This window comes from Manacus candei, unplaced genomic scaffold, assembly GCF_025592945.1.
Source record: "Manacus candei isolate 608988 ecotype Guabito, Panama unplaced genomic scaffold, ASM2559294v1 h1tg000015l, whole genome shotgun sequence".
NCBI lineage: Eukaryota > Metazoa > Chordata > Aves > Passeriformes > Pipridae > Manacus > Manacus candei.
This window is the reverse complement of record NW_026138063.1, coordinates 13,805,101-13,875,421: the sequence shown is the minus strand read 5'-3', so window position 1 is coordinate 13,875,421 and position 70,321 is coordinate 13,805,101. Positions and strand designations below refer to the sequence as shown.

General features: G+C 49.2%; 2 protein-coding genes across 7 annotated transcripts; one reads left to right on the top strand and one right to left on the bottom strand.

Annotated features, from left to right (window-relative positions):
• Window positions 1-35,567: 35,567 nt before the first annotated feature.
• ZIC4 (Zic family member 4) lies at window positions 35,568-55,824 on the bottom strand. 6 transcript variants are annotated; one of them, XM_051781361.1, is made up of 6 exons: window positions 55,772-55,824; window positions 53,798-53,969; window positions 50,808-50,892; window positions 45,257-45,874; window positions 40,517-40,841; window positions 35,568-38,440 (listed from the first exon to the last, which is right to left on the bottom strand). In XM_051781361.1, coding segments are annotated over exons 2-6 (1,068 nt in total). In that variant the 5' UTR covers window positions 53,837-53,969; window positions 55,772-55,824; the 3' UTR covers window positions 35,568-38,439. The 6 variants fall into 6 exon arrangements, with proteins under 6 accessions (XP_051637321.1, XP_051637322.1, XP_051637324.1 ...); XM_051781362.1 differs by lacking the exon at window positions 55,772-55,824 and having other exon boundaries at window positions 53,798-53,986; XM_051781364.1 differs by lacking the exons at window positions 53,798-53,969; window positions 55,772-55,824 and adding an exon at window positions 53,308-53,398.
• A 709-nt stretch (window positions 55,825-56,533) lies between these two features.
• Window positions 56,534-61,296, top strand: ZIC1 (Zic family member 1). Its single transcript, XM_051781365.1, has 3 exons — window positions 56,534-58,214; window positions 59,371-59,534; window positions 59,953-61,296. Exons 1-3 carry the CDS (start codon window positions 57,239-57,241, stop codon window positions 60,148-60,150), a joined length of 1,338 nt encoding a protein of 445 aa, XP_051637325.1. The 5' UTR covers window positions 56,534-57,238; the 3' UTR covers window positions 60,151-61,296.
• Window positions 61,297-70,321: the final 9,025 nt, after the last annotated feature.

Sequence of the window (70,321 nt, the reverse complement as noted above, 5' to 3'; positions counted from 1 at the left end):
GCCTTGAGCCAGCTCCTGCACAAAGCACCCGTTATCTCCCTGGCACCCACCCTCTTCTGCGCTCCCCCGGGGGCTCAGGGCTGATGGGTGAAGGGACAGGGAGCTCAGTCACCCCACAGCCTCCCTATTCAGCTCCCCAGCACATCTTCATTTCAAAGAAAGACCTCCTGTCTCACCTACAGATCCCCAGCTTCAGGCATTTCAGCTTGGAAAACAAATGCTTTACCACCATATGTTTTCTGAGGGATGCACTGTGTATACATCAGGGTGCTGTTTGGCCCTTTGCTATAAAATCTTGTATTTTTCATTTCTCCATTTTTTCCTCTGCTGTGTTCTTTTTTCCCTGGATTTATTAGCAGGGATGGTTTGTGGAGGTATGGTTAATTACTAGAGCTTATGGCCTGCTGTGATTGAAAGCTGATCTCACCAGTTTGGGGTCTGTGTTATATTTATTCTGTATGTAATTAAATCGGAATACCATAACTATGCATAATGTTGGAAAATAATGAGAATTTTTTCTTTTTTTTTTTCCAGAGAAAGCACATCTGAAAGGTATTTTCTTCCTGCCATACTGATTTTTTGCAGAACTCACACACAAACAAGCACACAGCCAAAAGGCCAAAAGAAGCGTTCAGGTCTATGATTTAGATGAAAACAAACATTTGTTTATCAGATCTATGTGATCCACTAAAAATAAAGAAGGAATTCAAGTAGACTGTGATAAAGGCTACCCATATATCTTGGGGTATTCATAACAAGATAGACATACTAAAGACATGCAGAGAAGTGCCAGCACAGCAGGGTGAACATGAACAGCACATCCTGGAAGCAGCAGCATCCAATTGTACATAGGAGATTTGGCTGGGGAGTCCCTCAAATAAAACAAGTTGTGGGAGGCCAGGCCACTGCTCTGACTATAAGGATCAAAACTTCTCCTGACTTCCTTACTTAAGGAGGGGGCACCAGACCAATATGGGAGAAGAGATCAAACACTGTTTACACTGAAGTAAATCAAGCAGAAGACTGCACAGCTCACTGGACCATACCAGAATTAGACCAGACATATCATATCTAGAGGCTCAATTTTTTTTTTCTGCTACACATAAATCTGAAGTCTGCCAAGGTCCTTGTTGTTCACCAGTGTGACAGTGATCTGAAATTAGAGGCCTATAGAATATCCCTAAAATATCAGAAATCTTTGGTCCAGAAATTTAGCTCGCTGACTCTGTATCTAGCTGATGTTCAGGAAAAAAAGTTTGGTATCTGATGTAATGGGATGAATGATACGGTCAATAGCACTCAAAAACACATGCAAGCCAAAGCAAAAATAACTAAATCAAACTCACAATCCATAGCAAAACAAGTCCATTTCAGGGCATACCAAGCAAGACAAGGGTGACGCAGTAACCAGGAAATTACATTTAGAGTTTAAGAAAAGCAACAATAGGAGGGGAAATTTAAAAAGAAAAAAAAAAAATCTTTTCCTAGAGAACAAAGGCACGTTCCACTCTCCCTAAAAGTATTGAATGTAGGACAAGAATAAGTCAAGCAAAGATTCATTGAACAGACAATATATGTGAAATTCTTTTAGGTGAAATTCTTTTAGGAGGACTCTGCTGTCTGGAAGAGATCTTTTGCTTTGTCCTCTGCCCCAAACAGTAAGGAACAGACCTGCTAGTATGAGCTGTAGAGAACACCACAAAACAGTCAAATGCCCAGGCATCACATTACTAACAATTTCGCTTCTTTGAAATTAAGCCATTGTACCCAGTGCCACAGCTGCTAAAGGAATGCTTTTCAAGGAAGCAATCAGCAAAGTTGCGTTCTACAAAGCAGCAGCCAGTCATTTTCCCTCCTCACCCAGCAACAGTTCCCTAACTGATGGTAAATACTTGAACAGTCAGTCTCAAGATGTGGATCATAAAGCAAAGTAAACCAGCTCTTGCAGAACAAGCTTAACAGTGCAGGTGTCAGCAAGGCTGTTTGCACCAGCCATCATCAGCTCTTTAACAGAATCAGAAGTCCCAGCTACTACATTTTTCTGACCACCTAAGCTTCACATGGCACAGAAGTCAAAGGCAGCTCAAAAAAACATCAGCATCCATACAAATGCACCTCATCACAAGATTCTGCAGGAATTGTGTACTGGGATTTGCAAAGCTTACTTTTAGTTACATCTGTGGTGTACATGGACCTGAGACAATAATTATCAAAATAAGTTCTCTGCCAAATTCCTACAACTCATGGCTTAAATTGGCTAAAAGTGGATGATCCAGGAATTCTGCTAGTTTGGGGTTTTTAGAATTTTTTTGCCACAGTACTGTCCAGTGCTGTCAATCCTAGGACATTAAATTCTGAACTATACTGTGATTTGTCAAAAGAGGTTACCTGTTCTTTACCAAACTGGGTATCACAACCTTGGAGTCAGGAGAAAAACCTGGAAAGGCCAAGCTGCTGCTTTCAGTCTGTGGGACTTAGGAGCATGCCCAAGATCCAGCTTGCAGCCTATGTCATGACCCTCATCATGACTGTGTTAGGGTAAGGCTCAAACACGAGCCCTTTCCCATCTCCTTTCCACTGTTTTCAATCATGGCATGCCTCAGTCATGTTTACTCTCTGAATAATCCGCAAAAAGGATGCCAGGGAGCATGAAGGGGAACATTTGCTGTCTAGGCTGGACATATGCTCCTGTTCCCTCACAGCTCAAAGAATACGAGAAGCACTGGGCATGATTATTACTTCTCTTTCAGTAGGTCTGGAGAGCTGTTTTAGGCCACCATCAGCCATCCCACCTACATAGCCAAGGCTTTTGCCTCAGCTTCCTGCAGCACCTCAGGATCACATTGCACTGCAGCAGAAGAGAGGTCTTGCTGCACAGTTCAGAGTTCTCTGCAATTTGTAGATCAACCAAAAAAGGGAATTTTCCCCTGTTTGTACATCTTCAGGTTCCCACAATTAATTTTTTTTTTAATTTCAACAGTGAACATGTTCAGATAGTTCATTAAATAACTTATGATAGGTGGTAGTAAAGAGCTTAAGAAATCCTACTCTCAGTTGCACAAAGTACCATCCTGTATCACGTTTTAATCTGCCATTTTTTGTACAAGTAGCAACACAGTAGATTTCCCCATTTTCCTATAAGAGTACTTATCCACCAAATAAAACAAGCAAACAAATAAACAAACAAAAAAAATTAAAAACCAAGCCCTTTCCTGTGAGTGTCTATACAGGCAAACTCCAAAGTGCAAGTCTGTTTCCTAGACAGAAAGCTATGAGACTTCATAAGATCAACATGAGAACAAATAAATTTTTAGTATATGAAAGCAAAAACATCACTATCCATCCTCCATAATAATAGTAATTTCATAAACTGTAGGGTTTATATATGAGCTATACAGACAATTAATACATTTCTGAAAAATTTTAGCCAGAAGAAGAGAAAAAATAAAGATAAAAATCATAAATATGCTGAAAGTCCCTCAACACCACCACTACCTTGCATGCAATAATTATGTTGTCATTTGTGCTCAGGGAGAACAAACAAGAAAAAGACACAGATCCCCTACTACTCCAAAGAAAATGTTTGTTCAAGAAACACCAAGTAGAAAACACTTTCACAAATCTTATTGTGCCCAAGAGAAGCTGTAAGCAGCACAGCAGACATTTACACTTGCCAGAACTCCATTCTAAATGACCTATTCAATACAAACGACTGTCTGGCATCGTAATTGCTGCACTGCTCATGTGCTTGTGTTTATCTTCTTAAAACAGATGCATGGCAAACTTTCCAAAATAAAATTATCACATATAAAGTTTTTTCTTTCTGTCGTGTAGCTAGTGTCCTGGATACTTTCATGGAGCAATTGGGACTGAAATCCTTGAATTTTACTGCATTTTAAAAAACTTATTTAAAAAATGGACATTTCCTGGTAGCTTAAGGTAAATGTCAGTTCTTGAAGCCTAGGTACAGCTAAACATGAAAAGAAAGAACATGCTGATGAGTCACACATATGGTATTTATTTAATACAGCATTCCTCCCAGTCTAATTTTTGCCTCTGTCTGAATTAACAACTGGTTAAAATACATGGGGTTGTTCATACCAACAGCTTATTTCAGCTTCCCCCAAAACCAAAATAGCAATAATGCATTGGTTTATGTTTGGAAGCTATTTTTATATAGTAATCTCTGTGACTGAGGCTGCTAAACTTAGTTTTTTGTCATTTCTTTTAAATGAAAAGTGAAAAGTTAATGCACAATTGTGCACAGGCAGGAGAGGAAATGCTGTAGCAAAATCCATACCCACGAACCCATGAAATCCATGAAGCTTTCTTCACATCCACTGTTTAAGCAGGACCCCCACAATGACTTCACTTAAGAGTCAGCATAAGAACAAATGGCATAATATCTCAAACTTTAAAAGATACAATATGTTTGCAAATTATTTCCATAAGTATGTTAGTAAATGAAAAAAAATCTTATATCAAAGCAGAGGAAAGAGTGGGAGTTCTTCACCAAACAGCTTGTGTCCCAGTAGAAAGAATGTTTTCAGGTTCATATACAGGGAAAAAAAAATTAAAACTCTAAAGCTGTACCCATTACTACCAGGTGGATATATCCGGAATGTTACTTTTCATGGGAAACACTTGGATGACAACTAAATTCCAGGCAAGAGCACTGTTAAGTTTTGTTCTGCTTTCCATTACAAATAACTCCCTCCATATTTTTCACCACTCCTTACACACTTCCCTCAATACATTGAGAACTCAAGCTCCAAGAGTTTTTCCTCAGCCCCCCGTTAAGAAAAAGTTGTTCGTTTGATTTCAGAGGCATACAGGTGTAAAATCAGTTGAGTTTTTAGCATTTGGACATGTGCTAGTTTTGTTTCTAGTGACTTGGTAGGCAGAAGAATTAGAGCTCTGAAAATTTCAAATTTTAAAAAAAAAAACCACTTACATTGACATTCAGGGCTGTTAGCACCCACGCTGATTTCAAAAGTCAGATTCTTGCTTCTTTTATAAAAGCGGTCACCTGCACAGTAAAAGAGTTTCTTAAGTTAAGGATGTCCCTGCACCTCAGCACATGGTCCAAAACCATCTCAGTGATGCACACAGCTGGAGACCTCACAAGTCCAACTCCTAGATGGAGTTGCAGTACCCAGTCCTCCCATGTTCTAAAGTTTACCTTTTCACTTGGCTTGCCCTTTATTGCTTAATATGGTAAGTACATCTTTAAACACCTAAAATACTATATTAATATGACAAAATAGTAATCCTCTGCTGCCAAAGCCTGCCTTTGTATACTCAAAGCCAGTCCCCCTTGCTGGGAGCAGTGTCAGAGCAGCTGTATACACTCTGAGCTTCTTCCCCTTCAACATAGTGATGCTACAAAAGTTTGAGTTATTTGATGGGGGGGTGCGAAACCTGTCATATCTCTTACCTAAAATATATGGGTTATAGCTAGAGAGACTGAAGAATTACTCTCCTGCCTCAAGGCAGGATCCCCACGCTCATGTCATCCCTAGCAGGGGCTAGTCTGGCTTCTCTACTATGGATAGAGACTCCAAAAGCTCCCTAAGTCGATTCCAACACTCAGCTACCTTTGCAACTGAAGACCTCGACCTACCTCTGCCTCAAACCCCCTTTGCTACGATTTAAGCTCACTCTCTTCTGCTGCCAACTGTGGTGAAAGCAAACATTCAGCCCTGGTTCAGTCCTTTTCCCACCAATAACTTTTTCTATACTCAGTTCTTCTAAGCTTTGTCCTCTCTACACTAAACCTTTTCTGTGCTATATTTCCTCACAAATCGTGCCCTAAAGCCGCAATTAAAATTGCTGATTTCTTGTACAATTTCCTAATTCTCCATTACATAGAAAACTCAGGTCTAGATTACCTACCAGCAACCTTCTAGCTCTCCTTCTCTCTCTTAGCAGGAACATTCAAAAGCAAATGAGTAACGCTCTCTCATATATATAGCCATGGGCCAGATCCACAGGTGATAAAAATTGACACAAGTCTGTACCTAATTAAGGAGCTATGTAGGTTCAGGTGAGGTAGGATAGTTTGTTTTGCTGCTGCTTTAGGAAAGACATAGTAAAGAGAAAGGCTAAGTCTTCCTCTTTATTTGTGGCTGCATGAGAAATTTAGGCGTTTTGGTTTGGGAGGGAAGGGGGGTGGTACTGTAGGCACTATTTAGGAGATTTTCGTGGTTTTGAGCTAAAGAAACTCTCAAAGGTGCCCCTGGGTGTGTAGAGGCAAATTTAGCTTTGTCTTCCTGCTCTGATGAATTTGCTAAAATAACAGCGTGTTACATCTCCCTAGTAAGGGGCTGCTTTCCTAAGCGGAGAATGGCTTCTTTACTGAAAGTCCGAGGGCTAGGGGGGACTGCCCCCAGTTGTTCACGGCCGCCCTGTAACGCCGAGAGTGCAGAGGGTCACTCCTGGGGTTTGGAACAATTGCAAGCAGTGCTGCGCAGCGCGCTCCAAACCCCACGGAAAATCAAGTCAAACCGCCTCTCTTGTCTGACTGATGCTGCTCAGTCTCAGAGCACAGAGGGGTCTCCCCGCTGGGGCCAGAGACGTCGAGCAGAAGCACCGCCCCGCTCGGGGTGCCCGGAGCTCCCGCGGGGCATCGGCGGGGCCGGGAGGCCTCGAAGGATCGCGGTGGGTGAGGATGAAATCCAAGAAGGAGCGCGTCTCCCTCCTCGCTTACAAAAAGTTGACATCAACTCAGTTGAAAAGTAGGTTAATTAGTAGTGTCTGACACAGCTCCCCAGCAGTGACTTACTTCAGGAGCCTCACATTACTGTTATTCTGCTGCAAAAGGCTTTGTTTGCACCTCGCTTTGTAGCCTCGAGTGTCTGAATATTGAGTAACTCTGGGTATTTGATTTCTTTGAAATACACTCGCATTGTTCCAATAAACCGTATCCTTCAATCGAGTAATTTTTTTAGTGTAATGAAAATATTAACAGCACTTTGCTACTATATATGTGACCCTTGGCAATGAAGTAATTTCTCCTTTTACCATCAGAGCTCTCCGATGTCCCTGAGCGAAGGGATGTGGTGGCGGGGAGGGAGTGGTCGGGGTCAGCAAACTCCCGCGCGGGGACTTATCCCGGCCAGGGTTTGTTTTGCGTTTGTTTGGTTTTTTTTCTTCTCATAGGAAAGACTGAAATATTTGCATTCCTGAGAAGGTCTTGGAGAGCTTGGCCGAGCCTAAAGCCCCCGATCTGGCCATGCGAAGCCAGAAAACCTTCCCACTTCCGAGTGCGTCGGCGGAATCTCTCTGGACCGGAGCCTCCAGCCTCCCGCCCTGAACTCTCAGGCGTGTGTCGCGCTAGCGGGGCCCGATTCGTGTCGCGACGGACATAATGTCGGGGTGGAAGTGAGAGGTGGTGCACAGGGTCGGCCCCGGGTGAGCAAGCACGACGCGGAGCGCTGTGCCTGACACCAACCCAGGGATGAACTCAGATTTACAAAGGCATTTGGGACAGTTCTCTTTTTTACTTCTCCTTTTATTAACTGAATGAGGACGTGCAAGAGAAGGCACGCAGGGGTAATGGTAATCGTGAGATTAAACACGTGGGAAATACAGGTTGAGTTGCTGCTGCTCAGGCGATGCTACCCAGTACTGAACGTTACTCAAGCAAGTTTCTCCTTGCTCCGGTGGTTTGCTTGAAAGTCTGCTGAAAATCCTCCCCGCTCCTTGAGATCCCCATCAGCCAGAGAAACCCTGTCTTTGCCCCTCTATTAACCTGCCTTTTTCTCCCCTAAAGGGCTCTGGCTGTTTGCAGGTTTGTTCTCCCCTTGTAATGCCACTGTGCAGGGCGCAGCTCCTCTCGGAGGAGGAAACCTCTCGGCGAGATCCCCCTGAGCCAGATGGGATTGCTATTTCAGGGAGAGCAAGCAGTGGCCAGAGCCGGCGGAAACCCGTGCGGAAGGACAATCTTTGAAGCTCCGCGGGAGGGGGCGGAAGAGGGGTCGGGACACAGGGGCCACTCGTGGCTCCAGAGAACATGGGTGGGGGTGAGTGCTCTTCTTTTAGCAAAGACGTACGCAGCCCCTTCACAGACCTCCTCCTCCGGTGCTGCCACGTGCTGCGAAAGCCAGAAGCAGGGCTCAGCTGTACCTGCCTTCTCTGCTTAACGTAAGGCACCGCTCTGGCCCGCAGAGAAAGGCTCATCAGCTGCTCTCTTTTGAAGCCCTGGGCCCCACTTTGGTGCGGTTTTCTCTTTCCCGTGTTCCCTGTAAAGCCAAGCAAAATCAAACCCACTTGTCTTGATCTGATCCAAAAGATGTACCAGACCAACTCCTTTCTCAGTAGAAATGTCCCTGTTTCAATTTCCTCTGAAGTCTATTGCTTTTTCTTCTCAGGCAGGCAGCCGTGCAGCCACTGTTTTAATGTGCGGGGGGAATTGTAAGGTCATCAGGACTTTCCTGTGCTCTAGGAAACTTTTTATTTTTTGTTTACAAGGAGATGAACGAGAGAGGTCCCCAGCCAATCCCTCTCCCATTGAAACATTTGTAATTTAGACCCTGCCTGTTGACTTTACCTAGCTGTGACGGGGCGGGGTTATGGGAAAGAGCCTCTAAAAAAAAAAAAAAATCCCAAACCTCCTTCAAATGGCCAGTTTGGGAGGGCTGGGGTCTGCTTTGCTGCAAATAAAGACTAGTCCGCTCTATTTATACTGTAACCTCCAAAGCTTGAAGGCTTCACGGATGAGAAGCGGAGTGTTCCTGGAATCAGTTCAGAACGCGTTCTGATGTACAGATAAACTTCTGGAAAGTATCTGATCACTGTGCCTAAGAGCGCTGACCCGCCTCCCATCAATGGAACTAAAGCGATAGCATTCGACTTAAAGAAAGCCGCAGAACTTAATTAATTCGATGCTTTAATGGTAATAGAATCTGCAAAACACTAGTATTAATTTAGACGCTGGCATCTGGTTTCACTGAAGTTCATGTCGATGCGCGCTCTACCCACCCCAGAGCTCCGGCTGTCGCGGGCGGGCAGAGGGAGCGGGCGAGGCGCCGGGGAAGGTGCCTGGCCCCGGGCCGGCCGCGCTGGGGAGGGCTGAGAGCGGGTGGTAGCTGACCCTGCACACGCACATCCATCCTAGGGCGGTGCCCCGAGAGCCGCCCGACTCTCCGCGGCCGAGCAGAGCCCGCGGAGCAGCGCGCCCGCGGCTCCCACCTGAGTATGCGGGGGTCCCGCACCCCCACCCGCAGCCGGCCAGGCCGGCGGGACCGGGCCCCGCGTGTCTCTTCGACGGGCTTTTACAGCGACGCACACGCCCCAGGGGCTGTTTGCCCGCGCTTCTGAAATCGTGCAGTAGTGTGACTCGAGTCGGCTTTTTCCGATTGTGAAATCTTTAAGACAAAGAGTCTCCTTAAATCATGAGAGTGACAGACATGAAAAAGAAAATTGATAATGTTAATAAATGGAGTTTACTGGGAAGACGACATTTAGAAAAGGGTGAGATGTCTCAAATTGAATTTTCGCTGGTGAAACAAGGCGATTCTAAAAGGCCACAGATGAGACGATTTTTATTAAACATTTGTACTATTTTAGAAGCTCAGCCATAACTCATCTGCACTAAAATTTAACGACTTCGATTCATCAGGAAAGTTTACTCTTGGACTCCGCTTCAAAGCCGGAACAACCCCAATGACAGGCTATAATGATTTTCCCTCTCTGATTTGCAGTGGGCTGGTGTGTTCTTGTGCCCAGACCGAAGATTCATATTCAGATCCCTAAGTCATAAAATTTAGGATTTCGCATTTGTCTTTTCCAAACCGAAACTTGACTAAACCAGAGTCCAGGATCAAAAGCGCGCAAGAGCTATCACTTTCTCAGGGGACTGCAAAAGGCACTCGCCGCAGCTACTCTGACAGTATTGCAGACAATTTAGGAAACATTGGGCAACACGTGTTGTCCCTGGGAACGAAATTGTGCTGCTTCTCCTGAGGTTTCCCTGTCAGGTCCGGTTTAACAAAAGCTGTGTCCGAGGTTTCTCGGGAAAGGCGATCAAGGCTCCACATTGGACATAGAGGATGAGCAGACTCAGAGAGGAGGTCTGATTGTTCTTAGAACTTTGTTGCTACTCCCGGCTTGGTTCCTTCCCCCCTCCCTTTTTTTAACTGTTTTTTTCTCCAGTAAAATTAAACCAAGAAAGACAAGGGCAGAAACAAAGGTGAGTTCAAGGTAGTGATGCCGGGACATCACATCCCGTAAACGAGTATCTTTTCCTTGGAAAGCGGTGGCCCGAGAAAATTATGCTTTCTCATCCGACAGTATCTATCTGATCACCCATGGGAGAAAACCACCCGGATGTCAGCCCCGAACCTCAGCCCGGCTGATACGGCCGGGGCCGCTCAGCCCTGGCACCTCAACTCGCCTACCAGGAAGAGTGTTTTCTGTCACTGAACGGGGTGTTCCCGGCGCCATCCTGACGCGTTTACATCCAGTCTCTGTGTGAGCAGAGCTCGGCAGAAAGCAACCTGGCCTGTGTTTATCCTCCAGACGTGGAATAAAAGAAACTGACCCGTTGTTTCTTGATCTTTTCACTTCCTTTCCCTGGCCTAAGTGGAATCCCCTGCCCGCCCCGCACGTTTAAAGACACGTCTGCGGGCTCCGACTTACCCTAGGTCTGTTTTTTAAAACGTACTTAAGCTACAGAATTTGCTGACACATAAATAAGCCATCAAGGCTCTCGGAAGCTCATGAATCTTTGACTGAAGTATGTGTGGGGACTTACACACTTGTTCCACGTCGTGATACTTTAAAAACTTTCACAAAGACGACTCTGGACAAAAAAAGCACCTCTGTTTAACAAGATAATTCTTGCTTTCAGTTTTATTTCTATTTTCAACTTCCTATTCTTTTGTCCCATGACATGGCGCTTTTTTCCCCCTCGGGGACTCCTTTCTCTTCTTTCTCCCCTCCTATTCTGAACTGTTTTACAGCCCCGCTTTGTTACTGTCAGGAAAAAATGTCTGGAGAGCCCTGTCTCCTAAAGAAGGAACAGAAAAGGGAGGACTGGAGCTGCAATGTTGCCTATGCATGCAGAACATCCCAATCTGTTTTTGTGCATTGAGTTGGGGAGAGGGCAGCAGGGAGCGTGCACCCAGCCTCCGCCCGGACAAAGGGAGGCCGGACAGCTGCGCACCCGCCACAAAAGATTCACTCTTCTGTCAACTCTGTTTACTTAGTGTTGTTTCTGACCTCTGTGCTACACTTGTTGCTAATACATATGCTTATCAAACCATTTTAATTGGCTTTCTTGATAACAGTAGTCCCAGAGGGGTTTTTTTTTTCCTACATGTGTTTCCAAACAACTTAATTGACTTCTCTAATATTCATCTTCTTGGGCTCTAAACAGCGCGTTTCTCCCCCCACGCTTCAAAGTCACGGGGAAAAAAAGGCCAAGGGATGTCTGCACGGAAAAAGCTTCAGCTTTCGGAAGGGTGGTTGGGCGGGGACATGAGTATGTAAGGTAACCCGCACCCCAAGGGGACAGCCGTGTCGCCGGCATCGCTCCGGTTGGCACAGAGGATCCGGGCCGCACGTGAAGTGACTGCTGGTAGATAGGCGAGCTGACTGTCCCCGTCACGTTTTAAATGTGTTTTTGCTTTGTTTGTGGCACTCGGTGGATTGGTGCCAGCCTGAGAAGATCCAGAGCCACCCTAGGAGCTGCCCATCGGTCACGAGTGCAGCGTCCTGCCCGGCTCAGAGGGCACGTATGGCCGCGTTCACCCTCCGTGGGCAGAGCCCTCACCCGCGCAGGTAGATCTGCCCCACCTCGTACTGAACCCCCGTGGCCGGGGCAGCCGGAGGGGAGGTGCTGAGAGCCCGGGGGTCCGCCCGCCTGGGATGCTGGGATGCGGGGGGCGGTGGAGAGCAGCCAACCTGCCCCCCAAACCACAGAGCCGCGAGCACCAATCCCCGCAGCCTTTGCCATCTATATTAATCGCTTCACTTGAGCCTCTCCCTCCTTCCTTTTTTTTTTTTCTCAGTTTCGTAATGAATTGTTGCACTCGGGTTTGTAATGGAAACAATCCTGCAATGCCGGATGGTTGTTATGATTTGCTTTCTTTAGCGTTTCTCCCCCTTTGCGAGCATTGTTCGCGGTGACTGTCTGGGCTCAGATATGATGTTGGGACAGCGCCTCCCTTGAAATGGAAACAGAGGCCTGAATAAAGAAGGGTGGAAAAAAAGTACTTTGTAGTCTGCATCGTCCATCTTTAATTCAGAGACGCATCTATACTCCTGGGAGCGCCGCCTTTGATCTCTTTGATTTTTACACCAGATCTGTTATGGACTAAAATTCCTAGGTTTTCCATAGAAACATCTCCATTCCTTCGGGATATTGATGTTTTCTTCTTCCTAGGGGTTATGATATGGTAAATCAGATTCAGAAAAGCATGGACAATGCCAGCATTCATGGGTCGGGGGGCGGGGGTGGGGGGGCGGGAGCCTCTCTCTCTTCTCCCAATGAATCAAAATATTGTTTATTCTGTTGCTCTTTAAGCCCAGTCACTTCAGCTGCCTTTCAGTGCCTTCAACTCTGGAAGAGGGGCAGCAGCAGCAGCAGCAGCAGGTTGCGTTGCCATGGGGACCCTACTGTATGGCAGCAGCGCCAGCCCCAAAGACAATGCCTCGCAAAGGGGCTTGAAAAGTGAGGTTTCTCCCTTTGCCACGCAGCCACTTCCGATGGAGCAAGCATTCTCCTTTCGGGACCCTCATCTTGTCACTAGAACAATGTCTATCTTCGCCTGCCAATTTTTTTTTCTCTATCCTGCCTTTGATCTATAAAAAATCAAAAGAACAAAGTCAGGGGAGAATAGGGGTCCTTTTTTTTGTTGTTGTTGCTGATGCACAGAACAGGCTTTTATAATTTGGGTCTACTTTTGTGCCTGAGGATTGCAGGGGCAGGAAAGGAGGGTCGTTTATTCATGTGTTGGGCTCTCTCCAGCCCTGACAACCCTGGGCATGGCGTGTGCCAAAGGCCTCCCCCTCCCTTTCCCCTCCTCCTTCCCCTCCCCAGCAGCCAGGAAAAAGTACGGGTGCTGCCCAGCCTGGGTGTCCCCTACTCCCCAGACTTGGCCCTGAGAGCTGTCCTACAGACTGGGGCCTTCCCACCTGCTGGGCCTAGGACACCACTGGGGTAGCAGTGACCCTTGCTTAGGGCCCAGATAAGATCACTCAAACCTACTAATAAATGCTGATGTTAATAACAGATTCATACAACTAACAGCATGCCCATCACATTATATTTTAAAGAATGATACAAAATGGTGCTCTTTTCCAAGTCATGATTTTGTGTAAACGTTAGAGGCATGAATGTGAGACTAACACCCTTTTCTAAGAAATCAGACAATTCTGGACCGTGTGAGGTCCTGAGATGCTGAAATCTTGGAAAAGAAACTGGATCGTCCATGCAAACAAACCAGTATGCATTTCATTTCTTTGTTTGTAAGTGGCAACAAGCATTGTCATGCATGTGTAGGACAGGCTATAAATAATCCTAGATGAAAAACTGGGTCTAGTTCTGGTTCTTTCTAGGAGGACAAGTGGCTGGTTGGGTTCACATGTGACTCCATGTAAGTAATCCTCCCAGAATTAACCCTCATGATTTGAACTCAGCTCGGTTCCTTGCCTTGCTTCGAACAGTAGGAAGTGTTGATTTCTCCAAAAGGATTGCATTACAGTAACTTCCTTTGAGTAAAATGCCAGCAAAGGAAACAACAGAAATGAATGGTCTGTGCTGTATCGGTTACACTGGCTTTGGTGCCCTGGCTAAAACGTGTTCCTGCACGATTCACTGATTAACTCCACGACAGACTGGTTTCCTACTTAGCAGGAGTCAATTTCTGGGCAAGAGAATATGGTGGGTTTGGGAGAGAGTGAAGTCAGAGGAAGGTTTATTCAGGAAGCTCAGACATCCTTGGTGAGAGCTTGTTCTCTCTCTGGCTACCTTTTCTTAGCTATTTTTGAAAGAAAATCACTAGTTTCAAAATTCCTAGTTGAAATCAATAATTTAGAATAAGGGCATCGTACCCTCCCTCTGGGTTTGTTCTGCTGGGGAACATTTGCTGTGGACTGCAAGTGGAGGCAGATGCAACCCTCGCTGGAGAGCTGTAAGCAGGGACTGGGACTGGGAAGGCTTCCGGACACTCAGGGCCCTCGCTCCAGTCTTTATGGCACACAGACATGAAGTAGAGGTGACACAGCCTTTTTCGAGCATGGAAGACATGTGGGTGGGCACAAAGGAGTGTTATGCATGTCCCAGCAGTGTGCCATTACAGTTTCAGGTCCGGATGTAGATCACAATTGGGATGCTCTGGGTGCACCATCCAGTACGTGGAGGCAGCCAAGTCTCTACTGCTGCACCTGCCTGGCATCACCTAAACTTTACAGGTGTGTCCTAGCTATTGCCTACAACCTGCATTGGATATTTGAACCCCAGTCCCATGCCATGCCCACACAAGCCCTCAACTCAGTGACCCTTTACCATGTGGGGCATCCCCATGCCTCAGGATCTGTGCCCAGAAACTGCAGAACTGAATCTGCCATAAAAATGGTTACTGAGATGGTGGTTTTGCATGGCACTGGGAGGACTTGGAGACCACACCATCCACTTAAAGGCAGTAGCCGGGCTTTGGAGAGAAGGGAGCAGGATGGGAGGGGGCTATATTTCAACTCTCTGAAAGACAACCATTGGAAGAAGATGTGGCAGGCCTGGGGCCCAAGATCAATTCCCCTTCCCTCTTCCTCCTGTCCTGCCCCCCACTCCGGAGGAATCAAATTCCCACCCTATCTGGTCACATTCTCTTCCCAAGATTAATTGTTGGGTCAGGGCAGATTCACCATTGTGGCAGCCTACAAACGCCTTTCTCTTTTTTCTCTCTTTTCTCTCTTTTTTATGAGAATCTTAGTCAAACTTCAGGCTCTCCTCTCTCCCCCCCCTCCCCAGTCTTTAAGGGGAGGAGGACTGTTACCCTGATCCGACGTTCTGGGCTAAGAGTACAATTATGAACGCTCCCTTAATGTTGCTTTAATAACAGAGTTCGCAAAAAGCCGGAGCGGGTCGGTGTTTAGGGCAGCAGTGAGATGCCAGAAGCCCTCCCCCTCATACACATAGACATGCTTCCGACGGCTTTGCGGGGGGACTGGTAGAAGTGCACCCGGCAGGGAGATGGGTTGACCCCCATCTCCACTGCAAGCCCTGTGTCCCGCCGGGCTGCATCACCCCTGGAATACACGTGCTGGGGGCACCTGAGGAGGTGGCTTTGGGAAGCAACGGCCTGACCGTGGGTTTGGGGTGCATGGAGAGCCATGCACGGCCCTGAGCAGAGTCGGGGGCGAGGGGAGGCGGTGTCTCCACGGTGACTTCAGTGTAGGGGACAGGACCAGGGGATACGGCTGGGGCCGGAGTCGTCGGCCCCCCGCAGCCGACAGAGCTCATAGGGAACGAGCGCGGTGCTGCCGTGCGGGTCACCAGCCTGCCGCCGCCCCGCCCTCCACACCTGGACCCTTCACCCGCTACCGGCAAACGCGCGGGGGACGGGGCCAGGGGCAGAGCCCGTCCCCACGCGGGGCAGCGCCCGCCGCCCCCCCGGGAAACAACGGGGTCCCCCCGGGCACCGTGGTCGGGGGGTCTCGCCGGCAGATGGGGCGGGGAGAGCCCCTCGGTGCGCCCTGGCCCCCGCGGCTCGTCGGGATCTCAACGCGCACGGAGGTCTGTCCCGACGGAAATTCCCACCCCGCTCTCGCTACGTGTGTAACTACAGAGCCTGTCACTCATTTGCCTTCCAAAGCCACCATGTAAGAGGTGCTGTGGAGACCCAGACACCTTCATATCTCAATTTTTCTTGTTTGGACAGGAAATGTGCCTGGAGTGGAGGGGGGGTCGAGATCGTAAATTTCATTGATTACTTGCAGACTGTACAGAGTATATTCAGGCTTTCATGACAGCTTCTGGAGACATAACGACTGGACAATATTGCCCGAGCAGTCCAAACTCTCTTTAACTACTACAAAGAAATCAGCAGGTAATTATAGGCTCGATTGTATACATAATAGGCATCGGAAATCGGAGAATAACTGTAGGCAGCGATTCTGAACCAGAAGAAGAACTATCGTGCTTCAAACTCTCATACAATAGATGCCCATTGTGCTGGGTGTCTTATTCTAATTACAGATACCTGCACAGCATAGCAATTATAGAAGAGAGACACTTCCTTGATCTTCCTGCCAGTAAAACTCATCCTTTAGAAATTAAAGATATAAAGGCAAAACAAGCCATACGGGTATTCCTGAAACAGGCGATGGTGTTGAGCTGTGCCCTCTGCTCTGGAAGAGCTCTTTACTGCGCAGAACGAACAGAATTTCTGAGCAGAATTGGGCTGCTGGGGAAAAAAACAAACAAACAAAAAAAACCCAAACAAACTAAATAAAAAAAAAAAAACAACACCAAACCCAAGCAAAACCCACCTCAAACCTTTTCTCGAAGTGCACAGAGAATTACGTTTTCCACAGAAAAAGCTGAAAAATGTAAAAGAACTCTCAGCCAAAATTAGCCGAAAACAACAGTCGCTAAGGGAACATATCATGTCCTTATTTAAAATCGAGGTTATAACATTTAAAATTATTTTTTCTTGGCTCTAGGGAAAAAAATAATCACACTTGCTTTTCTATACCTAAAGGAATATAAATATTTAATTCTGATATAGAGATTGTTCCCTTTTTTAATAAACGGTTTTGTTTTGAAAGAATTATTGACAGTCTCTGCGCAGAATAATCTGTCTCTCCTTTAACCAGTAACTTCTCCTTCCAAAGGACTCTAAATACCAGCAAAATCGTGGAAAACACACCTAAAAACACTCCTAAAAACTCTCCCGGTGTCGATGCCCCTTTCACTCAAGTGCTTCCTCAATTTCCGTTTCTTTCAGGTGAAGTTTTCCAACGAGTTCCTTCGCGACAAACCGAGGCGACGCCTGGCATGTGCAGCTGTGCGTGGGTGAAGCCACGCATAGCCCGTCCCCGCGGGTTTGATCCCTGTTTTCTGTGCCTGAAACGAGTCCCGGCGGTTTCCACACAACTTCGCTTCGAATATCATCTGGCCTTAAAGTTCACTTCGGTTGTTTTGCCTCTAGGGGTACGTGCTATGTTATTCTAGGTCACTAGTGACTTACAAGCTTAAGTGAACATGTGTCTACATCAAAACCCAGCCACAAAGAGGCAAGGAATCCAAGGTATCATTTCAGCCTGTGGGGAAGGTTGTTCCACGGGGTCAAGTTTGACTCTGTCAAAAAGCAGAGCAGAGCGAACCGAGGAGTGCCAAGCCAGGGGTGCTCACTGCGCAGGAGCTCCGTGCGGAGCGGGGGAAGGCGCTCCGCAGACTCTGACCTTTGCCGTCAGTTTGACTCCGGCACCCACCCGGGGGGCGCGGGGGGCGCAGGGGTGACACGCACCCCACGCGTGTCCGTGTGATCGGAAGTACATTCACTGGGGAGCAGCCCGGTCTCTAAATAAATTAGATTTGGATTCCTTTCGATTACAGATATGTCATTTGTGAAGTCCGATTGCTATTTTCTAAACATCATTTTCTACATGGTTGTAAACGAGATAATATAATTGTTGATTTAAAAAATTGAAATTATTTATAGAAATAAATTCTCTGTCTAACTGGCAACGAGAAATAGCTGAATATTTCACTCGGTGCCATTCAATCCTGCTCCTGTAACAACTGTTTTGTTTAAGCTTTGTTGCTGGTTTCAGCCTATCTGGTCGGGTTTAATGCCAAGTTAACGTTAGATCTGAAGCAGGATGTTCGTATAAACATGAATCAATTTTTTTCAAAATGCTCTTGACTAAATCACGCCGTGAAAATAAAACACAGAGTGAGAGAAGGAGGGGAAGTGATGTTTCCCAAAATTGAAAGACAGTAAAAAATTGGTCATCAAAAAAAAGTCTCCAGATGAAGACAGTAAAGGTAAATCAAAGCAGAGCAACTGTGTGCAATATCACTTGTACTTTTCCTGTTGGACTGCACAGTATTTTACTGACTGGAAGTACCAGCAAGATGTGCAGGTATCCGCTTACATCAGAAACTGCATTTGGTATAAATATTCTGTTCCAAAGAACGGCTTAATCACGTTTCCAAATATTAAAGTATCCTTTGAAACAAAAGCCGCACATCAGGTGTCATTTTATTAATGAATGATGCTCTGCCTGATAAATGTGAAGGGTGACTGTTTTTATGAAAGGTGACTGCTTTCTGCTCCATTCCCCCTGCCGTTGCCCGTCCCGTCCCGTCCCATCCTGCCGCCGCCTCTGACGCGGAGCCCCGGCCACCGCCCTGCCCGTCCGGCAGCCACCTAGAGCCGCCCGGCTCCTGCCCGGCAACCGGCTCCAAGGTCTCTTCCGTGCAGGCTTCATGGCGATGCCTTGGACTCCAGGCTTCAGAGATCAAATTCACACACTCTCGCCAAGTGGCAACTTTTTTTTCCCCCTAAAATTTTGTGGTGTTTGCCCAATTTCAGCGAGAGAGGCTTGTGAGACGAGGGATAAGTCAGATTTACATCAGAGTGACCTGCCTGCCTCCATCCTTTCGCCTGAGTCACCTATGAATTTCTCAGGTGCACGATTGCATCTCAGTCCGCACATCTCTGCCGCCAGCAGTCTCCGGACAGCGTCTAACTGAGAGGATATGTGCCGTAATACGTGCAATGTTTGCCATAGCCGGTCCCAAAGCCCAGCTGCTAGTGCAGCTCGACAAGCCACGCTGTGAACGGGACACAATAAGAATCTGTTGATCGTCGTGGCCACAAGTTCGCTTTTCTGACCTTATATCCCTGTCCAGCCGGTCCTTTGGTTTGGTCTGGTTGGGGCGTTTCTGAGCCGACTCTTATTCTACGTGTTAAATAGTCGGCTCTTTAACCAGCAACTGGCAATCATCAGACATTAATTTATACGGCTTTTACAAATACCTAAGCTATTTAAAATGCTGAACTGGGTTGTGTGTGGCAGGGAACATCTATCTATTGAATAGGCAGTGTCACACGGTAGCATGCTCTCTTGTCAAGGGTGATTGTGTTTTAGGCAAACATTTGAGCAAACATAAAGGCAAAGGTCAAGTACTGTTCAGTTGCAGTGTGTGCTAATTCACCTAGCTAACCAATGGGGCAAAAGTTGCATTTTCTGCGAGCACCGCAGACCAAACCTCTGCGAAGGGCATTATTAGTTGTGAGCCGACTGTGATCGCTTCCAGACAGCTCCCGGGTGGAAGGGCTGGAGGCTCCGAGGGTGCCCGGGGTGCAGCTCCTGCACCATCACCTCCCATTGCTAACAAGTGCCTTCCAATAAGCTGGTGCTTTTTGTCCTGTTCTGACCCCGTCCCTTCCCCTCTCCCCCCCTTTTTTCCTTTCCTCTTTTCCTTGGTGTTTAGTTCTTTCCTTGCATTTTCTTCCTCTCCCTCCCCATCCCCCGGACAAACGAAGATGGGCTGCTCATCGCCGGCCGGCTCGGTGCGCTGAGCAGCTCCGGAGAAACTGGGCGAGAGGAGACCAGTGGAAGGGAAGTGCACTTTGGCTTCTCATCGAAACTGCGTGGGGAGGAGGGGGGAGGAGGAACCGAGTAATTTTATTATCCTCATTCCTCCCCACGTCGTCGCAATAAAATAAAGCCATGTTTTGAATAGAAAAGGCTGGAATTTATTTCTGAAGGGGATCTGCCTGCAGATTTTTCCAAGTAAACCGTATTATTTCTCATAGGGAAAAATTCCCCGCTATCTATCAAAAAAAATAGAGAAGTATCAAAGGAATGGGGGGTGGTGTCACACTAGCAGCTTAGAATTCTCTCTCTCTTTTACAGAGGAACTAAAAAAAAAAAAAAAAAAAAAAAAAAAAAAAAAAAAGAACCATTCCTTCCCTCTCGGTTCAGCCTTGAGGGCTCGCACTTTGAATCAATAGTCATTTTATTTGAACCAATGGCTGTGTTTCCACCAAGGCTGTATATACAGTAGTTTTCATAACAAATCGGGGTTCACAGTTGTAGTCTTAAAGCACTCAGGTTTGGGGGTGGCACGTGCAAAATAAATAAATAAACAAACAAATTAATAAATAAATGACAGTGGGATGAAAAAGAAATCAAACCAAAAATAAAATCCCTAGCAAGCCGCCAAACACAAATGACTATTCTGAACCCAGGCGAAATCTCGTGAAATTCTTACTTGTTGCCTTGTGGCATAGAGGCACTCGCCTCTCAGTCCCGCACCGTGGGGTCTGGCTCTGCCTATCTCTGCTGCTGGGAGAAGCAGGAGGATTTTTTTACTTTTGACAAAATTCCAGGAAGAACATCAACAACATTAAAGACATGATTCTGAACACAAAACTAGTTCATGGCTAAAATGACATTAAAATCACGAGGGCATATTTTCTTTGCAACACAAACTTTAAACACAACCATACATTCATGAGAAAACACATTAAAAATAATAATAAACTTACCCCCGCCTGCCAAACCACCACAATTTGTGGGACTCTTCTTTAGTGCTGCAGACAACTTGACCCTTCAAACCCTGCATTAAACACGGTGGATACAGTGAAACAGGAGTAAAATTAGGGGGGGAAAAATTGTTTTGTCATGTATTTCTAACTAGTCTAATCTCCTTCAAATGTCTCGGATTTCTTTACAACCCACTGGCTACGGTCCTATAAACACCACCTGGGCAGTTTCACAAGCTTTAAAGTTTTGTGCGAGTGTGTGTGTGTGTGTGTGTGTGTGTGTGTGTATGCGTTTGTGTGCGCGCGTGTGTGCAGTAAGTTGTTTAAAAGGCATCGTTACCATTCAGAGGTATGAAAGTATTGCCCTGATCTTTGGCGTGATGGGATTTGGGTTTTAGATTTGGGAGGGTGTTTTTTTTTTACATGCACCTCTCATTTTACTTAACTTTTTAAAGATGGGAAAAGCTGGAAGCTTTAGTTTTCGAGAGACTTTTCTCGTTATTCATCTGTTTGGTCGCCTTAGCCGCACAAAAGCGTATCAGCTGCGTTATGAAAAATGGCCTAAGCCCAGAGAATGTCACAGTGGTCGACTTATTATTTTAGCCCTTCTTAAAAAAAAAAAAAAAAAAAAAAAAAAAACTCGGGCAAAGTTTGCTTTTGATGAATTCAATAAAAGCGGCACTGCAACGGAAGAGATTTTAAGCTAAAATCATACAGCATGGGGGCAAAAGCTTAAACCAGCCAGATGGCCAAAGGTAGACAGAGTCTGCCCGCTTTAAACCAATACACTGAAGTTACAGTCCTCAGACTTCTAGCTTCCTATTATGTTAATCGTACTTTGTCCCACTGCCCCCCTTTAAAAATGTCTCAACAAACAAATAAACAAAAGTGAACTTTTGCAATTCATGTGTCTCGAACCGGTTTTCTTTCCTCCTCTGGAACAGGAACAAAGCAGGATTTTTGTTTGTTTGTTTGCTTGCTTGCTTGCTTGTTTTAAAAAGACACGACATTCATAGCCACTGGGCAAGGTGTTACCTATTAATTTACCAGCACCTCATCTCTCGTCTCCGGAGAGGGCTTCTCGGCCGTAACCAGAAAGGACAAGTCTAAAAGACCGCAGGGATTGCAGCTGAAGGCTGTGCTGCGAATCAACTCCTGTCCTTCTCCTAAGTAATAAATAGATCTTATAATAACAGAGAATAATAATTATAAGAAAAATAAATACCACAGGCTAGGGACCGTGTAGGGCAGGGCGGTGAATTTGGTGTGGGCTTTGTTTAGTGTTAGGAAACATTCACAAACAATCCTAAAACCACTAGTAAACTCCAATCTCCTCTGGCGTAATAAACTTTAATTCTTGTGATTTCAGTAGCACTCGGAGTCTGCCATTGGCTTCCGGAAGGTTGTCCTGACTATAAGCGAGGGCAAAGATACAGCGCCTTAGCCTGGGTCCGAGGCTGTCTCCACCTGCTTTAGTAATAGGACAGTTTCTGGTGCCGCTGGACCGGAGGAGGTAGTGCTGGCTCTGTAGAGGAGAGAAGAATCTGCAGGAGCAGTGCGGGCCAAAAGCACCCTGCCAGCCCTGCCCGTCCTGCGCGGGCTCCTCTCGCCTCTTGCCCCTTCTTTCATGGTTCTCCCTATCCTGCAGAACAAGTGTCGGTACCTCCCCGTGGGAGGGGGGGCTGCAGCCAACCGCAAGTGCCTAACGCCGAGATGACCCCCCCTCCTTCACCTCTGCCCCTGCGCCGCGGGACCGGGACCCGCCGTGCCGGATCGAGCCCCTCCACCCCCGGGCCGGGCCGCACAGACGGGGCGGGAGAGGCCGGGCCGGCGCACCCCGATGGTCACAGACACCTGTGCCCCGACGGCCGGGCAGCCCCCGCCACTCCGCGCAGGCAGCGCGGCGGCCGGTGCGCGGGTCCCCGCGGAGGGCTGCGCCTCCCTCCGCGACCAGGGAGCCACCGTGCCCACGGAGGTGGGCGACAGGTGCTGCCAGCGCTCCAAAGGGGCCGGAATGTCCTGCCGGTGGTCCAGTCTGAGGCAGGGAATGCTGCGCGCAGACCCTGGGAGCTGAGGGTTATCCCCTAGAGCTGGCTATTTCCCTAGGGCAGTGGGGATTTAAAATCGAGTATTTGGCTTAATTTGCAAACGGTTAAACGAAATAGAAGGAGAATAACGCGCAACTCCGCTGAAAGCCTGATACAGAGTAGAGGAAAGAGCGTGGGTTAGCGTGTCTACCCAAGTGTGTGAGTCGCGCACTGGACACAGTCACCTTTCAAAGAGCAAGTTTACTGCGCAGTTTCCTAACTCCAAATGACCTCCGTGCGCGGGGCTGGTTCCCCGACAGGCGCTGCTGGGGTGAACACGGCACCAGTCACGACAGTGGTCAGGAGCAAAATCCAATTAGCAGTCGTTTGCCCCGCTGGCACAGCCGCGTTCGAGAAGAGCTGAAACGAGAGTAAAAACTTGCTGGTGGGAAAAACTTGGGAAAATCCAGCTCACCCACTCGTGTGTGTGTAGGGAGCCGAGGACCCCCGGCCACCGGGGTGTGAGTGGACATGTGTGTCCCACTTGGCAACCCCTGACCTTCGGCAGCCCTCGCTGCTGCCCAGTGCATGGGTCTAACCCGTGTTCCTGTCTCCACCCGTGGCTGCGCTTAAAGGGTCACCTCGACGTCGGCAGAAGAGAGGTCTAGGGGAATCCAGGTGACCTTCTGGACGCCTTTTTCCCGAAACGCTTGACAAATCCGTTAAATCAAAGTCCTCGAGAGGCTGGAAATCGCCCTTTGCATCCCCAGGGATCATAGGCTGGGGAAACTTGAACAGACTTCATCCCTATGGGAATGGGAGCACACCATCGAGGGGCGTTCGGAAAATTTGGAGGAGGCAGTTAAATCGGTCAGACAAAGAGGTTTTGGTTTTGATTTGGGAATATTTTGTTCCCCACATAATAATATCGATTCTGAGCGGTTTCGCAGAAAAGGGGGTAAATCCGGCGATAAAGGGGTGCGTCCCAACTGCATGCTGCCAGAAGCGTACCTGAGCCTGCTTACACAAATGACCTGGACAAAGTCTGGTAGGACAGAGCCCCGCTGCCCCTCGGAGCTGCTCCCTCGGCGCTTCCTCCCCACCGCTGCCCCCTGCGCGGGACAGGTTCCCCCGCCTCTCCCATAGCCGCTGATTACCGGCTCTGAAGCCTGTGCAGAGCGCTTGGAGACCCCCCGGGGAGACGTGATGCTCTGAGCACTACTGGAGTCAGCTTCACCCCTCCGGCTCCCTCGGGGGACCACGACGCGGGGGGGCTCCCCAGTTTGGGGCGCGTGAGAGGGCAGGTTGGCCCAAGTCCGGGACCTGAACACCTACTGGCCGGGCTGGGTGTGCCCATCTTGACCACCAATAGGGCATCCCCATCCTGGCCACTGACTGGACCCTGCCGACATTTCACCCGTTGTGCCCCGATTCCGTCGGGACCCGGGAGCACCGGGACGGCTCTACCACGCTCTGGGCACGGTGGGCCCGGAGCCAGCCCAGGATCTCACCCCGGGATGCAGCCTCGCCGCCCCTCTGTGGGAAATACCGGCGTGTGGTCACGTTCAGGAGTGGAGAGCTAATAGAAGGGCTAGTATGCCCTCCCAGCTCTGGGCTGCCCATGAAACTCCGGTGTTCAGTGCCCGCCCTGCTATCATAGACCTTCTATGTCACAATCTCTCAGCCCTGCAGGGAAACTCTCGCCCAAAGGCCCCTTGATCTGGACTTCACATCTTCTGAGGACCGATCCCGGAACTCCCATTTAAACTTCCCTGGAGTAAAGAAGAATGAGCTAGTTTGATCCTCCGAGTGCTTTCGCAAGTCAGGACACAGCTAGGGAACGGAGAATAGTGAATATCGTTCCCTCTGAATGCCCAAAGTGCCTGCTAAGTACGGGCAGGTCCTCGCAGTTCTCGAAGGCTGTGCCTTGCTTCAATGTTTACTCCCCGTTCTGCAAATGTCACCAGAATGCAACTTTAGTGCTTTGCGGTTAATATTTTTCGCCCGAGGTCTATCACTAGCATTAATTGTCCCAATAAATTGAGATATAGTGTGCATAATGCAATGTAACAATATGGTTATATTCCACGTGTATGACTTAATTAAGCTATTTGCAGCCTGATGCTGCAAGTCAACGGGTGTGCAAGTGGATTAACAATGTACTGTTCTCGTATCCTCAGGATGGTGCATAATTACTTTACTGGCGGTACATATCAATTTTTGATGATTGCAGAACACATGCTCACTTTACCAACAAGCGCTTTAACAACTCTCCGTTGTGTTTTAAAAAAGCGTTGTTTGGAAATATTTGGAAGCCTCTGCAAATAATGTTCGAGGTTCGTGGCGCGAGGTTTAGTTAGACCCGATCTCTGTTTGATGGAGTGCAGAGGTTGTGAGGCAGCCCCCGTTCCCGCTGCCCGCTCCCGGGGCCGGGGAGAGGCACGGAGCCGAGAAGGCCGTCGAGGCACGCCGGGCTGTCCCCTGGGAGGGGGGCATGCGGAGAGGGGGGGGGCAGCGTGCCCCAACACATGCTCCTGACATTTGCGAACGGAGTAATGCAATTAGGAAACTCGATTACAGGGCGGCGGCGGGTCTTTGTTCCCAGGAAGATGGCGCCAGGGTCTGGCCGACGGGATTTAGCGTGTGCCTCTCCAGGCAGAGGTGGAGGGCTACGAGTGCCGACCTTCCCGGGGACAACCTAATTTCTGCATCCTAATCGCGTTGGGGAAGCAGGTACCATCCATCAGAGCGAGTTCCCTACGCCACGCCGAGCGGGGCCAGGTTGCCTTGCCCGGCCGGGCAGCGCCACCGGCCCAGCGCTCTGCGGCACCAAGAACACCTCGTCACAAAAATAAGAAACGAAAAAACAGCGCACTAAGAGCTGACACATGTCCTCGGCACGCTCAGGTGTCGCCCAGGAGCCCGACAGGGAGGGCCTCGAGGGGTCGGGGTGGGTGCGCCCGTCTGCGGGCCGGGCCCGGGCTCCGGCGTAACCAAAGGCAGATGGGTTCCTTGGCTGCGGAGGGCGTTTAGCAACTCCCGACCGCCGGGATTGGCCAGGGACTGGGCTGCCAGCCCGGCCGGGGTGGCGATCCGCCGGTGGCGTCGGGCGAGGACAGCTTTGCGCGGCCTGCGCGACCCCCGGCGCCCCGCTCCGCGCCCTTCCGCGCCCAGGCGTGGTGTCACTGCTGCTCCAGAGCCTTTCTGGAGGAAAACGATTTGTTCTTGTACCTGAAGCAGGTGATGTTTATGCAGAGACATCTGAATGACAGCAGGAGTGAAGGACAAATCTAATAAAGCCTAATAAACCGTGAGAGTCTAAATGTCATTAAACTTACAAAGATGAGAATCCAAATCACCAAAAAGGTAAATGTCTTCATTAGTCTGATCTCTGAAGACTGTCGAACATTTCATTAATTTATAATTTATGATTGTTTGACAAATATTGAAAAGTATGTAAATATGAGGGGGATAATGTCTTTTCTGCGGGAGATAAGGAAATGACCCAAACTGTACGTGCCTGCTAGATTACACACGAGGTTCCATCTATCTGTTATCAAACTGTGCTTTCCCTTTATACAACATATTGTGCAACTGACAAGTGAAATAGTGCAGATAAACCAATGGTTTAAAACGTAATAAAGACAACAGCCATTTGCATTTTTTACATTTTATTACAAAGGTAATTTACTATGACACATTTCTGAATGTAATTTATGAAAACATTTTAAGGCAATTATGTAATGTATACAGCACTCGAAGACACAGAAAGTCAGATAAATAATAATCTTATGGATCTTCAGAGACTTTCTATAACGCTGAAAATATAGACTTTCACAGGAACAGCAGTAAAACATAAAATCATAGAAATAAAATGCAGAATGATGTAATAAAGAGGAAATGGCTCTACTTCAAACTGGAATTGCAAAATTAGATATTCAAGGAAACAATCTCATTTATTCTAAAGAACCAGATTATCTCAGAATATTTTTTTCCTTCCTCTGCGCTGTAAAACGGGCTTCTAAAGAAAAGAGGATTTCAGAGGAAAAGGTCTTGCACCTCAATCTTCCTTGGTGGACCAAGTAGTGGACATTCCAGTGGGGATCCCGGGGAGGCAGGGAACAGCCTCACCCGCCCTTCACTCTCCTATGACAAAGGGGAATTGCGTGTTTATTATCACTCCTCGTCTCGAAATGAGAGGGGGGCAGCAGGCGCTGTTTGGCGCGGGCAGAGGTGGCTGCGCAGGGCCGGGGCCCGAGATTGCGGGCAAGCCGGGGGTACGGGCAGAGCCGGGCAGGGTCGGCCGCTGCTTGTCCCCTCCACACCCCAGCGGCTGGACCTGGGGAAGGTTTCCACAGCCCCCCCCTTCTCAGCACAACTCACACTTGTTCATGCCCCAGTGAAGTCCACGGAGAGGTGGCCACTGTTCTGGTGGGCGAGGGGCACGGGGATGTCACCCAGAGGGGGTCCTGCGCCACTTGCGCCCACCCCCTCCGCTCTCCGCGGCTGGCGCAGGAGCTCTTCTCTGCTTACCGTGGAGAGCAGAGAGACGCCCAGGAGAGGAAAGGGGACAGCATCGCCCGACAAATGTCTTCAGGTGGCTCCAACAAGCCATTTGCACCCAGAGGGTGAGCAACCCATCGCGTGCAACTGCCGCGGGTTTGGGTTTTCTGTTTGGGGTTCTTTTTTCCCAAAGCCGCCCAGTAGACAATAAGCCACGGAGCAGAGTTTTGTAAAAGCCCCACATTCCCCAGAATGGGCTCTGTGTCTTTGTCTTTAAATAAAACAGTGCCCTTTGGCCAAATGTGCCTGTAACGAGCCTGTAAAACAAACCAGAAATCTCAGCTCGTCCTCGAGACTACAACCAAGTCGCTTTATTCCCAAATCTCGCAAATATGTTAGGAGTGTTAGAAGTGGGACTAAAAAGCCCCCTAGCAGAGCTGGTTACCTGCTGTGAGCCTCACTGCCACAGACCCTTTCACCAGACATATTAAATCTCTTACCCTAAGAAAACAGGCACTTGTCACAATTGAAACACGACATATCGGGGCAGCGGGATGTAAGAGTTTAGGGAACTTTATATTTTCCCCGGAGGCCCTCCCGAGTGGAGGTCCCTAACAGACCTCCCCAAGAGGCCTGAAGGATGTCCCCAGCTTCAACGTTTCTGAAGGTCAGGTCCAGAGAGGTGCTCCAGAGAGGTGGCCCTCGACGGCCTCCCCTCTCCACCACCAGCATCTCGCCCCTGGCCTGGCGCTGGGCTGTTTATGGGGTGAAAGAGATTGTGACAAGATGGAGGGTGATTTCCCACCCGGAACCCAGTTTTTGACACTCCCCTGCCCTGTCAGTTGTGTCTCCCGTGAAGGTAGACCCTGGTGCCCACCCCAAGCCCGGGGCCGCAGGGCACGGCCGGCGGGAGTGCTGCCCGGCCTTGGGAATCGCCACCTCGGCCCCCCAGCAGCCGGGCCTTGGGAATCGCCACCCCGACCCCCCAGCAACCGGGGCGGGGGGCCGTCAGCTCTCCCCCCTCAGCCCTTCGGCAGCACACTGTCATTCTTTCCCATCTCTGAAGTATGTGTTTTATTATAGATTATTTAATTTGATGAGTAACATTCCCACCGCCCTGAGCAGAGTCTAAGTGGAAAAAGGTTTACTCGGGTTTGCGAAGCAGTTTCAATGATAATATGATAATTCAATGACGCGCACACAAGAAATGCAGATATCGCCAGAGGGGCAAAGCCGGCTTCCACCGATCTAGGCTGCAAGGTTTTCCACCCAAACGAACCCTCAATTTTTTTATTTTTTTTTTTTCTGATGGAGACAAGGAACAAGATGTGTCCTGTCCCACAATCCCACATCTGCTACCAGGAGAGGTCCTCCACACGGCTGTTCGTGACCATCTTGGATAACGACTGGCAATTGTTAAAAACTAACAAAATGTCCCCTGTGATGTAAATCAAATATATGCCAGGGGAAGGAAAGACACTGGTAACCCTTTTTTTTAGGGCGTAAATGATTTCTTACAACACTCCTGGGTTTGTAACTTGCAACGAAAAGAGGAAAAAAGGCAGAGACGGCCGGAGGCTGAGCTGGGAGAAGCCCACCGATCCCTGAGTCATAAAAGTGTACAATGAAAGGGCTTTATTGTCTCTCGTTAAGCAGTTCATAAGTGACCCCGTTTATTTCTGAATAGCCATGTTTTGATGACTTATAGTATATGCAAAAACAAACTTTCCCGCGGTGTTTTTTTTCTCCGTCATGCTTTTCTTTTCAAATAGCCAGATGATTTTAAAAAGAAAAACACCCAGAAATGATAAATCGCGTCGCATAGCTAATGGCTGGAGGGCGCGTTTACCAATTCATAATCATTTATTCTTGGTGATGTATGACCCTTACTCTTAAATCTCAAAAGCTTCTATTTGAAGGTGTAAATAGCTTTTTCCCCCCTTGCAGTAAACCTTACTGCATTAGCAGTGATTGATCTCCTGTACAATTCGTCCCAGAGTGCTATTTTAGAGGGGGAACACTGGCTTTTGGAGATTAACTGGGGAGTCTGTTACATATTAATGAACCTAGGAGATATACTAACGTTTTGGTAATTTAGTTATTTGTGTCTATAGCTTTCGTCGTTATTTTCTCTTAGACCCCCGCGGTTGTTATACATCGAATTAAAAAGTGGTCCTTCAGCATCATTTTTTCAGTGGCAACTAAATGCCATTTAATGTGAAAAACAAATGTTGACTTGTCTCTTGAAGGAAGTGTGTTTCTTGGCAAGACATCAAAGTGTTTTAAACTGTATTAGAAGGGTTTGTTGGTTTTCTTACGCGGAGCCTACGGTAATGTAAGGAAACAGCCTCTCGGTGGAAGCACCCGTCGGAGGGGGGAGCGGGCGCTGCGCGGTGCTTCACATAGGTGCAGGCTCGAGAGGCGGCTTTAGCTGCAGCAGGAATGCATGGGCACCTCTTCGCTGGGATTACAGCCTTGATTAACGTACTAATGAATAGGGATGTTAAAGTGTCGTCCGGAAACCCGTCTGTGAGGAGGAGTGAGAAACTCCTAGGTTGGGTTTAGCCTGCAGAGAGACCAACTTCACTAAAATGCCATTAACCTACTGCTCCGCAGCAGACACTGGGGCAAAGCACCTCGGAGATGTCTGAGACGGGGCTGAGGTGGAAGCAGGGGGTGGAAACCCTGCTGGGCTCTCGCCTCTGTCCCCGCAGCTGATTCGGGGCTGCAGAGCGGGCAGGACAGCCTGGAGCCGCCGGGCCGGGCACCGAGCGCTCGGCGCCGGTGCAGCCGCTGCCCGACTACTCGGAAGAAAAATAGTGTCGGGGAGCGGGCGGGCTGGGGGAGAAAGGAGCCTGCGTGGGGTTTTTAGCAGTTCCTCTCGCTATTAACTTTGACGTCTTGCTCGGATTTATAAATTAGAGTTCATTATCCTCGAAGGTCGTTAAAGTAGGCAGCTCAGCTAAGAATTAATGCGTGCAAACCCGCTCGCTACAGCTGGCTTCGCCCTGACCTGTCTGGTGGGCTCAGGAAGTTGGCGGAGACTTCAGTCACTCCAGTGGTCAAGGAGAGACATCGGTCCCTCCTGTCTTCTACCCTCCTCCTCGCCATTTATCGCCGGTAGAGGGTTGAAATGCAGCTGGCCACCAGCCTGGAGGGAGCAGCGGGCGGATCCCCAAGGCAAATGGATCTGCCCTTATTTTTGAGGGGAACAAACATGTTTCTTTCCCGTCGTCCCGTCCCAAAGTTAAACGTTTGTTTAGGACAAACTCGAGAAGCAACAGTCTTTGCGAGAACCTTGTTTTCCCCCTCTCCTTGTGAATAACAAAGTGGTCATAGGCTACTCGGCCAGTTGGCGAGGAGAGAACTTTTGTTTTCTGGTGCGATTTATGTTCTTTATAAATATGTGGTTTGGAAAATAAAAAGAGACTTGAAAACGTTGTTACAATGAAAAAGGACAAATTAGAAGACATTTTCTGTGATCAAAGGAGGAAGAGAAAGCGAGTAGGGGTATTCAAAAAGCTTGACTTATTCACACAACTCCTTTGGAGCCCAGGGGCAACAAGCGTGTCTTACATTGAAAAGGCGGCTCTATTCAGAGTGCAGGTGCGAAGTGGTGTGGCACATTCTGCCACATTATGTAAAGGTTGTTGGAGATTAGTGTTCAGACTTAATAACTAAAGCGCTTGATTTACATTGGAAAAAAGCCCCCTCATCCGTGAAAGCAAAATAATTTAACGCGTGATCATTTCGAGTGCTGCTGATATCCTAATACTTGCATTGTTCTCGGCCAAGTACTAGAGGAGCGCGGATTGATGCTTTTGGGAACCTATCATTTACAGCCACTGAACTCTGCTCAGAACTGGAGGTCTGGAGGGAAGATAAAAGAGGGACACAAGAGAAAAATTTCGCATTACGGAAAAAAAAAAAAAAAAAAGGAGAAAACAATATAAATGTGACAGTTCCCCTCCTCCCTGAGGAAGACTCCGTGCCTCCTGTCCGGTGCCAGGGCGAAGCAGCGCCCAGGTCTGCGGAGACGAAAATTGGGCTCAGGTCTCAGGCTCTTCTCTACTCCGCCTTCCCCCGTCGCAGCAGAATTACTTACCTTACTAATTATTCATATTTATGTAAATGTCATTAGTTAATGTAACTTTCTATAAAAAGATAATCAGGCGAGAACGGAGCATAGGTATTACCTTAAGTGCATTGGCTCTGGTTGTTTCATTCATATGTTAATACACGTGATGCAGTCGTACCAGGCGTGGGGAGGGTGCAGAGGAGGGGAGAGGAGGAAGGCGAGGGAAAGAAATTAAATAATAATAACAAAGCCCCACAAAGGCTTTAAGTTTGCATCGCGGGATCAAGGAACACGATGCCTTCTGATGCGCTGAACAAAGGGGGGACCCGGCGCCGTCCCAGCCGCGGCGGCTGCCCGGGCATTCCGGCAACTTTGGGTGGCTTTTTTTGTTTGTTTGTGTCCCCTCCTCTCCTGAAGGAGAATTTTATGCTTCAAACCGTTTCGATCTACCCAAATCCTCGTGCCGAGCTGAGTCCTTCAATTCCCGAAAGATCTGAATTAAAGTATCTTTGTACGGGACACGCACCAATTAAAATTGCAATACCTTTTTGCATCCCTCTTTAGTGTAAGCATTTTAGGGCCATTTCCATAAATTCTCAACGAGAATAAAGGCTATAATGGGAACAAGGTGAGAAAGCTGTTAACCATTGTTTCAGCAAGAAAAGGTCGTAAGTCAGGCAATTGGTGTCTGACCTGTCAGGATAAGGTATAAAGGCTTTATTCATGCAGTCGCTCACGATTTTCTCAGCTCTCACAAAAGTGTTTTTATGATTCTGTTTTCTTACCTCGTTCCTTAATTAAAAAGCTGAATGATTAGAATAGCACCTGCATAATGTCTGAACGACGCCTGCATACTAATTCGCGAGTCTTTACATCTAGTAATTATAACATAAAATCAGAGATTGAATAAAACAGAAGGATTTTGCCCCTAAAGCCCTGCTAATCCTCTTTTAAAAGAGTCTGCTGAAATAATTCAGAACAGTTTCCGGAAGTTGGATTACCGACTCTTTTTTGACTATTTACAATGAAATGATATTTCACACTTAAAAGAGTCTCTGTATTTCTACAACAGGTTTTTAAAGGTGGCCTGTTTTTTAGACAATAACAATCCGGTGACTCCTTTCTCTTCCTACCCATTTTTTTTCCTCCTCCTCCCAGCAAAATCTTCATTTTTATCAAGTATATGCGAGGATTAATCTGTCCTCAGGTAGGGATAACAAAACCTTCCCCCTTGAAACCTCCCTTTGGCTCCCTACTCCTGGACTCCCCGGAACGAGGGAAGAGGGAGGGCTGCAGGAGGGCAGCCCAGTTTTACCCAAGTTCAGATGCATCCTGTTTCCTGGCCGCTGGCAGGAGCAGACGGTGAAGCAAGGAGCTCCCATTGCTTCACTATTGCCCGCATCCAGGGCAGAGGATAATTTAAACCAACAGTGACTATAGTGGCAAAAGTTGGAGACTAATTTTTTGTGTGTCTTCCCGAAACAGTTGAGGGGGGGGGTTGGGTGGAAATGGTGGTGTCCGTGCTTTTGTCTGACTTTCAGGGCGTCCTGTAGCAGGCATCCTCAGGGGCAGCAGCGAGGCGGGAGGGGGACACGGGACAAGAGGGGGCTGCTGGGCGCTGGCAAGGCGCTCTCAGGGGATTCCCCCAGCTTGGGAGGGCGGCGCAGCCACTCAAGGTTCACCCTGGCTCCTGCCACCGAGGGCTCAACCCGGCACCCCGGGGTGGCTTCCCCAGTCCAGGTACAGCCGCAATGACAGGAAGACAGGTTTTACGACAGTATCGAGCCGATTCTGTCGGTAACTTTGACATGGGAGGAAAGAAAAAAACCTCTAAACAACTAAAAATCTGCCGATTTGTTAGAGCGTCCTACTTATTTTAAGAAAAAGGTTTCCTCGTAGCCCGGTGTGCTCCAGCCTGGCCATGGGGCTGGCTGCCTCGGATGAAGAAGAAAACGAAGTTGATGCGCGGATTTCAAAACGCGCAGTTGGTGCCCGCACCCTTTGCAGCCCCGCGGGATCTCGGCGCCTGATGCAGACGAGCCAACGTAGTTCTGGCCTCAGAGCGGGATGGATCCTAATGTAGAAGAAGTTGTGAATAAAGTCAGCCTCACGGGAAGTCGTGGAGGTTTCTCTGAGCTGTTGTCATCATTAGGAACACCTTAATCTGCTGTGTCTTTTTTTTCTTTCAACTGTTAAAGAGTTGGTTTTGCGGTGACTCTTTCTCGTCTCATAACGCAATTCTGCAAAAGCTCTAAATAATCTAGAAGAAAATGGAGTCAATGTGTCATTCGGCATTAAAAATCTAGGGGTTTTAACTAAAATCTCTAATTGCTATCCTGGCCCCATTATAACCATGGGAACGACATACTCTGCTGGGATCTCAGAAATGTTACATATCTCTTAAGCAGGCGCTCCCCTTGTTTGTTTACTCTAGCTTACTTTCATTTCTATCCCAGGAATATTATTTCAGTAGGCGACACACGAAAAGACAAAGGGTGTAAATAAACCAACATATGGCCCAGAGGTTTTAGAGAAGCTGGAGCCGCTTAGCAAGTCATGTGGGTGATACTGGGAATCCGTCTTCTGTCCTTCCCCCACTGCCTCATAACCTCTTTCTCCCTGTGTTTTCCTTCTACCTTCTCACGACAAGACACGCTCGTGTCGCGACCGGCTTTGGGGGACCAGATGGTTTTTCCTTCGGACTGGAAAAATCTGGGCAGCGGAGGGATCGAGAGGGGTGGGCGCAGGTCCGTGTGTCTGCCTCTACGTGCAGCTGGAAAAAACCCGTTGACATAACAAATGTTTGTGGGGATGTGTGTACACACGCACACCAGCTCTGGACGCGGTCGCGCCCGGGTGGAGGGGCCCGACCCCGGGATGGGGCGCCGGACCGATCCGGGCCGGGCTGGACTGGGCGGCTCCATGGGGCAGGCGGCTGGCGAGGCGCCGAGCAGGGTCGAGCAATCCGGCACCCACAGAGACACTTGACAACCTTTTTTTGTTGTTTTCAATTGTAATCAATTTCAGGGTTTCTCTCCCAAAAAGCCTAACCGGGGCTGAGCTCCGCTCCGTCCGGGAGGTGCGGGGTGTTTAACTGCACGCTGCACCTCCTTCCCCTCTGCTTCTCCCGGTAAGGCGGCGGAAACGAGCCTCGGTTACTGATTCATATTTCTAATCTTCCTTTCCTGAACATACAATGTGCTTTTGTTAAATGAATGGTCTTTAATTAATGCACTTGCACAATGCAGGGCCTTGCATGGGGATCGATGATAGGAAGCAACAGGGGATGGTTCCCTCCAAAATGGTTTGTCAGCGTTGAGAAAGAAAAGGCAATGTCTATAAAAGGGCCACTAATAATGCCCACACGTCTCTCACCATGTTGTCTGAGGGGACATTCCTTCCCTTGTTGACAGTCAAGTGTAATAAGTACATGTCTTCGCTCAATCATTATAGACCATAGAATTGTATTCTTTAATTAGCATGTACTGTTAGCCCTCCTTTCCTTTATGGGCCAGTTTTTGTCTTTTACAGACCAGTAAAATGTTTCCCTTCTTTCCTTTTTCTTGAATTCTGTTATTTCTTAAATTATTTTCTTTCTTTCTTTCTCTCTCTCCCTTCATGTAGTCAAATGTATTCTTTATTGACAATATTCCTGGCAGCCAAAGCCAACTTTTTGTCATCTCTCTGTGTTAGGCAACTTCTTTCAAGTTTTCCTTTCTTAAAAGGATTCAAGGCAGCGCATGCGCAAGGCGCCCGCCGGGTTCGGGCCGCGCTGTGCCCGAGGCTGCTCCAGCGCTCCAAACAGCAAAGCTGGGAGCTGTGTTTGTCATGCGAGGAAAACTCTGGGCAGGTTCGAGAGCTTCGGAACCCTGTAACGTTAACACCGATTAGGAGAATATGCGAGGCAAAGAATGCTCACTTTCAGATTACTTTAGCTGACGACAGAATTTGCTCGCTCTCTCTCTCTCTCTCTCTCAAAAAAAAAAAAAAAAAAAAAAAAAAAAAAGAAAAGAAAAGAAAAGAAAAAGGCATAAAATGCTCTAAGTCCTCCTAGGAACCTTACAAGAAGTGTCACTGTGACTGGGGCTCATTGTGGCTGGGGGGAGTGATTCTTCAAAAGAACACTTGCATCCTGCGAAACAACAACCCCTCGGGGCGGCGGGGAGCGGCAGCCCCTCGGGGTGGCCCCGCTGAAAACTGTCGCCAATGCCCAGACTGTTAGTGACCAACATCCCCAGTGTTAGTGACCCCAGAGCCGCACGCTGACCGCGCAGGAGCCAGGATGCCACTGCAGAGGTAACCGGGACACACACACACCCCAGAGGGACAGAGCTCCACTTGGGTGACGCTGGTCTCTGTTTTTACACTCTACACTTTGGTCAGTGCTTAAAGTACAATTCGTTTGAAGTCTGCGATCTGAAAAATGTTGTCCCAGAAATGAAGCCACAGAACTGTTTTGTTTTGTTCTTTTAATACAAATGCCAACCTAAAACGATTAACATTAAAAAAAGGTTAAAGACCAACAAAACCCCCCCACGCATTAATACTTGATTGTACACCACATTAATAGTACATAGGTTTGGGGAAATTTTTTGTCAACTGATATGAAAACCAACAGAAAGCCAAGGCTGATTACACAGTGTTTTAGGAATGGCTCGGTATCATCAGTATGCCAACACATATTTTAAAAGTGTACATTTGTAAAAATAACCATAGAAATGAAACGTTTATAAATATTTATTGTAAAAAAATCCAAATATTAAAAATAAATAGTATGTTCAAGCACACAACAGAACATTCCTTCATTACCAAACACGTGATGAAGAAAAATAAGGAATATAAGAAGTTTGGAAAGAGATATAGCATATCAACATTGTAAATGTTTTTTTGAGAGCTACATTTTTCAGAGGCTTCTTCTCTGTACAGTTCACAAAGAATGTGCTAGATTTTCCCATAAATATGACATGATCCAAAATTAATAACAATAATAATAATAATACCCACTCCACTGCAAATTGACTCGGTCTTTACCCAGGAAAGGTCCCATTAAATTAATGGATTGGCTTAGAATGGCAGGATTAGGCTCAGATCATTCTGTAACAACTAAAACAGAAGTACACTGGTGAGTTACAACTTCAAGAAATTCGTATTCTGAACAGAGTATTGCATGATCTCCAATGAGAAGCTACTAAACAAAACTTGATCAGCGAATCATTTCAGTACAACACCGTTATGTTTATAAAATGAAGATACAAAAGGGATGCAGTTCAACTATCCTTACACTCACAGACAATAAACCATGAGAACATATGGAAGCCATCACTTGGAATGCGTTAACAACTTCGATACATTGCACTATATACATGCTTGATAGGTATCTGGACCGTTAAAATTATCAAAGGTTTTACTCTTATGTCTACGGTCTCGTTTTCACTCTACTGGAAAGAAAACATTTGTTGGTAACATAGTGGTGTTGCTGAAACCCAACATTTCTGCCTTCGCCCAAGATTCTCATTCTGTGTAGAGTGTGTGTAGGAATAATTTATTAGACAGAAAAGTTTGGAGGATGAAATACCAAAAAATGGACATAATTTCAACTTTCGAACTGGAAGGTCATACAGATATCTATGGACGTTTGTACACAGACAGAGTTTCACGCAGACACAGCCACATATATCCAAATGTATGTCTATACACAGGATTCGATAGTTTGGTATTTTCTGCACCCTCTGGGCCCCTAAAGTTATCTTTAAAAGTTTGATTTTTATCTCTTTAGAAACGGTTTAAAGCTAACGGGCAGGGTGAGTTTGACAGAGAGGAGAACAAATCGCTGACAAAGAACCTTTTACGTTTCATCAGCGTTGTTAGGACGACGAGCAGGAATTTCTCAGATAATAACTCCCACTTCAAAGATTTCTCAGCTCAATAGAAATTGGACCATCCTTTTTATTCAACCACAAGGGCTGGCACTAAAGACGACTCAACTGTTTGAATTTTTTTCCCCCCGTGTTTATTTTTCCCCTATTCACTAGGGTACTTGGATAAAATAAACAACAAGACAATTACTGGAACATGGACTTCTAACTTTCCCGGGCCCATGGCCCAGCGCCCATGGCCCCGGCCATGCGGGTGTCAAGTTCCCCCGCACCGCGGAGCCTCCGCTCGGTGCAGCGAAGCGGCAGCCGGGACGGGCGGGGTGCGAAGGGGGGCACGGGCAGCTCCCCCCTTGCCTCGCCCCGCTTTCCCGGGTCCTGGGGCACTTCCATGAGCACACCTACTCCCTGGGGCCAAGACAGCCCAAGGAGGGGGGGGTCTTTCAGTACCCATCCTATCTTCCCCTGCCGGGGGTGGAGGGGAAAAGAGAAGGAAGCAATTCTCAGGCTTTGTGGCCAGTTTTGCTGCGAGAAGCTGGTCAGAAAGGCTGAGGAGAGGGGGCGAGAGATCCCCCCGAGCCTGGGGGTCTGTCAGTCCCTTATTCTGGGGAGAAGGAGACCGGGGCTATAGCGCCGGAAAGGAGCCTGCCTCGGGGGGAGGGCGAAGTCCAGCAAAGCCCAGCTCCGCCGAAGTGCATTAGGTGGAGGAAGTCTATCTCTAGCGGGGAGCAGATTGAGTGTATTAAGCTAGCATGAAACCAAAGGTCAGTGCAAATGTATCTTAATAGACTGTCTCAAATGGAGTGTGCCTCCTTTGAAGGCCGCTTGCTATTGCTCTCCTCATTACCATAGCGATCCTAACGTGGCATGCTGATGCACCATAAAACTCACACTTTCAACCCCAAAATCAGGCTCTTTGAACAACCCGAGCTTGATTAGACCTTTCTCCTTTTCTTTCCCCCCTTAAAAACCATTTCCTTGCCTTTAGAAACTCTCCCTCAAATCCCAAATGCATTCTCTGATCCTGGCAGAAAGCAGAAACAAAAGTGAGCTGAGGCGACGGTTCAAGCGGGCCTTTTCTTCCTGACAGTCTTATCCATTTTTATTATGGTCTGGAACAAGTGCCCTGTTCGCGTGGGTTTTGTTTACCGGAAATTAAATGAAAATGATTTAGTTCGCGTCAAACAAAAATATATACTTGTATACACAAGAAAAAGGCCCTGTTAGACGTAAATATTATGTCCTTAATGAAAAGACTGGACGGGCTCCAGACTTCGCCTTTCACTATTTAAGTATGACTTGCCTATTGCCATAGAAATCCTAACTTACCATGAAGATTCACCGTTGTGAAGAAATACTTCTTTGTGCGAGCTTGCTTTGATGTCTAAGGCAAAAGATTCAGGCTTTCAGCTGCGTCTGTCTAGATTACCTTGAGAGCAACGGGGTAGACATCTGTAACAAGCAAATGAAAAATTAAAGGTGATTAGCCTGCACATCCAAATACTTCTGTAAATAGAGAAATAAAGAAATAAACAGATATCAGGACATCATGGAAACATCCTCCCTGCTCACATCTGGTTTCTGCACCTCTCGATTTCCGTGACACAAGTTTCGGGGGCTGCAGAGGGGCACAACTCTCCCCTGTTTAGTCTCCTCTTTTGCACATTGCTCTCGCCTAGCTAATTCCCTACGTGTATTCCCGGTAGCGACATGCTGTTGTCAGTATTTGTGGTATTTCAATACAAAAGTTGTCGCGTTTGGGTGAGTGAAGAAGGGAACACCGACTTGCTGCCGTGGGAGGAAAATACAGATGCATCAGTAAGGAAACACTGGGCGTGGGGGTATTTTTAGTCACTGACCAGCTATTAATTTTCCTGTAGCTTTTATATTTATAGATACCAATTTACCCGTGTGTATGTGCATGTGTGTGCAGTTGTACACACACAGTAACTCCAGTCACCTGGGTGCAGAGGTGATCTGTCAGGCACAAGAGGATGCGGTTACAGCAGCCTTCTGTCTGTACTCCGCAAGCCATAGAACCCCCTTCCAGCAGCCCATGCTATTTATTTGCTTACACTATCTGCTATTCTTAAACAACATTAAAGTAATTAAACCGGCACCATTCAGTAGTTTCAAGCTACCCCAGCGGATAGGTTTGGTTATTTATTTTGGGTTTTGTTTGTTTGTTTATCCCCTCCCTTCTTTCTCTGAATCACTGTAGTGGACCCTGTAGGTTTGATACTCTGTGGCAGGATGGAGATGCTAAAGCCGCGCTGTGGGACCGCTTCGTTCTCATCGGGGCTACTCGCAGGGCAGATGCTCCGGAGCAGCGGCCCCGGGTCCCCGCGCTTCGGGGGGGCTGCCTGGCCCCCGCCCTGACAGTGACGTCAGAGAGTGGTCTCCCCCCACCCCGTTAGAACCCCCCCAGGAGCTTCAGCGCCCACGGTTCAACAGGAATCACACTCTGGGTGGGGACGGGCATGTTTAGGTATTAGAAGTCATTACCAGTGGGAGCTAAAATGGACAGTCAATCATCGCACCCCCCCCGGGCCTTTCTTTATTAGCGACTACTGGGTGTGGAGGGGGAGGAAATATATATATATGTATTTATATACAGGAAGAGGGAAAAGTGAGGAGATTCTTTACAGAAACATCCATCGAACGGGTTAATTAATCAAAGAATTTAATGGATCCATTTTGTACAAATCGGTAACAATAGTTTATATATATATATATTTCTTAAAAAACACACTCTCACAGAAAATCGTGGGTGAACAGAACAGTGGCAGCACACAGTACTGTTGACAAGAGAAAATCCGTACAGACAAAATCTGTATGAAATCGCTTGGGAAGGGAAGAGAAAAGGAAAGGAAAGGAAAGGAAAGGAAAGGAAAGGAAAGGAAAGGAAAGGAAAGGAAAGGAAAGGAAAGGAAAGGAAAGGAAAGGAAAGGAAAGGAAAGGAAAGGAAAGGAAAGGAAAGGAAAGGAAAGGAAAGGAAAGGAAAGGAAAGGAAAGGAAAGGAAAGGGGAAAGGAAAAAGAAAAAAGGAAAAAGGAAAAAGGAAAAAGGAAAAAGGAAAAAGGAAAAAGGAAAAAGAAAGAAGAAAAGAAAGAGGAAAAGAAAGATGAAAAGAAAAAAGGAAAAGAGATGCAAATCGGTTGGCTTGTAAACAGACTGGAGCAAGGCGGTCAGAGAGGGTGTGTGTGGCACGGCGGGAGGAGGCGGCAGCGCCCCGGCCGAGGCGGGCGCAGCCCTCCCGTGTGCGCGGTGCCGGGGGCGCAGGCCGGGCCCCACCGCCGGCCCACCCGCGCGTTCCGCAGCCCAGCTCTCCCTCCACCAAGCGCTTCTCGCCGCCGCTCCCGCTCGGCTCCCCCGTGCCCGGGGCGGCGCTCCTCGGCCCGGCCGGTCCCGCCACCGCCCACGGCGCGCCCTCAGCAGCGGGGCCGGGGCCCGGCGGGGGGGCGCGGCGGCGGGGAGGCGGCGGGGGGCGCGGGGGGGGCCGCGGGGCCCCGCGCCTTGACACACGTACCATTCGCTCAGGTTGGCGGCGGGCTGCGCGGGCGCGGAGGGCTCAGCGTGGGAGCAGGAGGCGGGGGGCTCTCGGCCGGAGTCCGAGGAGGGGGACACCAAGGAGGGCGTGGAGGACTCGTAGCCGGAGCTGGGAGGAGGGGATTTGCAGTGCACTTTCATGTGTTTTCTCAGGGAGCTGGGGTGGGTGTAGGACTTGTCGCAACCTCTCACTTTGCAGTTGTAGGGCTTGTCGCTGGTGTGGACATGCGAGTGCTTCTTCCTGTCGCTGCTGTTGGCGAAGCGCCTGTCACAGCCCTCGAATTCACATTTGAACGGCTTCTCCCCTGCAGGAGGCAATGGGCGAGCACAGCCATTAGCGGCGGCGGCAGGGCCGAGAGCGACGCATCCCGGCACCTCCCCAGCCCACAGCCTCCCGGACCCCTCTCTCCGGCCCTGGCACGGCTCCTCTCCCCGCGGAGGCTCCTCTCACTGGCCTTGCCCTTTCCCGCCGGCCCCGCCGAGCATCCCCCGGAGCCGCCGCTCCGTGCCCACCCCGCTGCGAGGCCAGCTCCGCACGTAGAGCACCCTGCCTGGCCAGCTTCTCTTTCCCTGTCCCCTGCCCTGTGTGTCAACGTGGCGGTTTGTGTAAAAGACAAAGCTCCGAACCAAGGAAAACTTAAGAGGCCAAGTGCTCGTTCCTAGCAAATGTGTGCTGTCCCCGCGGACTCCGAAGTCCTGCAGAAAGAGCGGTCAGTGATTTATCCCTTCGAAGTTTTTTACGTTAAATACATTTCTCACAGTCCCCCAGGTGCAAGTGGAAATATTTTTCAGAACCTGGTTGGATCACATTTCATCCACTTCTTACTTGCACTGATTACACTGCCACGGAAGATCCATATCCCCCTCCTTTTCCCCGCTCCCCGGCTTGCTGATACCGTGTGTACAGGCACAAAGTATTTCAGAAAGACATTGATTGTGGGGGCAAAACGATAAAGATTCAGCAGAAGAATGATTAGGCCGGTGCACGGCACTGTCGCGAGGGTAGGATTCCCTTTTCTTTTGAACCTATAGTCATGGAAGGAATTGCATTCGGCATTAATCTGTCTGGTAATATGATAAGTAACGTTACGCATAACAGAAATACAATCATGTTGCTGGAGTCGTGTGAAAGTTTAACCTCTAATCGTGTGGACCTGGCATGGTACACGATATACAAGAGGTTTTCAAGTAAACACGCCACAGCCAGCTTCAGGATGAAATGTTGACGGCATTATCGTCGTTGACAATAACAAACTGCAAACCCCTCTTGCCAAGGGTTACCCAGGTCCTGTACCAGCGAGTATGAAAATAACTTTCTGATCCCTCAAAAGCCAGAGAGTATCAGGAAGGAGAGGACTCCACAAAAATACATGGTCGAACCTTACCGTGAAGAGCAAACAAAGCCACTGTGTTCACCATCATGGCGTATGTGGTCAAAAGGACTTCCATTATTTGGGTTTGTGTGTTTGTTTTGGTTTGGGTTTTTTAAAAAAATTCTTGGGTTGTGCGTTTGTGGGTTTTTTACCCTCTTAGTTGGTCATGATTAAATTTAGGAGGGACTCAGCCCACATCGGGTTCGGCTGCGAGCAGAGGCAAATAAAGGAAGGCATTCCAAATATTTCACATGAATGCACTTTATGCAAGGTGGGTGGGAAAAGCTCACGGCTCCTCGTTTAAAGTATGTCCTTTCCGCACTGTAATAATCAATGAGGAGCACTCACATCCTGCACCCTTAACACTTGCATAGAGGATGGGTAAATACCTGGCGTTGGAGGGAAGGGGGGGAAGAGGTTAAAAATAAGGTCTCTTACAAAACCATGCGGATTCTGTAACCAAATACTGTCGACGTACAGCGGTGCAAATGCATAGACACACGCCCGCATATAATCTAATTAGAGTTTCACGTAAGGAAACAATTTGACCTTCAGCATCTAAGTTGAGACAACAAATCAAGGATATTAGTGTAGTACAAGCAAGCAGTAAGTTAGGAGACCCCAGGGAAAGCCATCCTCATAAGCACTCCGCTTGTGCAAAGTGAGTTCCATTCAGGTAAAAGAGGGCTGCGGCGCACTGCGCTTTGCCGAGAGTTGAAAAATGTTCAACTTCGCTTAACCCCCTGAAAGAGCCACTGAAAGGTCCGTCCGTGCAGCCGGGTTTCAAGTGAGAAGAGGGCAGCATTTTCTCAGCTGCCCGGGTTGCATTCCCTGAACGCCTCAATAAAGAGGAGCCATCCGAGACATTTGCAAGTATTCCTTTCGCGAGAGCAGGTTTTCTTACGTGGAAATCCCTACCCGGCAGGGAGAGGAGATTGCACAGGTCGCGGCTGCCGCAGCCCGGGCAGTGAGCTGCAGCCACGCAGAAAGTTCCGCGGGCGATGGAGACGCGTAGGACCTGAACCGCCATTTTACCCCCACACTTGTAGCTGGGCAAAAGTGTTCAGTGAAATTCAGCTTGGAATTGGTGGCATAATCCCCCGTCTCCGGGAGTGGATTAAGGTATTTACCAACTTCTCCGGGTGAGTTGTGGTGGGGGGAAGCCGGAGGCGGTGGCCTCCGGGCTGAGGGCGAGGCGCGGGGCGACGGGGGCCGCAGGGAGGGAGCGGGGCTCCGTCCCACGGCTCGCACTATTGTTCCTGGCCCTCTGGGAAGGCGGCGAAGCGATCCCAGCCCGTCCTGCTCGTCCCGCTGCCGCCGCCTTAACGGCCTTATCCTCCAACCTGGAAAACTCGCATATCACCAGATATCCCTCTGCCTGCTCCCCAGCCTCGGAGAAATCAGAAGTCATTAATATTTAAGGAGGCAATAATTTTCCTGTTGAATCTAGAACTGTCTTCATGAATAATTCGTAGTGAGTTCTATTAGGGTTTCAGAAACATTGCTTTTTTGACAACTTCTGGGTGTTTAATAGAAACGGTGGAACCATAAAGGCCCCGCAGGAGTTTGCACAATACAGCAATTAATCACCGGGAAAGTTAAAGCCAAAAGTACAGAAACGCAGAGTGGTGTTTAATAAACGCAAATCTCCGATCTCGGGTTGCCCTGAACCTGCGCCTCCGATGTAGGTCAGTTTTCCCAAGAATTTAACCATTTTCTGCTTCAGAGACTTCAAACAGTGAGGCCGTTAAAGAGCAGTAAAAGTTTGTTTACTTAAGAAAAACACTGTCATTAAGAGATGAGCTCTCCCGGTTAATGGCTGTACCTGTGCTGATCCAACAAGGAACTGGCTCGGATACAAATTACGTGACCCGGGGATACCCCTTTTTCCTCGAAAAAGGGGCCGAGAAGGCAGCCGAAGAACGCAACTGTGCTATCGTCCACCTCCTCCCCCACCTCCCGCCCTGCACACAGACTTGCTCCTCATAGAGCGATGGAAAAATAATGAGGTGACGAGTGACGGTCGCTGTAAAATCTCAGTGCTATGTTTAGAAGATAGCGATACGAAATTAGTGTATGTTCTGCATATTATATCACGTCGAGCTCTATCATAAAAAATGCGACTCTTGGAAGGTCAAGCCCTGCACCGAGTATGGGGGAAGGGGAGTTTTATGAACTGGAAGGCGAAAAAAATCGTTTGGCTGTAAGCAGATCTTACAATAGGATTATGTAGTTTCCCTCGCAGTGCATAAGGCTGTACATAAGGGGGTGGGAGGTGGAAAACCCTACACTGGAACAGATTAAATTTTCCAAAAAGGGCTTATTTCTTATCTTCTTCTTCAGAGGGGAAAAAAAAAAAAAAAAAAAGAGACAAAAAAAAAAAAAAAACCAAACCAACAAGCCAGTGCTACAGACTACAAACACCGGCTGCTAAACTAATTAATACAACTTCACAAGCTGCTCCTGGAAGTGTGAAAACTTTCTACGTGCAATTTCATTAATTATAAATGCTTTCCTGGTCGGAAGAGTTCAAACGTAGTTTTGCAAGATCGTCCATCGAGTTACTTTATTTTCTATTAACTAGAACTAACAGATGTTTCTGACACATGTCCCAATTTCGCTTAACAGATCTGCAAATGACATTTCAAAATGTACAGGCCGAAACAATACCAGGGTTTCTTTCCTTTTCTTTCTTTTCTTTTTTCTTCCCCCCCCCCATGAGAATCAGAACTTGCAGCTCCCCATATTCGCGAATGCAGAAAGTCGTTGGAAGGCAATGCTCATTAAAAATGTCAGTGTTATTCAGATCAAACATTTGAAACTCTCCCTGCCCAAAACAGAACTGTTGAACGAAAAGGTCGCAGCTGTGTTATTCTCACAATGTTCGAGCAGCAGCATCTCAGCGACATCAGTCAAAACTGACTAGACAAGTTGTAACTTCTATTGTTCACTTTTAATTTGTGAGCTTGCACAATGATTTCATTTTTTCCCCCGACTACTTTAAATCGGAAAAAAAAAATCCTCGCCCGTGTGAATAAGCAGAAATAGTCGCTATATCACTCCATATTTACACACATTTACCCGCATAAACATTACAGCAGCCTCTCTGCACAACCAGAAAAAAATATGGACGAGAATTCTAAGATCTGCACTTGCTGTCCCCTTCCCCCCTCCTTCTCCCCCTTTTCCAAACGGTAAAGAAGAAAACAAATCGGAGAATTTATTTTCCAGAAGTGCTTGGCGTGCATTCAATAACAACTCAAAGGATACATTAAAAAAAAAAAAAAGGCAAAACAGTACACTGAATAACAGAGAGAAAGAGAGTAAAGAGAGCTTTACATACTGACCTGTATGAGTTCTTTTGTGTATTTTGAGATTCTCTGATCTGGCAAACACTTTGCCACAGCCTGGGAAAGGGCAGGGGAAAGGTTTTTCACCTGTGTGGACTCTGATGTGATTTACAAGTTTATATTTGGCCTTGAAAGGTTTCCCTTCTCTTGGACACTCTTCCCAGAAACATATGTGATTGGACTGCTCGGGTCCTCCAACGTGCTCCACCGTGACATGAGTCACCAGCTCGTGCATCGTGCTGAAAGTTTTCGAGCATAATTTTTTAGGAGTCTGGTCCAACTCAATCCACTTACAGATGAGTTCCTGTTTGATGGGCTGCCTCATGTAACGAAAGAAGGCGCCTGGGCCGTGGTGTGGAGCCAAGTTCACGTTCAGGTTCATACCACCGTAGTTATGAAGTGAAGAAGCAGCAAAATGATCTGTCCTGGAGGCTGGTACTTGAGTGAAATGTTCAGACCTGGCGTACATTTCTCCAGGTAACCCCAGTCTGAGCTGTCCGTTTAGATGGCCACCTGGAGCTGCATGGGGAGGCTGCTCATGGAGTCCAGTGAACAGAGAGGGATTCCCAGCTTCTGAGTGGTGGTGGTGGTGACCATGGTGTCCGGGGTAGCTACCTGTTGTTGAGACAAACAGTCCGTGGTGAGAACTTGCAGGGGGCTGCTGCTCAGTCAGCCCTGGCATGAGTGGGGCCAGCAGGTCTCTGCATATGAAGAAGTCCCTACCTGCTGCCAGAGCCTGGGCTGGGTGAGAGACGGGGTAAGGGGCTGATGGTGACTGCGCCGGGCCAAACGCTCCCGTTTGACTAGAGACCACCTCGGCTTGGCCTGCCATATGATGATGATGATGATGATGATGATGGTGGTGGTGGTGGTGGAGCTGGTGGTGGGGATGAGGGGCAGGGCTGAGCTTAAGGGCCGCGGGGCGATGCTGAGGATGAGGATGGTGGCGGTGCCCCATGTGTTCTGGCCGGAGCGGCTGCGGCCCGAGGCGGCACTCGGCGGCGTGCTCCCCCGGCTGAGTGGTGTGGGGGCGCCCGGCGAGGCCCGGGAAGCCTGTCATGCTCTGAGGGGGGTGGTGGTGGTGGTGAGGAGCCCCCGCCAAGTCTACTAATCTCAGTGCCGTTTTCCGCCTGGAGAGAGCAGCAGGGTCCATCACTAGGATCCCCAGAGCATCCACGCTCATTAGCTTCTAACGCTAAAAAGTCACCTGACAGCGGGAGGAGAGAGACACACAGAGAGGAGGGGGGCAAAAACCAACTTTTTTTCTTTTTTCCTTTCTCTCCCCCCCCCCCAAAAAAAAAAAAGTTTCCCAGTCCCGCTGCCCTGGCAGCGGGGGCGCACAGGCGGCGCTGCCAGCAGGCGTGCTCGGGGGGGCTGGCGGGTCCGGGGAGGTTCCCCTGGCGCGGCCCGTCCTGCCCGGGGCCGCGGGAGCCCCTCACGGCGCGGCCGCAGCGCGCGGGCCGGGCCCGGCCCCGGCTCTTCCCCGCTCCCATTGGCCGCCGCCTCCGTGACGTCACCGGTGACAGGTCCCGCCGCCGCCTCGCAGGGTTATCGCTCCGAGCGGCGGGGGGTGCCGGCCGCGCATGCGCCGCCGCCGGGCGCCCCCTTCCCCCTGAGCGGCCCGGGGGTCTCTGTCCCGGGCCCGGCCCGGCCCGGCCGCGCCGCTGCGGCCGCGGGAACAAAGCCACGCCGGGCGCGGGGAGCGCCCCGACCTTCCCCCCGCGCCTCTGCACGTTGCCGCTGCTCTGCCCCGAGGCGTGGGATCGCCCCCGGCAGAGCCCTGCCAGCTCCCCGGGCCCGCACAGAGCAGCGCGAGTCGAGGCGGCCCTGCCGGAGCGATCGCGGTCCCGATCTCCCGGAGGGTCCCTGGCACTTGTTGCCAGCGCGGGGAGCGGGTCCTTCCCCGCAGAGCTCGCGGCTGGGGCCGTCCGCTCGCTGGCCGGGCATGTGCGGCCGGGAATCGGCTACCGCGCCGGTGCCGGAGCCCGGACAAAGGATCTCTGGGAGAGCCCTCGTCCCCTTCCCCGCCTCTGGCAAGTTTTAGCAGCTATCTCGTTACTGGACGCCGGAGCAATGCGAGAAATCGCGATGTTCAGGCTGAATCTGAGTGTTTAACCCAGAAGAGGGAGTCTCTCTCCCTTTCCCTCTCTCTCACTTTCTCTCACGCACACTTACAGGGTAATTCTACGTAAAATCCCCATCCTTGGCTTGAAGGAAAAACATTGCCAAACATTTCTAACGGACTCGGTTCTGATGATTCTCACCTGAAAGGAATAACACGGTCTGCAGGGTTTGCGTGCTAGTAATGAAAGTGTAGGTTTGGGCTTCAGCTGGATACAATGAGGCCTTATAGGTTTAGAAAAGCTTAGGGCTTCAGCACAGAAGGAAGCATCTGCTTAAGTTTTTAAGAAGAGGATTGTGAACTTAAAAAAAGTAAATGAAACATGGGGAAAGACTCTTCTGCTCCAGGAAAGAGAAACACATCTCTAAATATCTACCCACCGTATTAGCACAGTACTCGGATCATGACATAAGAACAGCTCCCCTAATAACCTCTCAGTCTTATGAAATAAAACAACGATTAATTCTCTATCCACCGTGTCAAACTATAAGTACTTTAACACATTGATTTGCTGTTAACTTGCCAGTGGATACTTTACCAGATGCATGCCAGGCAAAGCTCCCAGTGTATAATTTTGCATTTCCGTAAGAATGTAACAGTTTTGGCAATTGATAGTTTTTTTTCCGATGTAATAAAACAAGAAACGGTTTGGCAATATCAACCCAGCTACTTTCATTACAGAAGCTACCAGCCAATGATTGGAAACCATAAGATTAAAGAGTAGGACATACATAACCATATAGGGGATATTTTTTTCACAGCTTCACATACTCTGAGTTGGCTGTAATTTTGGCTCTCCTTGCATTTACTATATTTCCTCTGTAACACAAGGCTGATATGCAGGTAGGTAGCCATAGATACATCCTTGCGTGCATCTTTCTGAGTGGAGATGATGAAAAGTGACAAATGATGCAATTAGCTCTCCATCCTTACATAACATGTTTACGCAGGCAATTTAAACCACACACCATCCTCACAATATCTCAACTTTCTAGTCTACTTGCTCTACGAAATGGATTTGACAGTCCTATTCATGACCATCTCAATAGGAGTGCACGGAAGAGACAAACGTTAGGAAGTATGAATCTGTTACTTACAAATGTACTGAGAGTGGGAATCCCAAATAAAGCTGCTTTCCTCATACCTCTTTAAAACACTGCATCTCTACATACTTGTTATCCATCATTTGACACTTCTCAGTCAAGTGAGAAAACATCTGGAACAGTTTGTCAATTAAAAAAAATGTCATAACCGGTTTGCCCTAAGTTCATTTCAAAGGTTGTGATGATTTCTCGCCAGACACTCATGGCTCTCAGCTTGCCCCTCACTCAGGGATGTCTCTCACACCCTTTCTCAGGCAGTGCAAGAGAACCTGGCCCTCGGTGTCCCTCACTGTTAGGTGAGGTTGGTGTGAGCCCCGGTTGCGTGGGTGGGGGGAGTGGGGCGGAGGCCGCCACATGATTGCAGGAGGCGGAGAAACGGGGAAGAGGAGGGAAGCGGGCCCAGACCCGGCCGGGCTCCGCGCATCTCCCACACTGTTTTGAAAACCACCTGTCTGTGCAGACCTTTGGCAGCTCGAGCTCATACTGCTGCCACTAGAGAGGTGACCGAGGTCTCCTGCTTCTTGGCAGCGGCCTGAGCCGTGATTGACCAGACATGCCGGGCTCTCGGCAAACTCTCAAATGTGTCAACATCAGGTTCTGCAGGGTCAATAAACTGGCAGCTTGATCCTGAGTACAAATTTTCCTGTTGCTGCTGTGTCTGCGACCCCGTCTGCAGCCCCCGGCCCCAAAGCTCACCCGTGCTGGAGGGTTGCTCTAAAGAGGTGATATGTTGTACAGACGAGTCACAAGCGTTTCTCGTCCCTCCAGCCGTCTGCCCCTGCGTCCGACTCGGCTCTCTCGGGGGAGAGGCTGGCCGGACAACCGCCGGGAAAAGGCAGGAGCCCCCGACGTCGGGGCTGAGAGGGGCTGAGCTGTCTCCCTGCTTTCCGCCCTGCCATGCCGGACCCAGATCTCCACCTGCCCACATCTCGGGGGTGCGGGGCCGAGGCGGGCAGCCCCAACCCTTCGGCCTCTATCTGCACACACCCCCGCTCCGCACCGGGTTGCCGGGCCTGCGGCGTGAAAACGGCTGCACATCTCCTTACTGGGAGGGAACAGCCCCACCTGCTCAACGGCTTTACCTTTGCCTTGGTTTTTGGTAGGAATCTACCTCCACATCAAGACTCTTCCTATTTCTAACAGAAGACAGAGCCAAATCCTGCTCTCCCTTATAATCGTGCTCAGTGCAAGGCACAGCTCCTGCCCACGGGAAACATCGGAGAGAGCAAAATCTGACCTTTACTCACCCCATGTTCTCCCACTTCCGCCTGTGCAGAAACTTCCCCACGAGCCAGCTAGAAACTATCCAGCCTGTACTCGAGGGCTGGGATGGAACAGGACGCTCTGAACACTTCAGGCAGGCATTCGGGGGGTTATCTTTAGGTTTCAACTCCCAAACGAGAGGAGGTGAGCGGATCAATCTGAAAAAACCCTAATCTTTATTGCGAGAAAGGAAAAAAACCCGAACAGAAACAGAGAGGACAGAGAAGTCACTCTATGCAATTCCTTATCCCCTAAACCCACACTGGGTAGGAAGGGATGAAGGAGGCAGACTCAGGACATGAGCCCGAGTCTCTGCCTGCCCCGGCAGAAGGCACTGCTGGTTAGTAAGAGGTGGTTCAAGAAAGGTTTTCAGCAAACCCATCCTCACCTCAGAGAGCAGAGGGTGCCTAGTAGCTCGAGAGCACACTCTGCCTTTGTTTTTATTCCCTCGTCCCATTCCTGCTTAAGGGGAGTTCTTTACTTCAGGGTTCCCGGACAATGGGAAGCCACCTACCAGACAAGCAACGGTTTGTGCCTAGGTTTGCCTCTCACATTTTGTGACCTAGAGCTACCCTAGGACAAGCAAATCATATGCTTATTTTAAATAGAATATTTCATTCAGGACCTCAAGATTAAGGTATTCCTGTCAGATAAGCTGTCAGTCACTAACTACTTAGACACCACATTGTGGAAGCCTGGTATCCCTGGTAAAGATGATACATATCATGTAAACCCCATCAACAAGATCAAAGTCTTCTTCTTTAATAGGATCCAATACATGTCAAACCTCATTCCAATCAAATCGTCCGTAAATGAATTCAAGATGAATATGTCATAGAATAATGTGACAGTGCAATCACATGGGGTCAGGGGTTGTTGTTTCAATGAGAGAGTCGTCAAATATTAATTCTAGAACCCGCAAATGAATAGGCATTGAGCAGGATTAGGCAGCTGCTGGTGGGGAGTTCTGTCGCTGATTTGTGTTTATGCAAGTACGTTAAACACTAAGCTGAAAAAAATAGTCTCCTTTGAACTGTAAAAAGGACATATTTTAACTTACTTGACTTTTCCAGGATGTTTCTGTAAAGTCGTTTTCTCTTCCTCATTACAAGGGGAGTCTTGTGCCTCATTTCCTGACTTTGTTCCTGTTTGGGGAGAGAGGTGGAAAGTTAAGAGCAAAACCATTTGTGTGTGATATGAAATGAGTAAGGCACTATATGTCTTGGGCATCATGGATTCAAAAAGAAAAGGAAAAAAAAAAGGCAGAAAAACATAAAACCAAACCAAAACACAAGTTAGGCAGTAAGAGGGGAAGAGAAGCTTTCTCCGAGGGGAAACTGGAGGCTGTCTCCTCAGCAAAGCAGCACATGTTTTATGGAGTCATGAAGTTTCCATGGCTGATTTAGGGGAAAAAAATATGAAAGGACATCTTTTCAGTTCTCCTTTGATCTGACATTCACCTTCTGGCAGGCTATTGTAAGGGAGGTTTTTTACCAACTCGACTATATTGTTTACAGATCCTTCCCTCCCGAAATTAAATTCCGGACTCTCTGCGAGCCTCCAACACAAGTTGTTGTCTCAGCAAGGATTAGTATAGTACCACCCTGGCACTTCTCCCTGCCTATAATTTTCAGCTTGCTCTTTGCTCTCTGCAAGGCAGAGCACTGCCACTGCTGCAGGCAGAACTTTGCACAGCTTGCTTTGAGCGGCAGCAATAGCCCTGAGAGCAGATCTGGGGTTGGACGCAGTGTCCGAGTCTGAATTTTTACAGGTATCTTTGAAATTCCCAGGCGTTGCTTTGTTTGTTTTTAATAGAGAAAAGCATGCTAGGGTCTAGAATCAGTTACTTCAAGTGCTATTATTGTTGTTACTCTTGCTACTATTATTATAGGGAACTCCAGAGCTGAAAAACAAAAACCTATATACTAAGACAAACACTTAATGATATTAATCATGAAACTTCATCATTGTATCACGGTCATACTCTATCATAAATAATTTGATGTCCTCAATATTTTCACTGCTGTGACAAAAATTACTGACGAAATAAGAATAACTTTAGGAATCCCTTAGGAATTAAAATTCCTAGTCAAGTTTCATTCATCCTTGCACTTTTCTCGAGTCAGAGCAGCCAACACTGCCCCACTAGAGAGAGATTTGCAGGAGCTGAGCTTTATTGGTTAGGATAGGAGGCTGGAGGAGTGCTCAGTTCCCAAGCGTTCGCCAAAACTTGTTGAAACTGGACAAAAAAAAAATAGCTGCATTTAAGGTTTCAAATGGTTACCAGATGACAAAAAGGAAGGCAAAACAGTTGTGGATTTCAGAGTAAATATTGGCTAAAACTCTGGCTCCACCTCGCACGCTTTTCTCATCTGCAATGTGCCTTTGGCGGAGCAGGAGGGTGAAGATATCCCATTGCCCGAACTGGTCGGATCTCGGCCGGACCGAGCTCCGGGGCGTTAGTGCGGAGTACCAGTGCGGGCTACCAGTTCCCCCCGGGTGTCACGCTGGGGCTGGGGCTGCGATGGGACCCGCCCCTCCTCCCTTCCCCCCGCCCTTACCTAAACGCTCATTCCTACACCCGGCCGAAGGTGAGCCGGCAGAGCAGGGCTGGAGCAGCCGCTGCCCGCGGGATCCTGACGGCCCCGGGCGGGTGTGTGAGAGCCAGACCGAGTGGGCGGCAGCGGGGATGGCGTGTGCCCCGCCGCCACCGGCTTGTTACGCAACCTGTGCTGTCCGCGGCCGCGCAGGGCGGAGGGACCGTTCTCTGGGAAGGGCTCGGTGCAGAAATAAAGTTCCCTGTCTCCGGGTGGAGCAAGCCCCGAGTCTAGCCCGGCCAACGTGCTCCCCGCTCGGCCGGGGTCCCGGGGGCTGAGGGACCGGGCGTGACAAAAGAGTGGCAGGGCGTGGGGCCGGGGCGCCTCGGCGAGAAGCACACCCCGGTTCCCGTCGGTTCTGCACTGTGCCGGTGCCAGGGGCTGGCACACTGTTTTGGGCTTGGGTCAGAGGTCACCTTCAGAGGCATCACCCAGGGCAGGGATTTGGGAGCATCCCCACTTCCCCACTCGGCTGCAGATGCGGGACGGCCCCTCGGGGCCGGAACCAGAGTCTCAATCCCTCCATGGGCTCTGCTCGAAGCTGGCGGCAGCACCCAGTTCCCTGAGCAGACCCCCGGCTCTGCCCGCGGGGGGGCAGGTGGGGGTCGGAGGGGGCCGGCCGAGCTCCCGGGCTCCGTCCCTCCCGTACCCGCCTATAAAAAGAAGGGCGTGCGGTGCTGGAGCACCGGATCCCCCGGCGCGCCCCTGTGGCACCGGGGCGGCAGTGGGCGAGGTCCTGGGCGGGGAGCGCGTCCCCCGGGACGCCTCCCCACGGGGCTCGCCATTGTCAGCGCTCCTCGCCCTCTGCCCGCCGCCCTGGGCCCCCGGCCCCGCCTGGGCGACCGCAAGACCCGTCCGGCCCCGCCGCTTGCCCGTCCGAAGCGAACCCGGCCGCTGGCGGGGCAGGGAGCCCCTCCGTCCCTCTCCGCGGACCCCGCCGCCCCCCTCCGCAGACCACCGCACCCTGCATTGCTCGGACCGCCAGGCCAAGCTCTCGCCCTCTTTTTCATTCAGAGGGGCAGGCGCGTTTCCCAGCGTCCGGTGGAGGGTGCCGGACCCCCTCTCGATGGCTCCCGCGCTCTTGTCCCTCCGCCCGCCCCCGCCCGCAGAGGTGCTGTCAGGACCCTGCCCCACGTGGGCGAGGGGCAGCCGTGCAGCTGCCCCCTCGCACCGCAGGGTTCCAAGCCCTTCCTCCCCAGGGTGTCCAAGCCTCCTCCCGCTGGGCCCCCCCGACGACAGGGAGCTCTCGTCCAGCCCTTGCGGCAGGCGGTGGGGGCCAGCCAGCTGCCCGCACTGCCCAGGCACCCCCTACTCCCAGGCACTTACCCCTGCGACCTGTTGAAGGTTTCCCCTCATTTCTGAACTGGCAAAAATAAAAGTGGGGGTGGAGGGGAAGGGAAAAGAAAGAAAGAATGAAAGAAGAAAACAATACTCCCCCCCACTAAGAACCCACCACCTCTTTGGCGCTTCCATCGAGGCGGTCATCCTTCATTTCTTCTTTTCTTGCTTTCTGGAAGCAGTTAGGGAATGTATGATGATGCAGAAATGAGCCGTCAGGATGATATTTTAATGGCTTATATGTCACGTTGGTGCATGTGGCTTTGAACTGGAGCAGCTTTCGTTTCCTGCAGAGAGCGCACCGCAAATCCCACTTGATAACTTCTACAACCCACAACATTTTTTTTTTATATTCACTCTTACATTGTATATTTAGATACGCTTCCTAAAAATACCTTCTCGTCTGCCTTCTCGTGTATTTTGTACCGACCTGGAATGATCACTGGTTTCCTCCTGCACTGGGAGGCAGGCTAGCACTGAACTACCTAACTTTCTAGCTCTCCTAATGCCATCGCCCAGAAGAGTTCACAACAACACTGACAACTCTGTCCTTCACTTAATTTTAGCATCAAATACAGAAAGCAGTGCAACACCCGCCTTAAGACCATGTGCACACCCAGGCGCTTCTAGAGCGGGTATACCTGTTGCTATAAGCCATTGCAATTCCATCAAATAGATTTGGTAGAATAAATGCAAACGTGTAGATTCAGCTCGGCATTATTCTAAATGCTCCCCCACCAAACCTTGTAAAGCATCCCAAGATCCAATGAAAATTACATAATATATCTGCTTTGAAAGCTATCTCCATGCACCGAGCACAGACACACTGCATCTGCAGATAAACTGCAGCGAAACATTCCTTCAAGGCGTATCAAAGTTTATTTATTGTCGTTGTTTTTTGTTTGGTTTTTTTTTTTTGTTGTTTTCTAGGCAATATGGCCATTTTATACCTCTCGAAACGAGGCAATTCTCATCCGAAAAGGGTTCGCGCAGCTGCACTGCTGGTCCGACTCCCCAGTACCTGCGCTGCGGATTGCTTACCAGCGGCTTTAATTGGAGAGGATGAGTTTAAAGTTTCTTTGTTTGGCACTAGGAATTGGAGGGGCTCGGATTGAGCTGCGAAGGAGGCAAGTGAAGGGCTGAACAAAGGCGAAATGTAAGGAGTCTGACTCTTAGCGAGCTTTTGGTGTTTTCGTTACTAGAAAATAATTAGAGCTAATGAATATGCAGGCGACTGAGTAAATAAATAATTTGCCAGTTTTATATATGTACGCGCATGAGCACATACATAAGTGTATCTATGCATACTCACACAAAGATGTCTATATTTTTAAGTTTCATGAGAATTTTTTTTTTTTTTAGTGCCGAAGCATCTTTTAAAATATTGTACAAATGTTGCTCAGCTTAATTGATTAAGCCACAAAGGCTTTCTGCTTTTAAATACCATACTTATACCTTTCAACAATCATTTTAATATATAGTCAATGGCTCTTTGTAGCGGGAACAAAAAAGAACTATCCACAGTTTTTCAATAGACTTTGAGCTGGGGAAAGACAGGTTAATCGAGGGTTGCATCTAGAAAACAACCAAGTGTTGTATGTTTGCACTGAATCCAAATGTCTGCATTTTTCTAACTAAATCAAAGGGAGTGTTATTTCTTTTTCTGCTCACTCATCTGAAGGTAAGTAAATTTTCTCTGGCGATCAAAAGCCTGGTCAGCAACAAAGACACCGCCTGCTTTTTCCACCGTCCTGGTGTGGCAAGTTGAGGAATTTCAATAACTGTGACAAGGGTGACTGATTTGTGAACTAGAAAAGGTTTGAATGTCAGAGAATTTACATTGCTCCTATCGAAGACTTTAAATTTTTTTAAAGAAAAAAAAATAAAGAGAGAAGTATCCGGCAGTTTCATGCAGCAGAAGGAGAAATAATGTAGGTTTGTGAAATTTACAGTTTCACCTGAATAAAAGAGACTCCATAAAAGAGAGAGTGAGAGAAAATGAGGGTGAAAGAGAAAATAGAAAGAAAATAACAAGAAAAGGAGGCAAAACGACCACGACAAAATTAGAAAGTTAAGAGTTCTCACCCACCTGCGTTTTGATGGGTGCAGAAAACAAGATTTATTTCAGAAACCTGATGGAGGGATAGAGTCAGCTACACAGAGAAATCACGCCTGGTGTTTAAAAATAAAATAAAGTGCACCCAGCACCTACTATCGGAGAGCTTCAGTTTTAAACAAGAGGAAAACACCTTCAAAAGACACGAGTCCCTACAGGGCTTCTCTTTCCAAAGCCTAAAAAGTTGCTCAGTGATCTCAAAAATTCTGGATCACCAAGAAATCATCATTACCTTCATTATCAGAGTGCTGGAGAGAGAGAGAGAGAGGGGAGACAGAGAGAGGGAGAGAGGGGGAGAAAATAACCCTAATAATATTAATAGAAAAAAAATTTTTTTGTCCCCTTAGCATACATACACACAAAAAGATGCGCTGGAAATATTTTCGGGGGGCGGGGGGACAAAAAAGAAAAAGGTAAGAAAAAAAAAGGCAAAAAAGCAAAAAAAAAAAAAATCTTATATATTAAAAAAAAAAAAAAAAAAAAAGAAAAGAAAAAAAAGTTGTTTCTGCCGCAGCCCCGTTTGTCAGAGCGGTGTCAGGGCGCCACAATACCTGCGATGGATGAGCCGGCGCGGCCAATCAGCGCCGGGAGCCGGCGGGGCCGGGGGCTGCTACGCGGGGAAGGGGGAGCCAGCCCGGGCCAATGGTTGCCCACGTCCGCCCGCACGTCGCTCCGCCCCCGGCTCCCATTCATCAAGGGGGGGGACGGTGTCGTCTTTTCAATTCATTTATCTGCAGGAATGATTGCCGCTATCAGTCTCGCGTTCACCGCCCGGCTGAGGAGGTGAAAGTTTCTCCCCAGGAAGATAAACCGCAAAAGACAATATTGTGCATGATTTGCGCCTTTTTTTTTGCAGAGGGAGAAAAAAAAAAAAAAAGGCCCCCCGAAAAAAAAAAATCGGGTGAGTGTGGGGAAGCTCGAAGAGGAGAGAGAAACAATCTCTCGGCCACTTTGCAACATTCCTATAGCCAAAAAAATCACTGAAGGAAGTTTCTTTTTTGTTTTGGTTTTTTTTTCAATTTTTTTTTTTTTTTTGCTGCCCGTGTTGAACTCTCGCCGTTATTGTTATTTGCAGCCAGTTTATTTTTGAGCTTACCCAACCCCCCCTTCCCCACTTAAACCTCCCCGAAAAGTCAAAGCAGAGAGACGGTGAATATTTTTGGGGCACATTTTTATTATTTTTATTTGCAACTGCGAAGATTTCTTCCCCCCTTCCGCACCAGCCTTTTTTTTTTTTTTTTTTCCCTTCTCCCCCCCTTTTTTTCCTTCCCCCTGCGCTGATGCCGAAGGGGGTGTTTTTGATGTGGTTGCTTTGGTGGTGATCGTCGCTGACTTTCCAAAGAGGGTGTTTTCGCCGCCGCTGCTGCTGCTGCTGCTTCTCTCCGCGTTGTGTGTGTGCGCGCGTGCTTTTTTTTTGGTTGCTGCATCGACGCTGGGAAGATGCTTCTGGATGCTGGACCGCAGTATCCCGCCATAGGAGTCACTACCTTCGGATCCTCTCGCCACCACTCCACGGCCGATGTCACGGACAGAGAAGTGGGGCTGGGGATCAACCCCTTCGCCGACGGCATGGGCGCCTTCAAAATCAACCCCAGCACCCACGAGCTGGCCTCGGCCGGCCAGACCGCCTTCACCTCGCAGGCACCCGGCTACGCGGCGGCGGCCCTGGGGCACCACCACCACCCGACCCATGTCAGCTCCTATTCCAGCGCCGCCTTCAACTCCACCCGGGACTTTCTGTTCCGCAACCGCGGCTTCGGGGAGGCGGCGGCCGCCAGCGCCCAGCACAGCCTGTTCGCCTCCGCTGCCGGCAGTTTCGCCGGACCCCACGGACACACCGATGCCGCGGGACATATACTTTTCCCGGGGCTGCACGAACAAGCCACCAGCCACGCTTCACCTAACGTGGTGAACGGGCAGATGCGCCTGGGCTTCTCCGGAGACATGTACGGCAGACCCGACCAGTACGGCCAGGTCACCAGCCCCCGCTCCGAGCACTATGCCTCGACCCAGCTGCACGGCTACGGCCACATGAACATGAACATGGCAGCCCACCACGGGGCAGGGGCCTTCTTTCGTTACATGAGGCAGCCCATCAAACAGGAACTCATCTGTAAGTGGATTGAGCCCGAACAATTGTCAAACCCCAAAAAGTCCTGCAACAAAACTTTCAGCACGATGCACGAGCTGGTGACTCATGTCACGGTGGAGCACGTTGGAGGACCCGAGCAGTCCAATCACATATGTTTCTGGGAAGAGTGTCCAAGAGAAGGGAAACCTTTCAAGGCCAAATATAAACTTGTAAATCACATCAGAGTCCACACAGGTGAAAAACCTTTCCCCTGCCCTTTCCCAGGCTGTGGCAAAGTGTTTGCCAGATCAGAGAATCTCAAAATACACAAAAGAACTCATACAGGTACGGTAACCTTCTCTGTCGCTTTTCTCTCTGCGAGTGGAAGCGCCGAGCGCCGGGGCCAGAGCGGGACGCGGGGCCGTGCCAGATGGGTCGGGGGGCCCGGCTTGGCTGAGAATCGGACGGGCAGGAGGGGGTATGGTGCAGGGCCACTGCTTTTTCCGGTAGAGGCCGGCTAGGAGCTTCGCTGTAGAAGGAGCTCGGTCACAGCCACGCCAGCAGCAGCAACAAAAAGAAAATGATCCCCGCCGAGGCAGAGAGGGAGGACGGCAGGGTTTGCTGCTGGAATTGTTAGGGCGGAGGGGGTGGGGTGTGGGATCATAGTAACCTGTCCTGTTTAAATTTATAGGTTTTAATTAATTATCGTTCGGCAATTTTGGCTGTGGCACGATGAGAAATTGTGCTAAATATTGCAGGCAGCTCATCAGTCTCCTCTTTGCAATTCAGGGCTTGGTAAATATTTAATTCGGAGGAGCGATTTTAAATAAACCGAGCCCGGCGCGTTAGTGTGTTATTGTTGTGCGGAGGGGAGGCGCCGGTATCCCTGAGAACTTTTTCCTTCGTGGGAGGTGGGAATGCAGCAGCCTCTGTCCGGGAGAGCAATCTCCCCCCGCTCCCACCCCCGAGCTCCGAAAGCCAGAGCCGCTTTCTCCAGCCCTTTTGCCGAGGATTTGTGGGGCTGCTCACTCGTTGTATTCCTGGGCCGGATAATTTTCAATATTGCAAGAAAATAGGGGGAAGGGACTGGGACGGGCGGAAGAGTAAAATATTGCGAGAATGAGCTATAAAACCGGAAAGTAGACACTGAGGATGGTGTGTATATACGCCTTCTCTCGCGCTCGGAGCGTTGTGATGAGAGAGAGGTGCCTGGGACTGGGGTTGTAAAGGAAACTCGCCCCTCCAAATGGAAGGGGGAAAAAAGTTATTTAGCTATCCCGCTCTCCGAAAAGGGCGCTGAGCAGGAGTCGGAGGAGCAGAAAGGGCAGAGAGAGAAGTAAGATTTTGGGATTTGAGTCTCGTTGAAGTTAGAAAGTTGCAAGTGTTTGAAATGGAGCCCTGGGCTCCGTCCGGCGGTGCGGTGGGGACAATGAACGATCCAGCCGGCCCTGCTTAATCAGATCCCTTTCCCTCCCCCCTCCCCCCCTTCCCTCTGCAATAGGTGAAAAACCATTTAAGTGTGAGTTCGAGGGCTGTGACAGGCGCTTTGCAAACAGCAGCGACCGCAAAAAGCACATGCATGTGCACACTTCCGACAAGCCCTATCTCTGCAAAATGTGCGACAAGTCCTACACGCACCCCAGCTCCCTCCGAAAGCACATGAAGGTAAATGGAGGGCGGCTGGCGTGCGGGCCCGGCCGGGCGAAAGGCTGCGGGGACGGCCGGCGGCGCGGCGGTGCCCGCGGGCGGAGCGCGGCCCGGGGCCACCCGACTGCGGGGCCCCGGCCCCGGGCCCGCCGGGCCGCGCCGCCCCCGCCCCGCTGCGCTGAGCACCGGCCCCTCCGCGGGGCCCTCGGGCCGTGCGGTTTGCCCGGGGAGGGGCGGGGGGGCAGCACCAAGAGGCAGCCGGGGGGCGCAGTCCGGCCTTCCCCCGCCGGCAGGGGCTGGGGCCGGGGCCGCCGGCGAGCCCCGCAGGAGTGCCCGAGCCTGGGACTCGGCGCTGGGTCCCGTTGTCTGGCGCATCCCCAGGCGAAGGCCTCCGTCCACCGCTGCTCTCTATCTCTGCCCGGGTTTTCTTTTGCAGGTCCATGAATCATCCTCGCAGGGGTCCCAGCCTTCTCCCGCCGCCAGCTCAGGCTACGAGTCCTCCACCCCACCAACCATCGTGTCTCCATCCACAGAAAACCAGACCGCCAGCTCCTTATCCCCTTCCTCCTCCGCAGTCCATCACACGTCCAGCCACAGCACGCTTACATCAAATTTTAACGAATGGTACGTCTAAAACGCTAAAACAAAACAACAACAACAACAACAAAACACAAACCGAAACAAAACAAAAAGCCCCAAGCGAGCAAACAAATACCCTATTTAAAAACTCCAAAAATAATGAACACTTTGAAATCAAAATTTAAATGAGCAAACAAAAGTAAAATGCTGCCAGTAGACCCAGGACTGAGTAAAATGAAGACTTCATTTTTTTAAATCTTTTTTATTCTTTTTTTTCTTCCCTTATTATTTCTCTTTTTCTCTCTCTCTCTCTCTTTTTTTTTTTTTTTTTTTTTTCCTGACTGTTCTGCTCTGTTCCAAGGCTTGGTAGGCGAAGGGGTTAGTAGAATGCATAAGAAGACAAGGTTACCAGGGCAAATGCCAACTGTGTAGGGCTTTACTGGAAACCACTGATTAGAGATCGCCAAATGCATGTCTGCTCGGGCAGCGGCCTTCCCCCCCATCCCCTCTTGTAAATACAGAATTATTAGCTTCAAAAACAAAACAACAAAAAAATGTACTGATTGATTTTGTAAATAGTTATATCGCAAGTTGAATAAGGGGATATGTGGATTTGTGGTCTTTGCATATATGTGGGGGGAGGGGCGGGCGGGCGGGAGCGGTGGCGGGGGGGCGGAGGTGGTGGGGGGGCAGAGGGAAGAGGTAGAAATTCAACTATTTGTACTGAATGGCAAGAATGTTCTAGTAAATGTGTACCAAAATGTGAATTACTTTGTATTATTACAGTCTAAACGTCGATCTAACAGAATATTATTGGTATTAATGTGCTTTTTTGTATAAAGTGCAACATTTCGTCCCAAAGTCCAGTCTAAGTAGTGCAGTAAAATGTTGTTACACGTCCTGTCAAGAAATTCGTATAGTGAAAGCCTGGATCTGCGTGTCAAACTGTTACATTTGTTTATGTAAAGTGATATTAAAAAAAAAAAAAGATATAAACTATATCTGTCCGTTGCTTTTGGCAAATACAAGAACATAATGTATATAAATCCTAATTTCCATATTTATCCGCATGTAAAGGTCCGGTTATACCTGTTACAAGATATTCAATATTTATGGCTAGAAGAATTGGTATGTAAAATTTAGTTTACAGAACTGTTTGGTAACATTTCGTACCTTATTAAAGATTCTTAAATCCCAAGAATTGTGGTAGGAATTCTTATTCGCTAAGTCAACCTGCTGCAACTCCAACTAGCTTTAGGATATTAGAATAAAACTGTCCCAGTTTTTCACTGCTTTCCATTATGTCATCACTAAAGCAGCGAAGGTGATATAAATGTGATAAATGAAAGGATCCCTGCTGGCATTACTATAGTGTGTAATTAGTATTTATATCAAAATTTATGAAACAAATTTTCGGCCGCAGTATAATTTAAATGACCTTTGCAGACATAGAATAACAACCATAAAAATAACAGAAATAGATTGCATATGCTACATAAATATTAATGTGGGGAATTGTTACACGAGAAGTGCTGCATTCCACTCCAACATTGTCCATGAATCTGCATAGACTGGGTCCCTAAATTAAATTAATTCGGATAACATATATTAGGAGATTTAAAACAGAGGAGATTTCAGTTGCTATTTTAATTTAAGGCATTTATGACCATAACTAATTCTTAGGCAGTGGATTCATGACTTTCCTTGGGCCTTTTACTCCAAGAAGTACAGCACTGTTTCACCAAGGCGGTTGTTGTTGTTGTGTGTATTTTTTATTTGGGTTTTGTTTCTTTTTTTCCTTCCCCCCCCTTTTTTTTTCTTTGCTGATATTCCTTAAAACGTGATGTTAATTTAAATCAATTACTTCTTATGTTATGTTATTATTATTACTATAATTTTGCCAGTGTTAATAGCTTTCTAAAAAAATAAATCTAGGGCATAAGAATTATTTTATGTAATTTGATTATCTTTCTATCTCTTTTATTTATTTCTCATTTACTTAAGAAATTCGTTCCATTGGCTGGCGTTGATACAGTAAATTTGTAAATGAGAAGACAATATAAAAAATCTAAATTACTTGTGCTTAATGACTGTAGCAGAACGCCTTTTCTCTAAATCAGATTGTCTTCCTTGCAGTTTAGTTTGATAGATTTGCAAGCTGTACTGCTTCCACTAACTTAGCTACGGTTGTTGGAACTGTTGGGCTTTGTTCCTGGTTGTAGCTTGCATGATCGCCCCATTAAGCAGACAACATATCAACAGACAACACAAATCATGAGGTTGGCTAAAGCTGCGAGGGCTTGTGATATGTCATAGAGTGAATTGCACAAACTGACCTTCCAGTAGACCAAGATGACACTTTAACAGCTTCTTTAAAGAAATATTATGTGTACAGCGAGTCAATAGCCATATTAACCGCTCGGGGGGCGGGGGTACGGGGGAAGCCGCTTTCCCCTCACATCCGTGCGGACACTCCGCAGCCCCGGCGGTAACCCGCCCAGAGCACAGCCCGCTATCTCTCAACAGCACCCCGCAATTATTTTTCTTTGTCCGTAACATTTGAGGATCTCCCTCGGAGACATTTCACTGCCCCAAAACACACCGTTCCCCCCCCCCCGAAAAAAAAAAAAGAGTTTGCCTTGCTCATCCGAAACCCCGCTCCTGCCAGCTCAGCATCCCCGCCTGCTCCCTGCAGCACCCGTGGGAAGGCTTCGCTTTAACTTTACTTTCTACAAAATGTTATTATTATAAGGCTAATATCAGTTTTCAATGAAAAGAGCGCCACCTTGCAGGGTTTGGCGAGATAGGAAAAGTTGAAGCCCGGTGGGACTTGGGCGGAAAGTGTTGGGACTTGAGGAAATTTAACCCATCGTCAAAAGAGCCAGGGGAAAAAATGTTTCATGCGCCGAAAATGTTGCTCCCTGCGAGTCTTTCAGGGTAACTGTCCCGTCGACTTGACCAGGCATCAGTTTTAAAAAATATAACCTGAATGTAACTAAGAAAAAAGGAAATATCGTAGAGCTATTCTGAGCCATACATCTGTAAAATAAACCCGGAGAAACGTGGTGAGGACGAGATATTTTAAAGATGCATTTTGCAAGTTTCTTTGAACTTGTGTAAAGTCCCTAGTGGTCGCTTAACACAGATCTGTTACTTGTGTGTATTGGAACACTTGGTTAATGAGTATTCTTTTAAACTTTCGGTCTGAGGTTTGTTCGAGCGTCCTACAGCAGAAAGAATGGTTCTAGTGTTGTTGCTGCTGCTGCTGTTGGCTTTTTATCTGTGGTGAAGTGGAACGGTGCGATACTGGTTGATCGCCATCCCGTGTATGTTCTGAATTAGCGACGATCACTAGGACTGGAATTGTTAATGCTGAATTCAAGTCCACGCCATTCTGGTGCTTGTTCTGTTCGCTTGGGTCTGGAGAGGGGAGCAGTGCTTTGAAATCTCCGGCTGAGAGAGAGGTGGTTTTTCAGGCAGAGAGGTTGTGAGGCGTCTCTCGGCGGTTTCTGCGCTGTTTCAGTCCCTAAAGTCAACTTTCCTCTAGCAAGGCGTCCTTTGCGGATTTATTCACGAAGGCTTGCGGGGAGAAACACCGATCCCAGCTCTCCAGCTCCAACGGGGGCCATAATTTTCTTTCTGCTGTCTGACTCTGGAGATGCTGTCGGGATACTTTCCCTGCGTGGGTCATGAGGTTTCGCAGCCCATGGCAGGCCATGCCGGCAGCCCCGCGCTGCCTGGTCCGGGGCAACCAAATCGCTTGGGTTTGTTGTCTGCCTCCCGCAGTCTCCCGCGCCCGCGGAGGCTCCCGTCGCCGCGGAAGAGTGTTTGTACCTACCCAAGGCAGGACGGCAGTACTCTCGGGAGGGTGCAGGAGGCTGTTCGGGTGGGTGTGTGGAGAGCTCTGTGTGCTGGCCCCTCTCGGGTGGCAACCCCTGGCCGTGCTTGTACCGTTTGCATGCAGAAAGTTAAACGCAAAACAATAATCGGGTGCTTCTATTTCCCCTGCGAAAGACTCGCCTTTCAGGTCGCTCTAATGGCTTGTGAGTGATCGCTTGAATTTATTACAAGGCGAGTCCGCCATTCATAAGCCAAAGTTAGCTTCTTTAGAGCAGACACTGTTTGAAAGAGAGACACCCGCTCCGCGCTGGCCTCGCCTGGTTATTGCCCTTGTTTCAGCCGCGAGGAAGCAGCAGCTACTGGACTGATGTACGGAACGTCGGCATTTTTATTTGCTGCTTTTCTGGTCACGCTGGTGAACGGCTCAGACTTTGTAAGTTTTCCTATGTCCGGAGCGCCTGCTCCTCTTGCAGCAACTTTTAAAGGGAGCGAGCGGCGAGCGGGGCCAGCGGGCCCGCAGGGAGCCCCGCAGCACACCCGGGGCCGCAGGAGCCCCGGCGCGGCCGGCGAGGAGCCAGAGCCCCGCTGCAAAGCCCACTTCCAGCAGGCAGGACGGGGAAGGAGATCCCCTCTGGAAAGGGCAGGGTATTTCAAGTGACCTAACGCTAAAAGAACCAGTTTGCATTTTGCCGTTGCAGATCAGACGGAGAGAGGAATTCGTGAGCGATAAGCCCACAAAGGAGGCTGTACAGGTACCAGGCACACTGTACATCACCATTATGAAGTTTACATATGCATTTGCACACAGACGCACCCCGTTCACACGAGCCCGCACACGGGTGTGCCTGCCCGTGCGGGGAACGCGCCCGCCGCCCCGCGCACACGAGCGAGCCGGGCACCTCGAAACGCAGGGTTGGTCCCCGCGGCTCAACGCGGCGTTTCCGAGGCAAATCAGCACGTTTTCCTCAAAAGGTGGCGATTCCCTGCTGAGCGGGGGTTTGCTGCCGGGAAGAGGCCGGAGAAGGCTGAGAGGCCCGGCCGGGGCCCGGTACGACCGCGCAGCCCGGCCTGCGGTGCAGCCCCTCCGCCCCCGTCCCGCACGGCTCCGCGGGCACCGGGGGTCTCGTGGAGGGCACCGGCACTACCTGTGCTGAGGATATAACTCACAGGACACGCAGTCACTGCTGCAGATGTGCACGAGCTCACCGGAATCACCGTTCGCGTTGCTGGTTTTATTACTAATATGTCCGCATCTGTACATATACACCTTTCTCTGTGTCTACATTTGTATATAAAGAAGGAGCAGTGTTTCTAGAGAGACACGTATTCGTGTGTTTACGTAGAAGTATATTTTCGAAGGCTCACAGAAGGCCTCTATTATTTAATGAGAATGTTTCCGTACAATGGATCGCGGTTGTAACAAAATGGGTGTAATTTCCAGAAAGATTAATAATTGAGATTCCTATTTTGAACGAGGGGCAGGACTGATTTCTGGAACTTGCTGAACGGAAGAAGGTGGGTTCCGTTTCACTGCAAAGATGCCGTGTTTTAGGGTGCATTGTTTATTAAAAATGGCCAAGCTTTTTATTTTGTATCAATTTTTTTTCCTGCTGCGAACATCTATGGGTCAGATTTGGTTCATCTTCGATAACATGAAACACGATCCTGTGAAGTGAAGGGGCTATTTTTATCATGCAGCTGGAAGCTGTCATCAATTCGTAACATTTATTTCGGCTTCAGAACGATAGTATAAAATAGCATGAAGTTTCCAGATGACGCCGGTACTGCAGACAGGATTTTTCAAGTATAATAAATCAAATTAATTACCTTTTAGATATATGCGATCATAATACCTCTCTATGAAACTGCTATTAAAAAAATGCTCGATGTGTGCATCTGTGATTGTGCATGTGTTTACATCTGGGGACCCAAACAGAATTAGCTGTCTGGGGTAGCTGCAGCGAGGCAAAGTGGGGTACACTCAAGGTCTCGTCCACACACGCCTCTTCGCGAGACGTGGGCACGGCATTGCTTAGCAAAAAAAAAGAAAGTTGTGTTTTGGCACGGGTCAGGACTGCAAGATCCTTTTGGATCTTTCTCACTTCCAAAAATCCCGTGAAAAAATGTGGCCGAAGAGTGAAAAAAAAAACAACTGGAAAATACCCCCACATCAGCCAGCTTCCCCTCGCCGGGACACATGTGTTTTGTGCTTGATACTGCCCCTCTCGGATGGTGGGGGGGTAGGAGGCAGCGGGGAGGTGCGGGGCCGTCCGTCTGGGGACGGTTCCTAGAAATCGCGCGGGAGTGCGCGGGGGCGGTGGGGGTGTGTGCGAATGAGTGCGTGTGTCGTGTGTGTGAGCGAGTGAGTGGCGTGTGTCAGCGTTATGTGTATGTGTGCATGACCGACTGTGTGTTACGTGTGTGTGTTATGTGAGTGTTATGTGTGTGTTATGTGTGTGTTATGTGTGTGTTACGTGTGTGATGTGCGTGTGTGTGTGTGAGCGCCCGCCGTGCGCCCCGGCGGCGCATGCGCGCCCGCGGCCCGGGCTCCACGTGCTGTTGAATATTTATGCCGCGCCGCCCGCGGTCGGTGCCGGGCCCGGGGACGGTGCCCGCGCCCGCCCCGCGCCCCTCAGCCGCGTCCCGGGGCTGCCCGGCACAGCCCGGCCCGGCCCGGGGTCGTTCCCGCCGCGCCGTCCCCCCCCGGCTGCCCACCAGTGCTCCCGGGCGGGCACTTCCAACCTTCCCCGGCGCGCTGGGCAAACGCCACCTCCCTCCTTTACCGGGCGCTTTAGCGAACCCCCGCCCCCCTCCTCGCCGGGCCGAGTGGCTTTTCGTGGGGTTATGTGGCAAAAAATGCGACGGGTGCAGTCGCCACAAAAGTACCATCTCCGGGGAAGGGAGAAAGGTTCTTATAATGGATTCCTTTCTGCCTCACTCCTCTTAGGGGAAAACCTTATCATACTGTATGGCCCTTCATATTTTTTTGCTGATATATCGACATGGCATGATAGATCCGAGAAAAAAACGCAGGCTCTTGGTGTTTATTCTGTTTGTAAGCTGCAGGGTTTGTTGTTATTTTGGTTTGCTTTTTTTTTTTTTTTTTAAACAAACAGTAATAATTCCTAGTACTCATTGTTCAGTGGCACAAAGTGATTTTAAAACCTTTTGTAGGGGGGCAAAATAACATCCCATGGTATCAGAAATGTGCTTCTGCATCTCGCTAATGAGATGGGTTTTTCTTTTCCCCCAGAGCCCGATGGGGAACGGGCAGGACGGAGGAAGGAACCCTTCGGAGCCCTCGCGGGCTCCCAGGCACACCTGGGCACTTGCCCCGCCGCGGGCCCGGCCGCGACCGCACGGCCCGGCCCGACCCCCCCAAAGTTACCAGAAAGGCCCTTCCGGGTGGAGCCAGGCTGGCTGGAAATTGCCCAGCGACAATTCCCTCTCCGCAGCCGCTCTGTCCCTCTCCCCCTCCGCCATAGCCCACCTCTCTTCATCTCCCCTCTGCCCTCCCTGCCCGGCGCTGCAGACGGACGCGCGCCCATCGGTGTGTCTGCCGGGGCTGCCTTGTGGAAGCCGCTCCGACCAACACCTGGAGTGCCCGGGTCACCCTCCCCGCATGGCTGAGGCTCCCTGCACGCCCCAGCCGACTACAAGAGGCGACAATAAAGCCGATGTCCATCATGTCGCCTGTTCATTTCAGAAAGGGCAGATCCTGACCTCGGTTCCCCAAGTGAAAGCTTGTCTTGGGCACGCACTGTGGTCACCGTTTGCTCCAACATTTACATAGATGTATATTCGTATATAATTTTGCCCCTCTTTCCATCCAGCCTATCTTCTTTCTTCCATTTCCCCCTTTATCCCAAGGGGAAGCTCCCCAGTAATTGCAGGGGCACGGAGGGCGTTCAGGGGGACAGTGGCACCAGGGCACACACCTGAGCCACAAGCCCCCGCCTTCATCTGGGAACTCGCTCGCATCATTTAGCTCCCAAGAAAACTGTTGATCTCCAAGTGTGAGACTGAACCTTTGCATTTAGTGCTCATGGCTGCATCGCTTCCTCCCCCCCCAGCCCTTTCCCCCCCGGGTTCGTCCCTCTGTTGTGTTTCCAGAGATAACCAGGTCCCCCCGGTGAGCTGGGGCAGGCGCAGGGCTCGGGCTTCTGCGTTGGGACGGGACTGCGCAGCGCTCGCTGCGGGGGCAGAGGAGGGGGACGTGCCCTCGCTTCTTAGCCAACTGGACAAGAATGGGCTCTATTATTATTGCTGTTGCTGCTGTTGCTGTTATTAATATTATTATTATTGTTGTTGTTGTTGTTATTATATTAATTTTAAAATTATCCCTTTACAACTTGCAAAGCGCCTGTAAATTTACCTTAAACCTGTTTTCTTTTCTAGCCAATGGTGTCAGGGGCCGGTTAGCCTGTCCCTCCGGAGCATTAACCCTTGTCGCTAGCTGCAGTGAGTGAGGAGCTGAGGTTTGGCCCTGAGGAGCTGTGTGTGTAGATCTGGCACAGCTTTGCTCCCTTAACTCCTGGATCTTTGTTTTGGTGGCGACCAGGGAGAGCAGGGAGCGCTGTGCTCGCATTTCCCTCTGGCTTTTACACACGCACACACACACACACACACACAAATCCCCCTTTCCAACTTTCTGCTTTTTGCGCTTCCCTTCCAGTTTTTTCTCAGACCTACTGGCAGCATTTGCCGAGATCTAGATCCCCGTCGTGGTAAGTGATGCTTTTCTCCGTTGCAAAACTCGCTCAGCTCTCGACTTGCTGTCCCAGGGATGGGTGTAGAAGTTGTATTTGTTTGGAACAGAATTGCCCAACCCCAGTGGTTTCACGTCAAGCAGCAAAGAGTAAAACTATTGTCGCGTATTAACTCTGAATGGGAGCAAATGGGAGCAAACAGACCAAATAATCACTGCTGGCTCCGAGAGTAGCACGGCACTAATGTCATTTTCTTTAAGTTTGCAAGGCAACTTTTTTTTTTTTTTTTTTTTTTTTTTGGTTGTTACCGGGAAAGCGAGCTTGTGTTTTGGGTCGGAACTTATATATTTACATTACACACCAGACCATAACAAAGTATACAAAGAATGCAGCTGCCATATGTGCTTTGTGAACATACAATTATGATTGGGGGGTTCATGCATTCAGCTTAAGTGTTGCAGACACACTGATACCACTCCGTAAGGTTTGTGCAGTACCTGAAAACTCACTCCATCCTTGGGGGAGGGGCTGGAGAGACGTTGCATTTTTAAACCCTATTTTTTAAAAAAATAAATCAACTTCAGTAAATGCCTCCTGGACGTTTATTTTTAATGTACAGTCTGCAGCTCTGACTGGATCAAATTCACGATTATTCAGATGAGGCTGAATTTGAATAACTTGCTGGTTTCTCTCCCCCGCCCTCCCCCATCACACTCCCCCTCCCTTTTTTTTTTTTTTTTTTTTTTTTTGTTTGTTTTAAAAATTAAGAAAATGAAGAGAACCGCTGAGTCCGGCTGACCTTTGGCTGACATAATTTAGCAGGAGACCGGTCGCAAATGAGGACTGGATAAATTAGACGCTCTAATTCTCCGGGAAAAACGATAGCGCAAGGAGCCGGGGCAGGGGCTGCCCCGCGGCCCGGTAGCCCTCCAGGGTGGCGGCGGGAGGACGGTCCCGGCGGAGCGGGGCGGGGGAGCCGCCGGGCACAGCCACGTTCAGGGCGCGCCGCTGAGCAGCGAGCCCGGTCACCGCACTCCGGTGGCTCCCGCACGCAGGTCCCCGCGCAGAGGCCGCGGGTGCGCACGAGTGGCGGGGTGGCGGCGGGGCCCGGCGGCTCAGCGCTGCCGCCGCCCGCGGGCCCCGCCCGGCCGCGCCGCTGCCCTCGGGGCCGGCCCAGGGGACGGGGGCCCCGCAGCCTCCCCGCCGGCGCGGTCAGCGATCCGCGGAGGGCCGGGCGCGCGGGGGCGCGGAGCCGCCGCCGGCCCCGGGACGCGGTGCCAGGCCCCACCCGGCCTGATTAGCCTGTCATGGTTTATCTCGTTAAGTTGTGCAGGACGTTACTCACATGACAAGGCACGGGCAAACTCTGGAGAGGGATTAATCCCCTAGAAGTTGATGTAAAAAAAAAAAAAAAAAAAAAAAAAAGATTAAAAAAGAGAAGGAATCCGCGTTTCGTATTTTAACCGATCATTTGTTGAGCATTTGCGGGTACTGCTCAGGCAGGCTGGACAGGGGATCACTGTTTTGGAGACAACGGAGCGTTCTCCTAGCGCAGACTGATGTCCTTCTTTTCCCGCGGGAAGAGGTGAGAGCCGCTCCCGCACTGCAGCGGGCGGCAGGGACACGGGCAGGGGCACGGGCACGGCAAGGGGCCGATCCTGAGCTCCTCAAGCAAAA

What these genes read in the sequence shown, in the direction of transcription:
- ZIC1 (XM_051781365.1), top strand. Translation starts at nt 57,239, where the DNA reads ATGCTTCTGGATGCTGGACCGCAGTATCCCGCCATAGGAGTCACTACC. An exon ending in ACACAAAAGAACTCATACAG is followed by an intron (nt 58,215 to 59,370) that starts GTACGGTAACCT and finishes CCTCTGCAATAG; the next exon opens with GTGAAAAACCATTTAAGTGT. An exon ending in CCCTCCGAAAGCACATGAAG is followed by an intron (nt 59,535 to 59,952) that starts GTAAATGGAGGG and finishes TTTCTTTTGCAG; the next exon opens with GTCCATGAATCATCCTCGCA.
- ZIC4 (XM_051781359.1), bottom strand. Translation starts at nt 46,442, where the DNA reads ATGAGCGTGGATGCTCTGGGGATCCTAGTGATGGACCCTGCTGCTCTC. An exon ending in ACACAAAAGAACTCATACAG is followed by an intron (nt 40,842 to 45,256) that starts GTCAGTATGTAA and finishes TGCCTCCTGCAG; the next exon opens with GGGAGAAGCCGTTCAAATGT.